The 71,751-nt window shown below is 46.3% G+C and overlaps 3 protein-coding genes and 2 long non-coding RNA genes across 5 annotated transcripts in view; 3 read left to right on the top strand and 2 right to left on the bottom strand.

The window, feature by feature from the left end:
* Positions 1–11,794: 11,794 nt before the first annotated feature.
* On the bottom strand, positions 11,795–39,162 carry LOC135809795 (uncharacterized). The gene is made up of 11 exons (XM_065323221.1): positions 38,988–39,162; positions 38,094–38,869; positions 37,575–37,685; positions 36,621–36,651; positions 36,159–36,248; positions 17,495–17,505; positions 15,880–15,962; positions 15,525–15,555; positions 14,657–14,765; positions 13,847–14,287; positions 11,795–12,628 (listed from the first exon to the last, which is right to left on the bottom strand). The coding sequence occupies exons 2-11, from the start codon at positions 38,154–38,156 to the stop codon at positions 12,423–12,425; spliced, it is 1,176 nt and encodes a 391-aa protein (XP_065179293.1). The 5' UTR covers positions 38,157–38,869; positions 38,988–39,162; the 3' UTR covers positions 11,795–12,422.
* Positions 39,163–45,563: 6,401 nt separating this feature from the next.
* LOC135809792 (ankyrin repeat domain-containing protein 50-like) lies at positions 45,564–48,074 on the bottom strand. Its single transcript, XM_065323219.1, has one exon. The coding sequence runs from the start codon at positions 47,745–47,747 to the stop codon at positions 46,083–46,085; it is 1,665 nt and encodes a 554-aa protein (XP_065179291.1). The 5' UTR covers positions 47,748–48,074; the 3' UTR covers positions 45,564–46,082.
* Positions 48,075–48,284: 210 nt separating this feature from the next.
* LOC135809793 (2-keto-3-deoxy-L-rhamnonate aldolase-like) lies at positions 48,285–52,169 on the top strand. The gene is made up of 4 exons (XM_065323220.1): positions 48,285–48,539; positions 49,763–50,013; positions 50,725–51,106; positions 51,414–52,169. Exons 1-4 carry the CDS (start codon positions 48,497–48,499, stop codon positions 51,626–51,628), a joined length of 891 nt encoding a protein of 296 aa, XP_065179292.1. The 5' UTR covers positions 48,285–48,496; the 3' UTR covers positions 51,629–52,169.
* Positions 52,170–53,276: 1,107 nt separating this feature from the next.
* Positions 53,277–62,814, top strand: LOC135809790 (uncharacterized). The gene is made up of 4 exons (XR_010552240.1): positions 53,277–53,791; positions 56,040–56,163; positions 61,027–61,216; positions 62,333–62,814. It is a non-coding gene; the product is annotated as an uncharacterized LOC135809790 (long non-coding RNA).
* A 4,148-nt stretch (positions 62,815–66,962) lies between these two features.
* Positions 66,963–71,751, top strand: part of LOC135809791 (uncharacterized) — a 10,274-nt gene continuing 5,485 nt past the window's right edge. Inside the window, exons 1-3 of the long non-coding RNA XR_010552241.1 lie at positions 66,963–67,188; positions 70,598–70,727; positions 71,676–71,751. The exon at positions 71,676–71,751 is cut by the window's right edge and continues 114 nt beyond it. This is a non-coding gene — a long non-coding RNA (uncharacterized LOC135809791). The remainder of the gene's footprint in view (positions 67,189–70,597; positions 70,728–71,675) is intronic.

Below are 71,751 nucleotides of genomic sequence, written 5' to 3'. Positions count from 1 at the left end.
GGCCATGAGCAATGGTGAAGCTTGCTATTGCAGTCTCAGCATGTGCTAGTATTATGCTGACTACTGCACTATGTTACTCTCTTACACTACTACATGTACATGTATGTAAACGTGCGTGCATCCGCCCACGGCCACGTATGCATTCGTTTCGTATAATTTTTTGTTATCCCTCTTGACTTTACGTATAAATGGGTGGATGTTTGCATGGCTGTTGGAGTTGCGTGTGTATTGTGTCTCTACTCTTTTCTTGGTGTTTTCTTGGCGTTGTATAAGTTTGTGTGTGTGTGTGTGTGTGTGTGTGTGTGTGTGTGCGCCCGCACAATAATTTGAAAAAAATAATTAATCCTTGGCTCTCCATTATTATCTTTCGATTCTTGGTTTTTTTCTAGGTATTTTCTTGGCGTTGTGTGGGTGTGTGCATGTGTGTGCGAGCACAATAATTTGGCAACACCACATGATTGAGATAATAATTATTGTAATTTGCAGCGTCTGCGAAGAGACCACTTGATTTGAGGATTGTGTTTGTAGGGTTTTTCATGTAATGAAGTGGCTGCAGTGGCGCCTCAATACTTATTTTTTATCTTGAGAAGTGAATGATGTAAAGGATTAAAGGGAGAGGCCGTTTTCTGGTTAATATTCACTGCTTACAGCAGATCCTATGTCTAATTTCGAACTCTGGATAGAGGATGCCTAATTGGCTGGACTTTATACAGGAAGTGTTGTCCACATAAAGACTCTTTATAGTTGATTTCAAAGTTTGGACTCCGTACAGTTGATTTTGGACCAATGGACACTATATAGGGGTGAAGCCAATTGGCTGGACTCTATACAGGGAGTGATGTTCATCTAAACTTTGAGCTCACAGTTGATTCCAAGTTTGGACTCTGTACAGTGGATTTTGGACCAATGGACTCTATATAGGGGTTGGACATCATATAGGGGCTGGACGCTCTACTGAGTCCAACATATTCATTCATGAATTATAGCATTATGCTTCTTGTCCGAGTGCTGCTGCTGCTGCGCTCCATCTCTTTCTCTGTCTTGCCACTTCTTGTTTCCTGCATTAGTAGGCGCGACTATTACTGCTGCTGCTGTTGCTGCTGCTGCTGTTGCTGCTGCTGCTGTTGGCGCTGCTGCTGCTGCTGCCGTTGCTGTACGTAGAGTTGTATCACGTGTTGCTGCTCCAGCTGGTGCTGTTGCTGTACATGCAATGGTATCAGCTGTTGTTGTTCTTGTTGCTGCTGCTGCTGCTCTTGTTCAGGTGGTTGCCCCTTCTCTTTCAAGGTTCTACCGAGATAACACTGGGCACACAATGTTTGTTCGTCTTCGTCCATTGATTGGCACATGTGGTGGTATGGTCGTGCACATTCACGACATGTCCTGAGAAGGGGAGGTGGGCCGCCTTTGCAGGCAATACACACATTTGTTTGGGCTGGCGCTCCTGCCGCAAGTGATGGTTGCTGCTGCTGCTGCAGCAGTGGCATTTCAATAGCCTCCTGTTGTTGTGGTGGTTGTGTTTGTTGTTGTGGTTGTGGTGGTTGTGTTTGTTGTGGTTGTGGTGTTTGTTGTTGTGGTTGTGTTTGTTGTGGTTGTTGTGTTTGTTGTTGTTGTGGCGGTGGTGGTTGTTGTTGTTGTGGCGGTGGTGGTTGTTGGTGTTGCAGCTGCTGCACTGGTGCCGTGCCAGTGACTGTTGCTGCTGTCGGTTGCTGAAGTGAACCACTCCTTGCAGAACAGGCAGCTGGTGTTGGTGGCTGTGTTGTCGTGGGTGGTGGTTGTGGTGATGTGTGGATGTGGAGTGCAGGAAGGAAGTCGTGTAGTGGGTGGCTATTGTACAGGTGTTGGACGCCAGATGGTGCGATCACCAACACCAGTACTTTGGCCTGGGTGGCTGTCGACAGCTCCAGCCTCCATTGCCTAGAGGCACACCAGAGAACATTTTTTGTACTTTCAATGGTGTATCGACTTTTGTGAATGAAATTAAGTTATCCTTTGTTTGGGGGGAGTTGTTCTTTTCGAAGTGAACTGCAGTACATGTACTTCATTACATAAAATACATGTTCTCCACTTTACGTGGTATGCCAGTGTTCAAAAATCAGCTTATAGCTAAATGTATATACGGTAAGGACAGTGACTCTTCGAAGCTTTCTTAGTACTCTTGCTAGTGAGCGTCGCAGGGAAAATTCCAAGGCAACTGTCAATACGCAAAGATGCGACTGTCAAACGTTTCTAAACCATAAGAGCTAAATATTTTTTAATGAGAGCAAACCTTCTTCATTAGCCCGTTTTTCCTTTTGCTTAGGCAACTCCACCGTCTTGCTCCGTCCGCTATATCCTGTCACTTGGCGCCTACGATGGCCACTCTCGGCTGGTCTGGTGTCCATATCTTCGTCTTGCAATTCTAGTGACCAGACTTGCTCGACTCAGTATCAAAATTGATCATGGAGGAAGCACCACGTGCGGTCTGGAAAGTGGAAACCACATTTTGAAAAATCGAGATCGATGGTCCAAATGCAGCCGAAATGTGTACAAAACGCTTCAACCACGCGTACAAACAAGGCTCTTCCATGGTAACAACAATCGGACGTCACCTGTCCTAACTAGGCGATCTCTCGGACTGTTTATTGGCCGATTAAAATACAAACAAGCCCACGCAATCGCCAAACCTGTACCTAAATTGGACGTAACTTTAGTTTGCATTGGACAAATTCCACGATCTTGGGCATCCTGGAAAGGCCTTGGCGAGAGGAGCGCAATGAGCGTACACTCGACTCCACGGGATGCACTGGCCCAGCGCTGCAAGCCAGGGAAGGCCCACCAGCGCTGGGCCCGCGCTCGAGATCTATCTCTAGCCACCATTTCACTCCTGTTGCTTGTATCAAACTCAAAATTTTTCCTGAGACTCCCGGGAACCTGCTTTTGAAGTAAGTTGAATCGGTGTAGTCTTGTCAACAGGTGACGTAAGCAGGGAAAATCCCGGCCGTTGACCCACGCATCGCGCTCTGAGCGCAAATTTCCCGGGACCAACATTACGAGTGCTATAACTCAAGAACCGCTCTTTGTATCGCTTTGAAAATTGTTTGAGGCGACAGCTGAGAGTTTTCTCTTCGACCTACATATTTCTATCTCTACGAAAGACCGAGATTTGACCAAGTTACGATAATTTCAAAATGCCTACCCCATCGAGCATCGGTGTTCGATCAATGTATGGGCCAGCCAATAAAGGGATAATATCTTTATTAGGATGACCCAGAGGCTTGTCGCCTATCAAGGGGTTCACCGCTTTGAAGGATGTACATGTACATGTATGAGCTAAAGTGAAAGTAGTGAAAAGTTGTGCAGCGTGAATGCAGATGTGTAGCATTTTATTGTTATGGAGTGCCTTGTTTATCTCTCAGTACCTCCAGGGTACCCTGTAAGAAGGCCTTAGGCCTGTGGGGATTGCCCTATCGAAAATTTGACAATTTGATAATAATAACCTCCAACCATAGCCTTGCCCCTTTTATCCTCAGGATCAGTGTAGTTGTTGGAACGAGGTGTCGGACTCAACAATGTACAGTATTTGTTTACATTTTAATACATGTTTATTGTTCCTCCTTTGCTGTGTTGTTTTAGAAAATCGTGGACTAACAGTTTGAAGTCATTGAACTACTTCCAAAAGTTGTATCGACATCAACAGGATTACGATTTCAGTGCAATATGATGCCGGATGACCTTATCACGATAGCCCATGGTTATAAACAATTATAAACACAGAATCAACAAAAACATCTGCGATACGCACCTGGCTACATTTCTCAAGTAAATCTGATCGAGGGTGGGGAAATCTGAAATATCTGAAAGGGCAAGGCAAGACAATTTTATGACAGTCATGAAATTCTGCAACAGCAACATGCACAGAATGACCTGCGTATAAAAAAGTATCACCACCACTAACCACATGTTTCCCCCGCAGAAGAACATGCATTATGCTAGTGCCATTTTCTGCAAAAAAGTATCACCACCACTAACCACATGTTTCCCCCGCAGAAGAACATGCATTATGCTAGTGCCATTTTCTGCAAGAAAAGGCTTGCACATCAATGCGTATAATACGGTATTGATATTTACCGGTACATGTATATTTTATATTTATTACAACATCTCAAGACTCGGTGGAAACACCGGCCAATGTTAAGAGAGTGGGTGATTGCTAACCACGGCGATAAATAAAAGTAAGGGGAGGGAAAAGAAAGAGTAGCAAAATGAACAGCAACAACAACTCCGTAAAGAAAGATATGATGTGAAGGCCAACATTTACATAAGGGCATTCCATTGATTGGTGACAGAAAAAAACAAAAGAAATTATAGCAATAAAAACTGCTTTATGGCAGTTTTCTAAAAAAGGTTATTGTGTTCTAGTCCTGGGTCTGGCCTAGGCTATAGAAAAATTTATAAAATTGCTTCCAAACTGCCTTGGACCCCGTCTAAAAAGTAAGAAATTAACGAAATGTGATTGCCGAAAATTAAAATTTCACACAAAACCTCACAATAATCACACACAGGATGAAAAGTTAGAAGACCTTTTCTCCTCGTGATCCTCTTTCCCATGCATGCATGTTGGTGCAGTACAAGTACAAGTACAGTGTTAGGTAGGCCTTGACGGATTATGCTAGCATAATTTTTCGCATAATTCCTACCAAAATCGAATAATCGCATAATTCGAGGCAAATTGCATACGAATCGAATAAAATTGTAATAATCCGCCTGTTCGCATCAAATTCCATGCAGTTGTACATGTTCTACAAGTACGAGTACAAGTAGATGCACTAGGAAGTTGTAGGTTTACGACTCCCTTGATAACATGTCCAGTCCACTACAATCAGTGATGGTCGTAGCTAGGTCGGACGGTGCGTTGACCCCGTTGAACTTTTGCTACTACAGTACAACGCCCTCTACAAAAAAATTCCCCTGTTATTTTGCACAGAACCATTATGCATTAGCAGCATATGTGAGCATAATGCGGCATAATATGATAACTTTTAGCATAAAAATAGCATAATTCTGCAATTTTTTCAGCAATGCGAAAAGCATAATTTCACGAAAATATTAGCATAATCCGTCAAGGCCTAGTGTTAGGGCATGTTCGATTGTACGAATCCATCAGCCCGGACCCGGATTCGCCAAATTTGTGCATGTTCGATTGTACGAATCCGGATCCCGAGAGCACGGATTCGGATCCAGTCAACCCACCTCCCAGAGACGGATTCGACGGATTCATTTCGATAGTACGACTCGTCTCTACTCAAAACTCGCAATATGCGTACACTAGGTCAAGAGTTTACCACAACGCGTACAGATACTACGGGATGAGCTGTAGCAACGCGGTTGCTAAGGCCTTGAAACGGATTATCGGTTGTGCACATTCGATTGTATCCGTCCGATCGAAGTGAGGCCTTGGCGGATAATGCTCGAAAAGGTGGCAGATTCTGCTTTTTTTGCACCGAAATTGGCAGAACCATACAAACCTTATGGCGGGCAATTCCTCGAATTCTGCTCCATTTCTTTATCCACATACCAAACATGCATGAAACTTACCAGAAAAAGTACCCAATTCTGCCAATTTTTCTGCCGGCATTATCCGCCAAGGCCTAATCGGGATCCAGTTTCTACAATCGAATGCAGCCTTAGACTAAACAAGTGTTGAAAGCAGTATTTGATTGTCAAGTATTGTGATTATTGTGAGGTTTTGTGTGAAATTTTAATTTTCGGCAATCACATTTCGTTAATTTCTTACTTTTTAGACGGGGTCCAAGGCAGTTTGGAAGCAATTTTAAAAATTTTCTATAGCCTAGGCCAGACCCAGGACTACAACACAATAACCTTTTTTAGAAAACTGCCATAAAGCAGTTTTTATTGCTATAATTATAAGTATTGTAGATCACTGGGACAGCGCCACTTTGTTAGCCGATGTTAGTCCTGAAGAAATATTGACTTCATTGCCCTAAAGGTGAGAACAAATTCGGACCATTTGTGAAGGAAAGTCTGACCACAATTGTTCTCGAAAGGACGAAGACGACGATTTCTCGCTATGTACGGATTTCCCTCGCGCTATGTACGGACTTGTCCCACACAGAGCAAGTCGTAATATTTTGAATCGTTGAGTCGATCACGGTTGTGCACAAGTGATCCGTGTGTCGCCTCCCATACGACTGGTACAGTCGTCGCCAAAAAAATCCGGCCAATGCCAAGTATACGCGTACATAGGTATGGTAGGTAGATCTACGCGGTACTTCATCGCGGGTTCATGCACTGGAGTGGCACATGCACTATTACACTCTAGTCTATCTATTCTAGGCCATTGCACTGCCACTGGACTGCACTGAACAGTCTGCGCCGCACTTTAGCTCTGCCTGCTGCAGTCGGGTTGAGCACTGCGCTGAGCCTGAGTCTGACTCTGAGTAAGTGTAGAAGGCGACGGTTTCAAATAGGACATACCGGTAGGTTGCAAACCGGAACGGACTCAATATTCACTTTCTCTCTTGGTATTTTGATTAGAAAACATATGTCACCATGGTCACAGTGAGACTACGATGTGTTATAACTATACTCCGAGCCAAAATTTCATGGCTCTGCGATGACCAGAAGCGCCACACCAAGCAGGTGAGTTTTTGACGTGTTGCTTCGCGCTGCGACTTGAGTTTTACGACTTTCGAAAAATCAACTTCTTGTCGCAGGTAAACAGCGGCTCGCCTCTCGCCAATAAAGCACCGCATGCCAATCAAAACTAATGGAGAGGCACACACAAGGCTTATTGTTACTCTGTACTGGCCGTCGTGGAGCGATAGCATTTACCCAATTTCAGACTAATAGAGTGAATTTGACGTGCACACTAAAACCTTTCCGATTTGGTGCCACCTCTGATTTGAAGCGAAAAATTGGGCAACTTGGAGGCAATGGGTCAACACAAAGGAGTGGATCAGTTCGATTGACTCTGGCCTCAGAGCAAACTTCAACATGCCAGTTTCCTTCCACAAACATATTTCGAGTGAACAATCAACGCTGATGATAGGTTTGCATGGTTTGGGCATACAAATTTGGCTGACCTGTCAAGCCGTTGTCGCCTCTACATGGTGTATGCGAGCCTGTCAGCATGTGAACAGTAAAGTAACTGCAGTCTGCAGACCCGGTCTGCCAGTAGAACTACCACTACCACTATGAAGACTTTAAAGGGGAAGTTAAAGGGGAAGTATACCCTAAAATCAAATTTTCACCAGTTGTAGTCTTTGGGGTGCTGAGTCGAATGGTCTTGGTCCGAGGAAGCTGAGACGCTCCCTTCCTACTTGAATCCCAATCGAACTCGCGCACTTCCACCGAAACTGGGTGACTGCGCCCTACTAGATGGGGATTTGTATGCAAAATGTCACTAAAAGCGCCATTTCGTTCTTATAAAAGCACGGATGACCGCGATTGGCCCATATGTTGTAGTCTTTTGGACGCTGAGTCGACTGGTTTTGGTCCGAAAAGGCTGCGATGCAGCGTTCCGCCTTTATTCCCAATCGAACATGGTTGAACAAGCGGTCACGTGCTCCTGCGTACACCAGTCAGCTGGTCACCGTGCCTGCAGGGTACAACTTACTAGCCTGTTTGACCTTTTTTGGGTGCAGTCCTGTCACTCGAGTTGAACTCGAGTTGAACCTTGGTGTGAAAGTTGTCGCCTGCTGGCGCGGTGACCAGGTGATTTGGGCACCCAGGAGCACGTGACCGCTTGTTCAACCATGTTCGATTGGGAATAAAGGAGGAACGCTGCATCGCAGCCTTTTCGGACCAAAACCAGTCGACTCAGCGTCCAAAAGACTACAACATATGGGCCAATCGCGGTCATCCGTGCTTTTATAAGAACGAAATGGCGCTTTTAGTGACATTTTGCATACAAATCCCCATCTCGTAGGGCGCAGTCACCCAGTTTCGGTGGAAGTGCACGAGTTCGATTGGGATTCAAGTAGGAAGGGAGCGTCGCAGCTTCCTCGGACCAAGACCATTCGACTCAGCACCCCGAAGACTACAGCTGGTGAAAATTTGATTTTAGGGTATACTTCCCCTTTAAGGCAAAAATTAAAATTTCACCAGTTGTAGTCTTCGGGGTGCTGAGTCGAATGGTCTTGGTCCGAGGAAGCTGAGACGCTCCCTTCCTACTTGAATCCCAATCGAACTCGCGCACTTCCACCGAATCTGGGTGACTGCGCCCTACTAGATGGGGATTTGTATGCAAAATGTCACTAAAAGCGCCATTTCGTTCTTAGAAAAGCACGGATGACCGCGATTGGCCCATACATGTATGTTGTAGTCTTTTGGACGCTGAGTCGACTGGTTTTGGTCCGAAAAGGCTGCGATGTAGCGTTCCACCTTTATTCCCAATCGAACATGGTTGAAGAAGCGGTCACGTGCTCCTGCGTACACCAGTCACCTGGTCACCGTGCCTGCAGGGTACAACTTACTAGCCTGTTTGACCTTTTTTGGATGCAGTCCTGTCACTCGAGTTGAACCTTGGTGTGAAATGTGTCGCCTGCTGGCGTGGTGACCAGGTGATTTGGGCACCCAGGAGCACGTGACCGCTTGTTCAACCATGTTCGATTGGGAATAAAGGAGGAACGCTGCATCGCAGCCTTTTCGGACCAAAACCAGTCGACTCAGCGTCCAAAAGACTACAACATATGCGCCAATCGCGGTCATCCGTGCTTTTATAAGAACGAAATGGCGCTTTTAGCGACATTTTGCATACAAATCCCCATCTAGTAGGGCGCAGTCACCCAGTTTCGGTGGAAGTGCGCGAGTTCGATTGGGATTCAAGTAGGAAGGGAGCGTCTCAGCTTCCTCGGACCAAGACCATTCGACTCAGCACCCCGAAGACTACAACTGGTGAAATTTTAATTTTTGCCTTAACTTCCCCTTTTTAAAAGTATGATACAGTGCATGCGGCCCAGTACAGCTACCGGTAGCTAACATCGCATTTGGCCGGATTTTTTTGGCGACGACTGTAGATCTACTCCCTGCCCGCATGCCCCTGCATGCCTGCTTCAAGTGGTTGTACTGTCGCGGACATGGAAATCCAGTCGATTGACCGGGGCCGGCGCCCTCAGCGCGTACAGAACGTAAATCGTTGCATCCATGCAGGCATGTTGACCCTGGCCTATGCGTCTGCGACCAGCAGCTAGCAGCGCATACATGTACATGCTACGGCTGCATGGTCAGCGCCCTGTGGCCGCTAGACGTGCGACCGGATTTCCATGTCCACGACAGTAGGACTAGAAAAAAAGTAATATTAGTTTCAGGAAAAATGGAGAAAAAAAAAGAAGAAAAAAGGACTACTCGTAGCTACGCAGGGCGCGCGTGCAGGACTAACTGACTGTACTACTACTACTACTTAGTCTTTGAGTTTGAGCAGCAGCACGGACTATACTACTACTAGTACTACTAGTCGGTTGTATTTTTTTCATTTGTCGAGCCTACAAAAAATGTACAAGCTGGCAAAGCAAGGATTTATTCTAACATTAAAAATTCCATTTTTACATAATAATAATAAAAAAATAAACTGTGCTGCGCTGACGAGTCCACAAAGGACGAAACAGTTCTGTCCGCAGATTGAGTAATAATAATAATGACATAAGTAGACTAGACTCTACATGTACATGCATTTTCACCTTTGAGATTCCCATGACCATGGCATGATGACACTTGACAGGCTACAACTTAGTACAAGTCATGTCTTATCTCGCCTTTGGAAAATCAATAAAATGAAAATGAAATGAAATTCTCATTATCATGAGCATGAGCTGGTTTCCTTCGGAAAAGGCATACAAGTAGTGTACGCAGAGTCTGTTCAGTGATGTGTGAGTAACAGTCAACGAAAACTCTGCATTCCCAAACCTACGCGGAGTGAACAAAATAATTATGCTGATGGTACATTTACAAGAAGCGGATTAGTGAAGAAACTGCTGAGCACAGCGCTAGCCCTATCAATATCGCACATCATGTCCGTAACCGTGGCCTTGGCTCCTGACAATGAAAAGCAGTTCGAATCTATCTGGAGGGCAGCGTTCGCTACAGCTGACCCAACGGAGTACATGGCGCTAAATTCCACAGGATATCGACCCGTTTGTCCAGAACTGCCCAGCTACTGTAATACAATATTGGACTGCGGTGCCCTGTTTGGCAACACTTCACTGGCGTGCATGTACGGATGGGATTTCAACCGATCGTGTGAGTTTTGGAAAGCTGGCGTGGCACTGAGCGAGAAAGACAGGCAGCACACACTGCTCAACAGGCGACTGAAAATGATTGGACTCGACGTCATGCCGCTGGCGCTTGACTATGCCAAGAAAATGAACATCCTGGACGAAACCATCGTGCAGGACTTCAGAGAGCGGATGCTGGATGAGACGCGAGCAGCGTTGCAAGAGTCAGACGTGTGGATCATCCAGCAGTGCATGCATTACATGCCCAAGGATACACTGAGTTGCTGGATGACTGTTTTCTTACAGGATCGCACTCGGCCGAAATGTTTCATGTACGACGCTCTCCCAGATTACGACACGCGGAACATGAAGCCGGACGCACTGCTGGAGGGTGTCACCGGCTACACACACACTGAAACGTCGCATATATATCGCCAGTGGGCGCCTGACGAGAAAGCTGTTCACACGGGAGACGGTGGAGAGGGAAAAGACGATGACATGTACCTTAGTTATTATGTAGTGAATTTTCAACCATTGGATTCACCCGCCTAATCAACCAGGGTGAGCGGGCCGGAAGCCTGGTAACAGCCTTATACAGCGTATGCCCGATTTATCCTAGCCCCGGTATTGATTTCTCCTCTATCGATCACAGTGCTTTCAATATTCACGCAATGGTTGGAAAATTGGTATTAGCTGCAGGCTGGGGACATTTGCCGTAACAAGTTGTCCTTTCACAAGAATTCTGATGCCATATACCTGGCCCATTGTTTGGCTTTTGCTCGCTTCCGCACTCCGCTGTGATCTCCTTTCAGCCAAGCATAGCACCGGCTTTGGTACCTGTTATCCTGTTGTAGTGTGCCCAATTTTCATATTCGGAAGCTGGTGTACCTTTGAAGCAAACACTGCAACAGTAGATAACTAGGTTGATACTTCAAAATTTCCCGAGTTCCCTCGGCAGACGAGTAATGTAATTTATTATCCCGAAGCTTTCTTTTCTCTTTTTAGTGCTTTCTACTTCGAAGTATTTCTAAAACTTCTGCCAATCCCCCCCAGAACCCACGACCCACAATTCATTGTCGATATGGCTTTACTTCTGGGCATCATCGTGCATTCAGAGCATCCTGAGGATAAGAGGACAGAAGTCCCGTTGTTCTGTACATGCCTATATGGAGTAAGTTCTGTAAGGATTGTTAGAATATACTGCGGGGTTGTATGCATGCAATGGACGTACTGCCTCCCTCTGCGTATCTCCATGATTGTGCATAAAATCTTCACCTCTTTTTGGATATTCGCCCATATATTATGGTCATCATCATGGGGAGAAAAACAACAGTTTATGACATATAAACTTTGATCCTAGAGGGTGGTGGCGTTCCCACGACGGATGCGGAAAACTGGGCTTCCAGCCGAGTCTCACGTGAACCGTGATTTTTTACAATATCCATTTTTTTGCGGTTACGTCATCAATTGAGATGCTTTGGTAAAGCACCACGGCACAGCAATGCACTAGATGAGGCAAAAATGCCAACTCGTGCCGTATCCTGTGTGCCCATAAGCGAATCCGCTACTTCACCACCATGACATCGTTTCCATAAACTCAGAGAGAGGCTTTATCTTCTCACAAATAAGTATACAGATTTTAAAGAAAAAGTAATAATTATGAATATGAAAGCGCCAAGTTGAGTTGCAAAGAAACATGTCAAAAAATAATCTCAGGAAAAGCGGAAAAAACATTTTTGTGGAAGTTCTTGTAAAGCATAGAGATTATCCCTTGATATAACCAATTTACAATCACTTCACAAAATACATTATACTTTAGTACCGGTACTGTACATGAGTATGGCCTATGCACACTATAGACCAAGACATTGTTACACTTGGTGGGCAAGACTGAGTTGCAGCACTTGTCACTCAGACCGACAAAAGTTGATTTTCACCATAGCTAGGAGTATACGCGGTCAGGAAAATGATTGTCACTCAGGATAAGGCCTGGCCCCGCGCACTCAGTAGAGACAGTACCTCACATGCCAGCCCGCACACACTCCGGGCCTCATGCACCATAGGCATAGCCCCCATGCTCCTGCGTTACTCATCAGTGCCACATTGTAATGTTGCGGGGTTTTACTCCAGAGTACCTCCTACACTGCGGTGCACACAGCCTAGACCGTCACATTGTGCAGAGCCTCAGGAAAATCAACCCCCGCCAAACATTCACCACGCGGCCATGATTACCTTCGTCCGAATGTGTTCATAGTGGTCGCCGAGGTTCAAGAGAAGATTCTCCGTAGCTCTGCATGACGCGGTCTGTGCCCAGTGACACCATAGGATGCTAACCAACACCGCCACCATGCTGCTGATAAGGAAGAACACAAGCAAGGTGCACGCTGATACAGCATGTGCCGAGTCCTCAGCTACTTCTGCACATTGGAGCAAACAAAACCAAAAGAAGCGGTATAATTATGGTTGTGCCTGGACACATTGCTAAGGCTCGCACTGAATCCCCCCCCCCCCCCCCACACACACACACCTGGTCCTGGTCCTGGTATACACTGCCATGTAGGTCACGTGTTTCTCGTTGAGCGAGACGGAGACGAGAGGAGACATGAGCGTTGGTGACGGGATAAGTCGTTTCGCCTTTTGAAACGCCTCTGGCAATTCTGACATTGCAATTGGAACTTGTCCCTTTCATCAGCAGTTGGGCGCCTGGTGGATCGGTTGCAGTTGTGGATAGCAAAGCCCCGGATCGACTTACAGCAGCGTTCACAAATGGGACAGTGAGCGGTACAGCACGGTTTTCGAATACATAGGCGTACAGGTGAAGAGCTTGTGGCATTGGCAACATTCGGGGCAGAATTGGACTGGACACAGCGATGGACTGCAATGCCACCCGCACTCCGAAACCATCGGTGACACTGGGAGCACTGGCGGCTGTTGGCTTGCTGCTGGACTGGTTTACGCCGTTCCATGATGCACTTGTGGCGGGCGATATCTTGCTGCCGAGCAAATGCACGCCGGCACACCTCGCAGACTATCTCCCGAGCCGGTTTCTGAGCTGGTTGTATTGCTCGATAAGCTTGCCGCCACTCAGATCGTTCCTGCGCTGTGTCAAACCATGACTCGTCGGCACATACACACACACATGACTGATATTGTTCCATCTAAGCTCCACATTGGGTATAGAGGGAGTGCAATTCTGACACAGAAAATACAGTACAGTCAGACCTCGCATAATCGTACACATCCGTTTTCACGAAAAATATCCAGATAGGCAAGGGAACCGGATAATTGGACACGCATACCGTATGTATACATGGCATATGCTGTAAATCGGTAACCAACGATTTTCTTCCGGATGGCGAGGGATCCGGATTAACGAGGACCGGATAAGCGAGGTCTGACTGTACCACTAGAACTTGATAGCGTACAAGCAGCTCTTGTCCTTCCAATGACAGGAAATGGGTGCTGTGCCAGGGCCATCATGTACTACAAGACGTACTACTTCTTCAGTTCATGGAGAATGCATGCTTTTAGATTTTATGGAGTTCAGTGGAAACCAAAAACATACTAGTAACTGTACTCCATCACCACACACCCGTACATCTAGATGAATAGAAACAGCTGAAGACGTTCCTTACCGTAACTACTCTGCACATCAGCTCCTGTTCTCTGCTCTTCGGCCACATGCCTGCGCCGTCGACCATCAGAAGTCGTGAGTATCTTGTAGCCACTGGAACCTCGACCATGGTCTGACTCCCCTGATGGTGAATGGCGTCGGACCGAGGTCTCATCAGTGTCACTACTCTCAACAGGTGTCTGTTCAGCATAGCCAGCATTCAAGCGTGACTCAGTCCCGTCTATAGCCGTTCGTGCTCTGCCGCCGGCACGTAGACGAATGGCCTGCACTCGGTCTGGCGTGGACGCTGAGCAGCTTGGGATTTCTGCTCCAGCTGGTAGATTGCCATCACCAGAACTTGTTGTTTCATGATGACACTTGCTGGGCTGGTCTCCAGATGACCCGCCTGCTGCCATTGTGGACAACGGTGATTCTTCAGCTGGCTCTACAGTCAATAGAGCATCTGCATGAGCGGCCAGACACACAGAGTTCAAAAACAATCGCCGGCTAACTTACTGATACGCATAAACGCCAAGTACTAGATGATCACCTAACACCTATACCTCGTGTTGTTCAGTACTTGATAAGCAGTGCCACTTGAATGTGCACGGTAACACAGCTACTACTATTACTACTACTACCACGGGGTATCACACCTCCCTTTGCATGACCAAAGAGCCATCCATCATGCACTATGTACAGTTCACATCTGGCGGTCAATGCCAACCTACGGGCTTTACTGCAAGCCGTCATGAATCAGTGAATGCTCCACACCTATACATACTTCACAACTGATGATCAATGACAACCTACCGGGTCGCCCACAACGTACCAGCATATTGCTTTCGGCCCACTTCCGCATAAATGCCAGCAAACATATCCAAAGACTGGACAGTTTTCGGGTGATCTTCCCCAAAGACTTTCTGCCTGAGCTGGGAAGCCTGCAGGACAAACAAAACACACAGCCGTTACAAAACTCTGTTTGCCTTTTGTTTCTATTCTGAACTAGGCACCTGTCCTAGGAGTACAGTGAGTGTGATACAGTACCAGAAACAGCTAGAAACAGAAAGAAAGCCTTCAAACATGGCAGCCATCGCCCATCAAATGTATACTTCTTTGGCGGTTAGTTATGCGAACGTGGACGGAGTTTAGGTCATCAGTATCTGGAATTTTTACAAATTTACCTTGCAATTACGCATTTAGTTTTGGGGATGGGCTGGTTTTTCTGCAGTTGAATTCCACGTCGACAATTTTAGCCAGGGTCAAATTTTGGTGAAGATACCAAAAGGAATGTGTTCAGGAAACTATCCCATCCAATTGGGAAGGGAATTACAAGTATAGGTTAAACATGACCAGGGCCGTAGTATCGGGATTTCAGGTGATCCGGTTTAATGGACATTTGACCTGAAATGAACAATATTGGCGAAAAACAAGTTGTGCACAAATTTGCATGGTCAACTTTTTTGGAATAAGGCCCGGCCATCCGGGCCAGACTGGGTGTTACGGACCTGGTGGGCACTGTCTTTTCCTGCCTGGAGACTCTTGGCTATCAAAGTGTACTGGCTACCAAAGTGTCTCAGAATCGGAGTACATTGTAGTTGAGGCAACAGCTTGTACCGGTATCTGCCCTACCAAACAGTTTATACAGTAGTCACCATGGTGACCCCGACTGGGACAATGCACTCGGAGTGCTGACTCACCTTTCCACAATAATCCAGTGCTAGCTTTGGCCTGCATAGAGCAACACAGATCACATAGCACCAGGGCGGGGGGGGGGGGGGGGTCGGGGTAAATTATACAATGCACTTATTAATGTTTAGAATGAGGTGAAGTTTGAGTCAGAACAACGACGAGAGAACACCAGTCATAGAACAATCGATACCAATTTAGATAGGAATAGACCCATGTGGAACGGACAACGGCGGCAGCAGCAGCAGCAATAGCAACAACAAACAGCACCATATCCAGACACACTCCCTGCCAGACAGAGAAAGATAGGGTGCGAGTCCGAAACAATGACGCATGCAACGCTTGTAGCGGCTTGTGCTACGCTACCTTTTATCACTTAGGCAGAGCTTGGAGAGACGTTCAAACTCATCTGCTCTTCGGGCCAGTACTTCGTCCGTGGACAATTCTTCCTGGAGATTGAAAAGGAGGTGAAACGCGTCATAGTCAGAGAAAAGCGAACCCGCAAACTAACAGTCAGACGAATTCTTTGAAGTTTAAAACATACCAGGGAAGCGCCATCCGAAAGATAATGCTGTTATCAGTGTAGTGTGTGGGACAATGATTATGCCTCCAGCAACTCAATCTGTATACACAACTGTTTCATCCTTTATGGACTCGTCAACGCTGCCGAATCTAAATACTTCTGGCTTATCAGGGGCGTAGGAGGGGTTTTGGAAGTGGTACGACCGAAGGTCGGTGCGGCGGAAGGCCGTGTTGGAGGGGGGTCCGGGGGACGTCCCCCGGGAAAATTTTGTAAAAAGGACACAAAATCCTGCGTTCTGGGAGTTACTTCTGGCGAGGGAGTAGTAAAATACACTACTCCCTGCTTCTGGCACACTTCTGGCGCAGAGTGCAGTCGAGTCGAGTACAGTACTCAGTACGACTGCAGATGCATAACAGATCTACGAGTACGAGTCTAGAAAAAAGGTCAAAGTCTGATGCGTATGCATCGATGGATCCTGATTTTTTTTATTACGGTTTTGCACGTTCCGGACGGACCACACTTTTCGAAAAGTGGTACGGCCATGGTCGTACCAGTCGTAGCGGGTGCTACGCCCCTGCTTATTATGAAAGCAAATCAATGGAGATGCACTGGCCAAGCACCCTGGACTCTGAGTTCTTAAAGCTATTATTCATTTTCTGCTGCACCCGGTTATTTCTTTTATTAGTATTATTATTTTCTTTGCCTTCGCTTTCTTGTTATTGGGCAACTTACTTGCCCGTTAGAATCTGCGAAGTAAAATAAACAACAACAACAACAACTCTCCTGTCCGGCAGGCTAGAGTGGACATGAAACAACCAATGAGGGCACTTGTGCCGTGCTCTTCCCACAACTCACTCAACCTCTCCAATGGGAAACAAGAACTCCGTAATAGAAAGTTCACAGGACTATTTATAGCAACATGACCAGTTACACGAACCTCGGTCAACATGACCAGGCATTGAGGCAAGCTCAGCTATGTGCAGTAAGCGGGCACGCAGAAGTTGAAAAATGTGGTTCCCAACCTCGTATTCCTCGCACATGTATCAGCTAAAGTTGAATAGATTCAGGCATGATAATATACTGCAGTTGTGAATGTCAATTTGATCCAATCACCACCAGTGCCTGTGGCCTCATATCTAAATCCAGGCCATGACACTAGTGGAGGTCTGTTAATTCACAGCTCGCATACTGATGAAAAACAACGAGTGAAACATTTCAATCTCCCTGGCTGTTTTTCTTCTTCTTTTGTTACTCCACTGGTTGTGCCAAAGAGTGCTTTTCTTTTTTCACTTTGTTTTATTTCGCATATCCAAATGGGAATTTCTTCCCTCTAGGTCTGCTGTTGTAGGTACGCCCATCAACACAGCTGACCAGAGCATACATACAATGTCATGTAACCAGTGCATGTATCCAATAGCACATAACCACCGCCAAACAAACTGCATACAATACACATACCTTGCCATCCCCTGTTGGATAGATCAGCGACAAGCGGCAAGGAAGTACATGCAGGAGAGAAAACACAAATCATCAACCACGCACCAATGATAACATGAATGAAATGCGTGCAATGGGTGGTAAACTAAAACCTTTGTTGCACAAACACCTAAAAAAATTAAAGATGACCAAGTTCCACATACATCAATTATTGTTAAAAATGGAAATTATTACCCCACGCCAAGTTCTGATTTCCCAAACAACAGATATCAGTGGATAAACCCAGAAAAGGGCATCACAAGTGAGAACCGCTTCCAAAGAAATCCTGTGACTAAAATGAAAAGGTATAATAGTATGAAAATCTAGGGCAAAAAAGGATTTCGACATTGTGTAAACCCCATCAGCATCAACAGTTTTCAACAAAATGGGACTATCTTAGTGCCAATACCAGTCTTGCGTATTTGAAAGTCTTTCTAGGATTTCAGCGTCACTGAGATTGCCGAGCGAACCATTATCACAATCTACATGTACATGTAGAGTCATGCTAGATGAAATCCAAACCAAGGGGCATATTTGGTGCCCAAGACTGGCACGACCCTTGCTTTTTGTATTTGCAATAAACCCTGTATGTTGCATTTTGCATGGTAAGACAATTTTGGACAATGGAAAAATGGGTCATGGGGTACCTTTTTCCCATGCCCGCCCCCTACTATATTGACCTGGCCAGAACCCTGTATTTTTATTATTTTACTTGATGTGCAGGTAGTGGTGCCAATGCTACAGATCATAGATCATACACATGCAGAAGTACACTGAGGTGATGGGAATTGATTCTTGGCGCGATCTTTTGCACTTTGGGCTGGATTCCACCTGCTACCTCTCTAGCATGGAAAGCGCAGCAACAGCAGCAGGTGTACAACTATTGCAGTGCGAAGTCGTAGCTGCACCAGCAACACGTTGAGGCGATCGGTGGTGTTCTTTTTTTCCACTTTTCACGACATGCGCGTGACCATCGCTCAACTTGTTAGAGCAAATTCCACCGTGTGCCTCTTAGCAATTGCAAGCGTACGTCGTTACAACAAGTGAGAAAGTGACCATCCATCGATAGAGCCTACGACATTCACATAAGCAGCACTGTGCAGTGGTGCAGTAGGAGTAGAAACAGGATTGCCACTTATCCATGTTAAGTATATTGTGGCTACCAATGGAGCTGGCAACACTTCCGCGAAGATGGCAATGTTTCACCTGCATGTGCGCATGTGTGTAGTGCTTTTTCGTGCCTCCATGAAAGTGCGCGCCAGTTTCACACGTACACCTGAATTAGCAGGCACATTGTCTTCTTGCGTAGTCATGAATCTATGGAGACAGGCTGGTGTATTTTTGAGTGATAATTTTTCACTAAAAAATGAACGGGTGCATATTCGACACTGGGGCCCGCATTGGCGGTTTTTGAGCAAAATGGTGACTTTGGCAGGCTGGTGTTGAATCCAACACCTCTTTGAACATACCCTTAGGGATTGCAGAGTTTAAAAGCATCTAGAGCTGCTGATCACAACCATTCATGTGTCCAGGGACAATACCATCATCTCTATTTTATCCGCGGAGTCAATACCGCTGGCAACGGCTGTCACAAGATTTCCGCTCCGCCAGTCACCATGAAAAAACTCGGCATCAAGCGTCAACGGCCGCATGATGATGACCGCCAGCAGAAATCAGTACGGATGTCAGATCTAACTGCCCTTGCTGAGAAAGAGGATGAGCAGAAAGCACCTGAACAACTTAAAAGTGATGATCATCGCAACTCAACCAGTGAAACGGAGGATCAACAACAGGGATCATCATTGATGTTGAATTCTCTAGCGTTCCCTGACCAGAAAGAAGATGAGCAGAAAGCACCTGAACAGCCTAAAAGTGATGACCACCGCAGTTCAGCCAGTGAGAATGAGGATCAACAACACAGATCGGCATTTCTAGCTGTCCCTGATCAGGATGAGGATGGCGCATTCAAGTCCCCTCATCCACAAGACAAATTCACCCAGTCAGAACTGGGTGAAAGTACCAGTTCTTCCAGTAGCCTTGGCCTGACAGCAGACGGCCAGGAAACAGCTGAGGAAACCGTGCCAGATCCAGCAAATGATGATCTAGCATGGAACGTGAATCCACTTTATCAACCCAGAGTCCTGGACGGAACACACAAGTCGGAACCTGGTGAAAGTACAAATCCTGCCAGTTCCTCGGCACAAGGCGGTACCAGTTCTTCCAGTAGCCTTGGCCTGACAGGAGACGACCAGGAAACAGCTGAGGAAACCGTGCCTGATCCAGCAAATGATGATCTAGCATAGATCATGAATTCAGTTTATCAACCCAGATTGCCAGACGAACACACCAGTCGGAACCCGGAGAAAGTACAAATCCTTCCAGTTTCCTGGGCACAAGGCGGCACACAGGAGAGCCAGCAAAGGTCAAATGCAGATGATCAGCCTTACTCTGATTCTGAATTACCTCACAATGATTTTGTCGACTCTCGCACTGGAATCGCAATGGAATTGCGAGAGAATGATATTGGGTAAAATAGCACTTTAGACACACCAGAGACCCACCATGTAATCATAAGTTTCCTGTCTGCTCACATGCATCGCATCTTCTATTCGTATAACATTGACCTTGAAATCGCTGTCTAGTCTTAAAATATTATGTCCTTGCACTCAATCAGGCTTGACCTCTTCTGCAAAGTCGAAACAGATGTTTAACCCTATCGACTAACTTTCAATCGCATTCATTTCACTAACTACTTTCCAAAGTCTTGTTTCTTATTGATGCATCGTCTTGTTTTGTTATGGTTATTGTAGCAGAATGCCATGGCTTCTACTAAAGCTGTGCTATCCATGTCAATTGGATGCCTTCCACTCGCCGCATATCCGATAATTATATCACATTCATTTATATAATTAGCGGCTGCTAAATTTCGCCTCATTACTGCACTGGACTGTCTTGAAAGACACCAGAGTGCTATCAATGAAATCATCAGAAACTGCAGATTGCCTTAGTGTTCATGGAAGCTTGGTGACCTGTACTCCCTACGTCCCCGATTCCCCTACAACCTGTACCCGATTCCCCTACAAAGATGTTCCCCTTGTCGCAGTCAAGACGGTGGCGCATAGGCTCTAATAGACCGATCCCCTTATTATACTGGGTTCGAGCACGGGGGCAACCTCACTCGCGATCGAGCTAGTTTTTGAACGTGACAGCATCTTTGACAGTGTGTTTCAGGTTTGTTTTGGAATGTCTTCTGCTTAGTTCAAGTAGTATCAAAAAGTATTCTTTCTAGACCAAAGAGTGGTATATTTGATAACATTTAATAACGATAGAAATATTTACGATACTTCTCCATAAAATGTCTAAATATTATCAAATATACCACTCTTTGGTCTAAATGTTATCAAATATACCACTCTTTGGTCTTGGAGAAGTATCGTAAAAATTTCTATCGTTATTAAATGTTATCAAATATACCACTCTTTGGTCTAGAAAGAATACTTTTTGATATTACAATGAGAGTGAATAATCAACGGCTTGTCCACCAACTCTTTAGTTCAAGTAGTTTGCGATGGCTTCGAGCGGTGCTAAACCTCCTGCTGGTAGGAGCAGAGTCTCCGAGAGTGACATGGACTTTTCTTTTTTTTAAATGTTTATTTGAATTCGGATAGCTCAACAGTACAGAAGTACAACTACAAAGAGTACCGAATAGAAGGCCCCGAGAACGGGAAACCAAAAAAACAAAAACAGCAACATCAAGTAGTTACTGATTATGCACATTGCTTGAAAGCAAATCACAACAATGATTAAGAGTTAAGCTGTCTTTTGTGTGATGCCGCTGCAGGATTTTTTCAAGGCGCGGGAGGGAACGATCTCGGGCCACAAACAGGAGTTACTCCAGAGGTGAGTTTTTGTTGTTGTTGAAATATTCGAATCGCGAATCGTGTTGTGAGATTTATTTTGTGCCTAGGCTACAGCAGACCATAGTATTGCTTTCTCCTTGCGATCGGTGCTGAAGATAATAGTAACCTTTTTCTGGTCTGTCTTTTCCTCTCCAGAGCCATCTTCTATGAAGGCAACCGTGGTGCTGCCAAGTCACCAAGTCACGATCAGCAGCCCTGAAGTGGGAAAATCGATTTTCCAACGATCTGGTTGGACATCAGCCACTAAAGTACTTCTGATTTGCCTGTAGTGACAACAGCAGCCATCCTTGGACACCTTGCAAAGACAGGAAAAGCCACTGGTGGAAGCGACTGCTATGAGGTGACGATAGCAGTGCAGTGGTGATCGCTGTTTTGTCAAGTCGAAAGGCTAGCCAACCCAGAGGAAGCATAAAAAACCGATGAGCAGTGCGTGGCATTTGTTGAGCGTGAAGAGCTAGAGGAGGACAGTGCAAACACATGGACGGAGTGGATGGTGTTTGAAGAACAGTGTGCTGTGTGCCGGCTGGTGGTGATGGTGGTCTTTGTCAGCATGTATTCGTGCTGCTTCTTGTGCTGGAACACTTCTCGCCCAGGAAGGCAGATTGCGTGCTGCCTGGCCCTCAGTTGGCAATGGGGCATTTGTTCCAGGAACATTACCCCAGAGCCAAAGATGAGTCGTACCTTTGAAAAGTCGAAGCTTGCTGTTAATCGCAAGCGTAGCGCAGTGGATTGCTCCCTGTTCGAAGCACGAGGGCCAAAGCTTGCCGCTGTCTGCAGCAAAGTGTGTGTGCTGTTCTTTCGAACCTATGAATATACCCCCCCCCCCTGCATGTTCAGAGTGAACTATTTTCTAGTATATTTAACATCCTCAACCCGCCACCACCATGCGCTCTTGACCGAACTAATGCACGAAGCATAAACACACCAGCACAGCAAGGACACTTCCGTTGACAGATATTGTTTACGCCTCTAGACCGCTGTTTCTTTTCTTCGAGCTCATCGTTAGAGGAGGATAGCAGCAGGATACTAATGATGATATAATATAAGATGATAGACGGTTTATGGTCCGATATTGATGATTGAAGATCTAAGAAAGCAATGACAGTGATTGCGAAATGGATAATTTTATCGTGATTATATGCCAGTCTGGTAATGCATTGTACTAGTGGACAGTATTGAAATCATCACTGCATTCGATGCAAATATTGGTATACCTTTGGTTTCAGTATTGGAAAAAAAGAGTAAGAGAACCTGGTTGATTTGGTTGCATCTGCGACTGGCTACCGTGTGTTGTGATCAGCAATGTTACCATGGGAGAAAATAAGAGCGCAAGGATCTGTTGGGTCTTGTTGTGCCGGTGCGAGAACCCTAAGTGCATGGCAAAATAGAACTGTTTCATCCACAATGCAGAATGTCTTGCGGTACATGGCATTGATGACTGAACATCTCGCCAGCTCGCCCAAATGGGGATCGTGCCCAAACGGAGGAACAAGACATCTTTCCAGCTCAGCTAGCTACAATAGTATATACCGTGAAACGGATGATTAACTTGTGCCACGCATGACAGCTTCTGTTCCATTTGGCCCAGGCTTAGACACATCAATGCCAATAGCAGCTGATCCTCCATTACATGCTCATTGGCGATTTACGGCCACCTCCAACTGTATCCGCCGTCCCTCAGCTTCCGTCTTCGCAGATCTGGCTCGGCGCAGTACATTTTCTCGGCTAGGCTCAAAGAAGTCCCACAGAGCGGTCCAAACACTTGAAGGTAAACCAGTCAGAAACTGGAGCGGCTCAGAGTCTTTCTTTATGTTATTGTACGTAAGCTGTTTTTCGGCTTTCTTCACCCCATCGTCCAACTGCTCCACGAGACTCTGTACACGAGCTCTACTTGCTGCCAACTCCTGATGCAGATGCTGCACTTCCATTACAGAACCAAACTGCACTAAGCCAGGTTCCTTTCCAACTCAAAATGCTGTTGCCTCTCAGCAAAATACTGGTTTGCGAGCATGGGGAGCTCGTGATGCAGACGCTGCACTTCCATGACCGAACTGCACTAGGCTCAGCAAATACTGTTTTGCGAGCATGGGAGCAGAGCTTCCAGACTCCACTCTCTTGCGAAAAGCAAACCTGGCACCGTAGGACAGCTGTTTGGTTTCCTGGACTCATCCTGCCCTTGTAGAGCTGGGCAAAACGATTTCGACTTCGGGATCGAAATGATCGCTGCAACTCAAATATTCAGAGTGACCCTAAAACTACGTCCTTCCTCAGGGGGAATAGCCTGGATCCGCTTGCTCCAGGCCGCTGTGGCTCCAAACGAGGAAAGGAGTGAAATGACTTGTTTGCTTCGTCCTCCTGTTCTGACAGTGAGGAGCGCAGCAATGATCCTGAGGGCATCCTGAAGTCGTAAAAAGGAAGATCTAAACAAAAACAAAACAGCTCAAATCAAAAGTCCTTGTGGCATTTTTTGTAAACAGGCTTACACTGCTGCTCCTGCGTACACCAGTCAGCTGGTCACCGTGCCTGCAGGGTACAACTTACTAGCCTGTTTGACCTTTTTTGGGTGCAGTCCTGTCACTCGAGTTGAACCTTGGTGTGAAAGTATTAGTTGTCGCCTGCTGGCGCGGTGACCAGGTGATTTGGGCACCCAGGAGCACGTGACCGCTTGTTCAACCATGTTCGATTGAGAATAAAGGAGGAACGCTGCATCGCAGCCTTTTCGGACCAAAACCAGTCGACTCAGCGTCCAAAAGACTACAACATATGGGCCAATCGCGGTCATCCGTGCTTTTATAAGAACGAAATGGCGCTTTTAGTGACATTTTGCATACAAATCCCCATCTACTAGGGCGCAGTCACCCAGTTTCGGTGGAAGTGCGCGAGTTCGATTGGGATTCAAGTAGGAAGGGAGCGTCGCAGCTTCCTCGGACCAAGACGATTCGACTCAGCACCCAGAAGACTACAACTGGTGAAAATTTGATTTAGGGTATACTTCCCCTTTAAGTGAAATGAATACGGATTGTTATGTACATGTATAACAATATGTGTGCATTCGTGTCACAAACATCGCGATCAAAGTATGTTTGTGTCCAAAATGTTTGTTTGCCTCGATCATCAGTGGAATACCGTGACTGAGACTTTGGTGGCAATGTTTTTGATATGAGTGTGCACTTTTCGATAGTTATTATTCATCGCTATACTCACTCATGATGTTGATGGACATGAGAATAATATAGCCAGAAATCATGGCTATATCGCAAATATTATCACAACGCCGCCTACGGATTAGTCTTTACTTAACGATCTATTTTTTGAATTACCACTATCAATCTTAACGAACACCATCAGGTGTGTGGACAAAGTCAGTTTTCCAAGTTATAAACTTTTAAAATAACCATTTTACGGTGTACAGCCTGCATTCAAGCTCAGAGTAATGGCCATTGTGTATTCAATTGAACCTTGGAACAATGGCATCTGCACACTCACCGTGGCAACGGATTCAAACTTCACAAGAAAAAGTCTTTAAGCTACTTTGTGAGACTCGAACCCTGGAAATTAATTTAATTGTAACGTAACAATTTTGTTGATCATTGGAAAAATTGATTATCGCCAAGTTACCATAATAATTATTATATTTCGTACCAAGCTAGACCCTATTTTTGTGTTTTAACTTCAGACCGCTATAATGAAACCAATAGTTACCTCATCATCGATTAGAGAGTGAAACTCTGTGTTGAAAAAAATTTCTTCTCCTCCGTCTTGAAAATAAAACAACACATCCGTGTACCAAAACAACCAGAGAATAGAGATACAGGACAAAAGAGAAAAATGAATTATGTCAGTATTGCGAAGGGTGGGGGCTCAAGAGTTCATCAAGAGTTCATCACATTTGAACAAATGGATCTGGTGTATATCTCGGGCAAAGAAGAAAGTATAGATTGCATGCATCAACGTCAGGTCACACATCCAGGGACGTTGATACTTCTAAAAGGAACGTTTTAACTCCCTTCTCTGCAAAAATCCTGAGCTTCGTGTAAAGAAGAATAATGTGTTGTATTTACAGTACAGGTATTATGTGCCTCACCGCATCGAGGTGTTAGCAATGTTAAATTGTGTGTTCGCAACACTGTTGTCATTTTTTCTTGCACAGTTCACACCACAGCAGCGCAGTGAAGTGGTGTAGTAGAAGTAAAAACAGGATTGTGACCTTATCTGTTAAAATTATATTGTGGCTACCAATGCAGCTGGTAACACTTTAGCAAAGATGGCAATGTTTCACCTGCATGTGCGTTTGTGTGTGGTGCTTTTTGTTGCCGCCATGAAAGTGCGTGCCAGTTTTACATGTAGACCTCAGTCAGCTGGCACATGGTCTCCCTGTAGAGTGATGGATCTGTAGACAGGCAAGTCTCTTTTTGACTGACAATTTGTCACTCAAACAAAAAGTGGATGTGGATTGGACACTGGGACAGTAGTGGCGGTGTTCAGTAAAGTGATGACTTTGGCAAGCTGGCGTTGAATCCAACACCTCTTTGAACATGACCGCTAGGGGTGGCAGAGTTTAAAAGCGTCTAGATCTCCTGATGACTACCATTCACTCGTCCAAGGACAACATCATCATCCCTATTTTATCCCCCGAGTCAATACCGCTGCGAACGATTGGCACAAGATTTCCGCTCAATCAGTAACCATGGGCAACGGCTCGTTGAGTAAACTATTCGGCATCAAGAGTCGACAGCCTGACGATGGTGCCAGTGATAGTGAGAGCGATGGCCGCCAGCAGAAACAAGTACGGATGTCTGATCCTCTAACTGCCCCTGCTCAGAAAGCGGATGAGCAGAGAGTACCTCGGCAGAAAGTACCTGAACGGCCTAAAGGTGATGACCGTTGCAGTTCAACCAGTGAGACCAAGAATCCACAACAGGGATCATCATGGGTGTCGAATTCTCTACCTGTCCATGATGAGCAGAAAATAGCTGGACGGCGTAAGAGTGATGAGAGTCGTTGTTCAACCAGTGTAGCCCGTTTCCATAGAGTATTGGAAACCCCAGCCGACAAGGATGAGGATGACGTATTCAAGTCTCCTAGTCCACAAGAAAAACTCACCCGGTCAGATCTGGGTGAAAGTACCAATTTTCCCAGTAGCCTTGGCCTGACACCAGATGATCGGAAAACAGCTGTGCCTGATCCAGCAAATTATTGTCCAGCATGCAGATTGAAGGCACAACGCATGCCGGAAAACCAGCAACAGTCAGATGAAGCTGATCATCCCGGTCCCAGTACGCGCTAGGAGCAAAGTACAAGACTTGAGGACGCAAGATCAATCCAGCGGGAGTGCATTACACGCTTCTGCAGACGCCCATCATCAACCCAGCGGGAGTGCATTACCCGCTTCTGCAGACACCACCCAGCTTGGTAATCAACGACAGGGACTGCAGTCTGCTGCTCATCAGCCGAAGCAACTTCAGTGTTCGGAGGCAGTGATAATTCCTCACGCGCAACAACAGCCGAGGTCAAGCACAGGGCGCAGTGTTCTTTCTGCAGACGTTGACCCTTCGCCACGGGAAGAGCTCCTAGAGCAGCCCAGGCCGTCACCTATGAAATGGATAGAATGCGCCAACCCAATGAACTATTGGCCCCCTTCCAGAGCAAGAAAACCCAACAGCGTTCAGGACTCTGACTCTGACCCCAAATCTGACTCTGACCCCGAATCTGACTCAGACTTACCTCCCTCTGATTTCGCCGACTCCACAGTGTTTGGCGAAATGGAATTTTGAGAAATTGATGACGGGTAAAAGAGGCCTTAAGCCAGCAGAAACCATTCATTATTTGTTCCGTTGTCTGCTCCCATGCACCACATCTTCTATTCATAGAACATTGAGCTTGAAACCACTGTCTAGTCTTAAATTATTATGTCCTTGCAGTCAATCAGGCTTGACCTCATTTCCAAAGTCGAAACAGATGTTAGCCCTATCGACCAATTTTCACTCGATTTTTAACAAACTACTTTCCAAAGTCTTGTTTCTTATTGAGGCATCGTCTTGTTATATATGGTTTTTGCAGCAGAATGCAATGGCTTCTTTTAAAGCTGATCTATCCACATCAAGTGGATGCCTTCCACTGGCCGCTTATCCGATTTATCATAATATAATTAGCAGCAGCTAAATTTAGCCTCATTACTGCACTGGATTCACTTATGCACTGCTGCCTTTCAAGACACAGTGTGCCAATAATGGCATAGTGAAAAGGGAAACTGGAGATAAAATTAGTGTTCAAGGAAATTTGGTGGCCTGCACTCACAACTTCCCCAATTACCAGACAAGGTCGCAATCTGCACCAGTGGCAGAAGTTGCAGGAGAATGCACGCTCCCAAAGTGATACACAACTTTGCGACGCTGCTGCAGTGCAACCACAGGCTTTTGAAAAAATAAAAATGCATAGGGCAGCGTGCCCTTCAAGTGAAATGATTACAGATTCTTTCACGTACATGTATATATTTCAATAGCGATGAATTGTTTTTAAAAAGAATATGTCCAATCATATCACAAACATTGCAATCAAAGTAGTTTTGAGTCCAGAAAGTTTTCTTGTCACAACTACTTCGATTGCAATGTTTGTGATCAGTGCGCACTGAATATTGTCCATTGCTATATTCATAAGGTTGAGGGAGGTGAAAACGAAAAAAAAGCCTGAAGAAAAGATTGACCCCCACCACCAAGACTATATAACTAGGGATCCTCGCTTTTGGCCAGCATGCAAGCAGCGACTTAATCAACATTTTTTCCAGACGTCATAGCCATATTAGGATTATTATCACAACACCACCTATGGATTTGTCTTTACTTTAACGATCTATTTCTCAATTACGACTATAAATTTTAACAAACACCGTCAAGTGTGTAGACAAAAGTCAGTTTTCCAATTTGTATTACCCAAATAATCCTTTTACGGTGCCCAGACTCCACTGAAGCTCAGAATAGCCATTTTGCATTCAATTGAGCATCGGAACACTGGCAACTGCACACTCACAGTGTTAACTGATTCAAACTGCGCAATAAATAGTGTTTCCACTTTCCTTTTCAGAATCGAACCCTGGAAATCAATATGATGGCAGACGACACAACGCTCCTACGGGCATCTCCTAACATTACTGGCCTGATGAGTAACCTAGCTAACGGGATTCAAAGAGTAATTTCCTGGGTGTCGTCTTGGCGGTTATCGCCCAATCTGTCTAAAACTAAAATCATGCTCTTTCCTTCTCAGCCCGATGTTCCGCCCCTCCTCCACCCCACTTTCCCCCAGCCTATAGACATAGTCTCCAGCCATAAGCATCTTGGCATTTTCATTTTCTCTAATCTTTCATGGGAACCCCACATCGATTACATAATAAAACGATCAAGTTCATCTTAAGAAATCCTCTCTTCTCACTGTTACCATCTCCGAATCTCTTGTAAACTCCTCTTTTACTCAGCTTACCTACGCCCCATTTTTGATTATGCAGATACTGCTTGGGCTGGAATTTCCACAACCCGTGCTGCCAAGCTCGAAATTCACGACAAAATAGTTCTCAAAATCCTCCTCCGAAAACCCCGCATGCTCCCATCTTCCTCCCTTTATGCCCTTGCTGACACTACCCCTTTGTCTAAGAGACGTAATTCACATCTTGTCACCCTTATCCATTCTCTCAAACTCAATCTGTGTCCACCTCACCTCCACTGTTTCAACTGGTTCTCTTCCCGTGGCACGAGAAGCTCCCTTTCCCTTCCGAAACCTAAGTCCTCCTTTCTACTTCACTCTCCCTTTTTCACTGCGTACTCTGCGTGGCTGGCACTTCCCCAAAAAGCTAAGGACCTTTCTTCCCTCCGCCTTTTTAAGAGCCTTGTCGCGCCTTGATTTTGATTTTGTGTTTCTCATTTTGTTGCAATCACTGCTTATCCATGCCGGTTCCTTTTTCTTCTCCTCCCCTTCTCCCTTCCTTGCCGTGGTTGGCTAGCACCCTCTCTCTCTGCATTGGCCGGTGTTCTCACTGTGCTATGAGATGCTGTAATATATAAATAAATATAATAAATAAATAAATGATTATACCTGTAGTAGCGTAACGATTAGTTGATAATTGAAATAGAAGCGATTGATCACCATGTTATCATAATTATAATGTTCCAACACAAGAAGCACAGAAGCCGTGTAGTTGTGACTAGGCCTTTCATTGCTTTTCAAGTCGAATACAGTGGTGATTAAAGCGGCAGCAAGGAAGTCCTTATAACCGGCACTTTGGCGGTCAGAGCATTGACAACATTAGCACCAAAGAAAGCGCTAGTGGCGCCAACTACATAGTGCCACCGCCTAGTCTGCGCTTCGTGTGTTGGTTTGCCTCCCCCCCCCCCTCCCCCCCCCCCCCCCAACCAAGAATTTAGTCGATTATATGTTCATAAGCATGATTATAATAATCAGTGTCAAGACAGACACTTACTATTTACGTTTTTTGTCCAGACCCCTATAATGAAATCAACAGTTACCTCATCATCGATTAGAGCGTGAATCTCTGTGTCGATGCAATTTTTCCTCTCCTCCTTCTTGAAAATATAATCAGACACGCGTGGAACGAAACAAAACAAGAAAACATATACAGAACAGAAAACAGAAGAAAAAAATGACACCTAAGTATTGGTCAAGGGTGGGGGTTCAAAAATTCATCACATTTGAACAAACGAATCTGGTGTATATCTCGGCAAAAGAAGAAAGTAAAGATTTCTTGGATCCGCGTCAGGTCATACATCCAGTCAACTTGATACTTCTCATAAGGAACGTTTTAGTTCTCTTCTCTGCAAGAACCAAGAGCTTCTTGTGAACAAAAGTAATGTGTTGTCTGTACAGTACAGGTGTTTGGTGCATCACCGCATCGAGGTGTTAACAACGTTGCATTATCTGTTCGGAACTTTGCTGCCGTTTTTCCTTAAGAGTTAACGCCACTGTGAACTTGATAAAATTCAAACTTGTGATAAGTGCCCAAACCTCATGACAGGTCTACTTAGCCTTCCTTACCTAACTTGAAGAGGGGTGTTTTCATTGCCTTTCCTTACCTAACTTGATGAGGGGTGAATATCTCAAAACACTGTGTTTTGAGCAGGCAGTGGTGCTTTCTGGCCAGCTTGCCGAGTAGAAGGTTCAATGGTTTTCTCGTGTGCTCTGGATAGCAGTGGTGATTCAATTAAGTGTCAAGTTCAGTCATCAGGAAAACTATGTTTTTAACCCAAGTGTATACCCACTTCCTAATGCAAAGTAGACAAATCCATGTCCAAGCCCATCATGGGCACCACGCCAATCATACAACAGATGCCTAAAGAGATGAATCCTACAGAACAGCTTCACTCCATTTTCCATTCCGGCCCCATGACTTATCATGACTTCATTGTTAGAGCCTGCGTGATGATCAGCCAGTCCCACATAGCCTACACAGTACACCACACATGTGAACATTGACACTGAGCAGGGAAACCCCTTACACATACCTACAGTATTATCCCTGTTATGAGTTTTTTTTTTTAGTTTTTTTATCACATTGCACATACCTACGGAAGAGGGGGAGTCGCACTAGATTTTAAGTGGCACCCCCATTCTCATGTTTGAGCCATATCGTTTCACTAAATTCACATAAGCAGGACTTCAAACTTGACTTTGTAAGTGGCATGCCCTGCCTTGCACTTGATGTTTAGTACAAAAGGCGTGACTCGTATTCAGGGAAGCACAGTACATATAACATCTAGCACGCTTGATTCGCACGCTTTATTCGCACATCACTGTCAATGAAGTAAGCGTGTGGCAGATGTGCAAAAGCTCACACTTAATTGTATGGTGTCATGGGTTCAGTAGCAGCGACAACACGCAGAGAATGTGAAAAAATGACTCTAACTAAGCACAACCACGGCACTGCACAAGAGTGTCGAAGAGTCGCACCATAACAGTACGATACTAGAATCACTGACATGGTTGTTTTCGTGAGAACAAGCAGGCGCGATATGCTGGGCTTTGAGGTTCTGCTGCGTAATTGAGTGGTGCTGTTGGTTGTGGTGTTCAATATCTCACCAATTCCATTGACAAAAGATACTTATAAAGCATATCCATGCTCCACAGCACCATTAGTAGTGTAGTGAGGCCCCGAGGAGCGACAACCTCTATCAGAGGAGCAGTATCACAAGCCAGCTTCAAGATCTGCGCTCCTCAGAAGCCATGGGGAACCAGCTAACAGCATGCGCACGTGACCAGGATGATTTGCCCCAGCCACAGGCTCGACAGCATCTGCTGTACCCAAGAACGAGATCGATTAGCACCCAAACGGAATCAGCACCAGGAATTCAAGCTCAAGAATCCCCGGCACAGGAGCTACCTAGAGAAGCCGGCCGGCACCCTGATACTGTTGGTCCAAGCGCTAGTGCTAGAGCTCGCCCGAATGCTCCAACCAACGATGAAGACACTGCACAAGAGATTGGTTACGCTGGTGCTGCAGTAGCGGACAAGTCGCGAGGTGCCTTCAAGCCAGGTGATTCACAGAAGCTGTCATATCTCTACCCACCGTCAGAAGACCAAATATATTCGCTTACATCACCAGCAAGAAGGCTACTAAACGTTCCCAGCAAACCTATCCCTCTTGCTGAGCGCGCGCCCGGCACCAGAGGACAGAACAGGGCATTAGATCAGTGGGATGGTATCGAACTCCAAACTCTCGCAGCACCAAGGCCAGTACCACCGAGACTTGACAACGAGGCCAACGTGCTGGAATGGATTCCCTCTCTACCTTCACCTGATTCTCGAACGCAAAGTCCAAGATTGCACGTTGAAAGGGGTTTCTTGTCGCCAGCTAAGGACAAACACAGCCAAAAGGCCGCTGCAAGATCTACACAGGGTAAGGAATGGCCAACTCCTGAAGAACAACATCATCGCACAGAATCGTTGGGCAAGTCCAAACTACAACCACCCCTGAAAACACCTGCTGAAATGCTGAAACCAGCCCGACGTTCCTCAAAGCTAGCCGAGACTTCTGAACCACAATCGGAGCCGACAGAGCCTGCTGAAATCCCCGAAGCTGAGGGAGCATGTGCTAAACAAAGAGAGAGTTCAGAGCCTACTGCAATACCAAGAGCTGAGGCAGCACGTGCCGAAGCAGCAGATAAGCCGCATCAATGGAAATCGTCATTGACTCGTCAGCTAGACGAGAACTACCATATGAAGCCGTGGGCTGGTGGTGCTGGGGATAAACAACCAGAGTCTGGGCACGCGTCCCCACAGTATCCACAGGGTCCTCTGAAAAAGGCGCCAGCCATGGAGGCAATTCTGAAGGAATACCATCCGAGGACGCCTCCGTTGATACAGAAAATGTGGATAGACATGGCACGACCAGCCGACTACAAAACGCCTGCGGCCTCACCCTCGCCGAGAGCCAAGGCCTCCATAGGCGCCGCGCTAAATCTAGTGCCAGACCCAGAAAAAGGAGAAGGAGAGTGCGATTCTTGCGACTTTGAGATGTCGTTGTGAGCAGCAGTTGTAGCACGCGTGCGCTCCTGACTGGTAACCACGGTAACCGGCGTGGTAACCAGGGTAACCGGCCTACTACGACTAATTCTGTGATTGTCTCCTTCCACTGCGATCGACCAGAGTGTCATATCCACTCAGCGGGGTCATCATCTCGCGTCAAAGTACATGTAGGATTTTTAACTTCTACAACACCGTCATCGATTTCGACAGTCTAGCAACAATGCTTTAGAACTATAATCTACGGGCGTCTGTGCATTAGGCCGAGTCAAACTGGCCAGGAAGAACAGTCACGTACCCAACTATCGATATCACGTCCATTCAGAACCGTGTCTCATTACTTGGTGCCAGATGTCTTGTTTAAACAGTGTTGGATTCCTCATCATCATTTGTCCATGGAAAGGCCAAAGGCGAATGCGTTTGTAGTCCATGTTACATGAACACAATGAGCCTTTCTCCGGCTACTATAATCTTGTATCAGTGCAAAAGCTCTGTTAACTGAATTTTGTCTCTAGCTTTCCATGTGATTTCCGTTCACCTTTAATTATGATTCTTTGTTCCATTTGTTGGCATAGCAAGTGAACTTGCTCAAGAAAGAATACTCTTTGGTTTTGACAGTGAAATTCAGAATGTGTTATACTGCCCGGGTGCGCTTGTGTTTCAAAGTGTGGGACATATTTTTTGGGACATCGCCCAGCTGCTTGTATGATGTGCAAGGAGATGCCTTTCTAATGAGGCCCTCGAATCTAACCTTGGAGGAAACGATGCATGCCACTTCCTTTGTGTGTGTGTGCAGCTGGAGAAATGAAGTACTGTAAAACTGGAAAATTTCGGTGGAGATCTAATTTCGTAAACTTGGGCACAGATAATTCATACCTTGAATAAACGCGACCTAAAATTCAACCATGCCGTGACATACAGTAAGTGCGTTCGATAATGCCTGCGAATCGATTCATGAATCAATTCATGAATCGCCCCTGGCTATTCACATCGCCGCATGTGAATAGGGTGAATGGATTCCGAATCGATTCCAGGGCTCATGACATGAAATTGAATGACGAGAATCCATTCATGAATCTATTAAAATGCTTTTAAAAAATCGAACGCACTCACTCAGTGTGCAAAGTGCATTTTGGGATCGGAAAAACTGGTTTACCGAAATTTTCGCGCTGCCGAACCGTTGATTTTGGGAAATCCAGATAATATTACTCCGCCAAAAATAAGAGCATGGCTCATGACAAGCAAGGTCCCTGGTTCGAGTCCTGGTTTGTTCGGCATTTTTTCTCTTTTCAGGCAGTTAGTTCACTTTGCCGATTGATCCTTTGAATATATTTATTTACACTCGGACGTCTCTTATCCGGGCACCTTGGGACCGGGCACTGCCCGTATCTCAGATTTGCCCGTATCTCAGGATAACTCATCTAACACGTACCATAGTTTTTGATGAAATTTATTTGGCACGTATTGCACATGCTCAGGATAAAAATAAACCATCGATGAAAATGTGTGGATTACACAAGTTGGCAGTGACAAATATGCAATTGTGCATACGAAAATAGGTTCAAAATCCTCAAATTCGAAGCATTTTGCCATAGGAACTCAAGCTGAAGGTGCCCGGTAGAGAGACGTGCCCGTATCTGAGGCGTCCGGATAAGAGACGTTTGAGTGTACTTATTTATTCTACATTCCATAACATGTACTTCCTCCGCGTCATTAAAATTGTCGCTTCCCAGAGCGATTTTTCGAATTTATTTAGTCCACTCGAGGGGCAACGAAATCAGCTAGAAATAGAGGCAGAGCATTGTCGACGGACCAAGCTTTAGTTTGTGGCCTCCCGCTTCGCTGCACTTGCAGCTAAGGTCGACGTCTTCATCAGAGTTTGAGGCAGACCCTTCAGCACTCAACACTACGATAAAGAAGACGCGCGTTCAAATTCAGGTCAAGAAAACTTCGTTTTCTAGCGATCCATGCCTCCAGGTGGCAGGGGATGAAGGTAAGCTAGCATTTTTCAAGTACACTGTAACGACTGTCCAGCAGGGTAGGGTAAGCAGTTCTGCACCTTCTTTCCTTGGCAAGCGCTTCGCTGATTTTGTCGGTGTTTTCAGACCTGCTACCTTCGCAGCAACATGCGCCACAAGTAGCGCATTTTAGGAATTTGAGACACCTTTGTTCTTGCCATCGTCAACTTCAGCATTTCATATTCAGGAGAGATACCAGGATTCTTATACCCGGGCTTGCAGTCTTCATAAATGCCCACTCGAACGATGTGGGACGGCACGAACTCCAGAAAACGAAATGCGCTCTGGGGCGGAAAAGTGCGGAGCGCGATGAATTTGCTTGGTGCGGAAGAGAGCTCCGACAAAGTCCGAGACCACCACGGCTTCAGTAACAAGTAGACATTGCGCAGGAAGGGTCGCACCAGTGTTCGAACACAGAAAACAGCGGTTCCGACTGTCTGACGAAGACGAGCCAAGTCACAAATATTGCGATGTGCGAAGCGACAATTTTAATGAAGCGGAGGAAGTAGTTGCCAATCAAAGGGAGGGGTGAAATCCAACCACGGCTTAAAACATGGATAAAATCAGGAGAGGGAAGATTCTCACCAATGAACCTGAGTTTGTTGTTATTGGAGGGTTGCCATTTTCCTTGTCTTCAATCCGATGAAAGAGGGCATTGTTCATATGCGAATGACATGTTAGTGCAAACTCGAGAACGAAGCAGTGAATCCAATTCACCATGAACATCCGATGGATGATCAGCTACTTGGCATTGATACCTCTAGTGCCTAAAGGATCTAGAAAATAGAGCACTTAGTTGTCAGAGAAGCGTTACTCCATCATACAGGCAACGAGTGCGTTGACTCGTATTGTTTTCTTCGTATAAAAAAGTTCAAAAAAACAACAATCAGCTAGCATACGTTTATGCCCATCGTGCATGTTCTGGGAATAACATACGCTCGAGTCTGACGAATCGTCAGGCGCGTAGCTCGTGCATAGTCAGCGTAGTCTGGTCATCACACCAGAAAGAAGCCGTCGTAGGTACTACACGGTCAAAGTCGGCAACCCGGCAACTATGAATGTGAGGTTGCCGGTGGTACATGGTCACCACACCACGCACATGCTCTGGTACATGGTCAGCACACCACAGATATTCAAGCTATGCCCTCTGAATTGCGACACACATGCGCAGAACATCATGCTTACCTGTTGTGTTCTGCACGGGCGCTATCGTGCCCAGCAGGGCTGTTTCGTAGTACAGCTTCTCTGTCTCCGCAAACTTCAGGGCCTTGTCATCTGCAGGCAAGAGAGCAATCCACATTGTTTTAGACCCACAGGTTGAGCAAGCAGCCCACTAGAACTAGGAAGAGAATTTGTTCAGCCTCCTCACTTTACTTGTGCCCTTAATCTCAAACTCTTAGGTCTATGCTACTAGTAGTACAGCAGCCAGTTTTGGTTCCAGTAATCCAAAGGAGTAGGTCAAAAGAGACCGGCAAACAAACCAATTTTGGGCAGAATTTTGACTGCCTCCTCTTAACAATAAATTCCATAATGATCTTCATAAGGTCGAGGGATTGAAAAGGGAAACATTAATCGATCATGAATGGATATCACCGGTAACCACCTCTACATCATCAATGCTCTTCAAGTGAACCTAAACATACTTACACTCCTCAGCCAGAAAGTAAATGTTCGAAATCTAACCAGCACATCGTGAAGGAGAGGAAGTAGAAACAGAAGAAAATGAGGAGATGCACCATGTCTTATAGACTAATTCACAACAACCCACGTATTACCTACAGTCCAATATGTCCAGCTACAGATGTCGTTGGAAACTCTTAACAACTACATGTACATCACTGTGGAGCTTCGCCAAAGGGTATAACGTCACATAATGGCATGGTACATCTGCCGGGGACCACGGTTCAGCAGCCTCTGTTGCATCTACACACTTGCTGGCCTCAGTCACGGGATCAAGTGATCAATGGCGAGCGCCTGCAGCACCTAGCTCCGTGAGGCGCTAGCAAATCGATGATGCCTGATCATGTGCTCCTGAGTAAGCAACATTCCCTGCTTGACTTGAGATAGTGCACACTTCACCTCATCAAACATGCTGATGCATACAGTCAACTTCGCTTATAACGACACTCGGCGGGGAATCAGAAAAGTGTCCTTATTCGCGAAGTGTCGTTATACCCGAAGTCCCATTGTATGTATTACAGTTGGATGGGACTTTGCTCTGGGCATGGACATTCTGTCGTTATTCGCGAATTGTCGTTATATCCGCAGTCGTTATTAGCGAAGTTGACTGTACTTGCCAACCTTTGCAAGGGACCTGAAATCGGGGCAATGACAGGCTCACTACAAAAAAGTATCCTTTCTAGACCAAGAGTGGTGTATATTATGATTAATAAAGATAGAAATATTTACGATATTTTTCCAGCAGTTACTACAGTCCTAGGTATGACAATGTGTACAAATGTAGCGGTGAGGCATGCGATTAATGCACGTTTGGGTGCCTAATACCACCCTCGACATCGGGACGGTCCCAGCCAAATCTGGTTGATTGGCAGGTATGAGTAATGTCGTGCAAGGCATGCTGCTCTCCATGACTATGCTTACCCGGTGCAAACACTCCGGGATTTCTTGGAATGACACGGACGTGTTGTTCTCGGACATCTTATCAACAGCAGTCATGTAGCACTCCAGTGCCATGTCCAGTTGTTCACATTGCTGTATGAGTTACACACACACACACACACACACACACACACACGAGCAAATCATATAAACGACTGGTGTAAATAGATTCGAACTTCTACCGCACACAGCCGCACCAAGTCCTTGGAAAGAGCTGCGGGTGCAAGTAGATCTCTACAAGAGGTGGAGTGCGTGCTTCTAATGAATGATATGCCAACTATTGAATAGTATGCCAGACTATTAAATAGAAGCACGCGCACGCACACACACACACACACACACACACACACACACACACACACACACACATACACACACACATACACACACACATACACACACGCAAGAGAACAAACGTGTGTGCTCGCATGCGCTCACGCAGGTGCACACAGCAGAGCAGCACACGGTCAAACACAACTAAAAAAAAGTTGCTTTACTCACCTCGAGCCTGCCATAATTTGCAGACGAAGAATGATCCATGAAACCAGCACAATCCAAGTCCATTGGTCACACGGGCCAACAAACGTTATGAACAGAGCAACATGCACAGGAAGCAAAACAATGAACACAAGATCACAGGGAGGAGGGTTAGCACAAATTCCTCTTACCAATCAACTTCAATGATGGATTTGCGGCAAGGTCGTGCCGTCACTCTTACAAACAAATATGTCTGTATGGAAGGTTTCCCAGCCCCACATACTGAACTCGACCGGATTCAAGTTTTTAAACAAACATCGCTGTCATGGCAACCACAGCCGTCACCTGCTCTCTGACGAGGCCATTCCTTGGCTCCCGAAACCCACAGGAAAAATTTAACACTTGCATGTTTGAAGATATTGTGTGCTTGGGTTTGGGTCGACGACCTCAGAGGGGTGTGAAACATTCGCCCCTGGCCTGAACAACTGTGTAAAGTATTGCTAAGAGCTGCAGCTTCATACAGACCCCGTGACCTAGTGTAGAATTCAGAACTCACTCTTTGCCTTTCTTGTATAATCTCATAAATGCATCTACGTCATTTTCACTGAGCTCAAGCTCATCGTCCACGGAGGACATCACGCCTCCATCACCATCTCCCGCGGGACTCTCGTCGACGGGCTGCGAACCTTCGTCACTCTCGGAAATCGCCCGATTGCTAGCGCTCGCTGGACTTTCTGCATGAGCTGGTCTCTGCTGGCTTGTCTCTGCGTCGCTGGGCGAAGTGTCCTCCTTTGCCATCTCTGCAGAGCGGGGTTGAGCTTGTTGGTTTGCATCCATGATCATCAAAACGAAATTGTATAGGGAGGAATACTAGTAATAGAAATCAATCTATGAATTGAATTCTCTCATGTAACTTACTTTAGTTCCAGTGGACATAGCCACGTTCGATCTACCAGCTACTGATTCTCAAAGCGGCAACCCAGCATTATATACCACGTTGTTTCTTCGCCTGTCGAGTAGAATCTCATCTACTCGATCGAAGTCTACCTCAACGCAGCTAAAACACAAATGGATGAATGATCGCTCAGATTTTTGGTTTTATTCCTTGGCTTGCGTGGTTCACCCGTAGGGCCGTAGCGTAAGCCTGCTCTCTAGTCTACATAATCATTGCAGCTCTGTGCTCGGCTTGATAGTGATACGTGACAAGTCGTTGTGGCAGCTACAGTAGCTAGTTTAGTGGCTGTCACGTAAAAATGGTCCTTCATCAAGTACGACTCTACGAGTACAGTCAGTACACACACGTAACAGTCATGATGTACAACAATGATTGTGCTTTGCACCTGTGCTGTAGAGTGTAGTCTACACTACTGTCACTAGTACACTAGTCTAGAGTATCAACACTAGCACTGGTAAACCAGCATTCAACCTATTAGTATTACTAGAGTAGAGCCTAGATCTACTACTAAAGACAGTAAAGTACTACTACTAGTAGACCCAGGTGCTCGAAGTCCGTACATGGTATATTAAGTTCGTACGGCCATAATTTCATGTTCTGTTATTGTATTCGACTCAAATATTTCATGGAGGGGACAGTGTGGTATGTTCTCCTCGTGTACCAATTTTCAGGGATCTACGATAAGCAGAAGTCCCATACCACGGGATCGGGCCCGGGAGTGGGTTTTCGAGTGTCCATACGAATACAAATTGGGTTACATTTCATGCAAAAATCAACTTTGCCAAGACCGATTTCGAACGGACACAGCGTCAAACAGACCTTCACTCAATCATCAAGAGCCAGCTTAGAGCTGACAATGGCCAGAGGAGAAGAATTTACAGAGAACCAACAATCCTTGCAGAAAGGTTGACACTCCTGGCATCTCCACCACTGTTTTCCCGCGGTTTTCACAGCGCAGCTGCTTCTTCTCTGAGCCGACTAAAAACAGCTTGCATTGCGGCAACAAATTACGCTTTTGCAAGAAATACTGGTGGAGGCACATGCCAAACATATCCCTTCGGTGCTTTCGTCGTAACCGAGGGATTGCAAGTTAGCAATTAGCAGAAATATGTGTGTATTTCGAGTCACCTCTGATCAGTACGGACTTAGAGTACCCTCTGCGACACCAAAATTTGATATGAAAAATGAGCGAACTCCCGAGAAACAGATCGGATCGAAAGATGGCCTGGTTCAATCGAGCCTGGCCTGAGAACAAACTTGGACAAGATACCTTCCATCCACGAGCAGGATTCTGGCAAGTGATCATTGCTAGTGTGAGTTTCAGCTCTCTCTCTCTCTCTCTCTCTCTCTCTCTCTCTCTCTCTCTCTCTCTCTCTCTCTCTCTCTCTCTCTCTCTCTCTCTCTCTCTCTCTCTCTCTCTCTCTCTCTCTCTCTCTCTCTCTCTCTCTCTCGCCCTCCCTCCCCACCCACTCTTGGTGCGTCTAGGTGGCTATGAAGTCGAGACCCTAGGTCGGCGGAGCTCCCTAAACCCCACCACCACTGCCACGATTCAGGTTGTGCGTGCTTCCCCTAGCTGCATCTCATGTTTGGCATTAAGTGGTCTTTGTAAAAAAAAAAAAAAAAAAAAAAAAAAAGCTCGGCAAACACACATTGTAAAAGACTAAGTGTACGGACTTCGAGCACCTGGGTCTACTACTAGTACTAGTCTTACTACAGACTGCAGTACTGCTCAATGAAATCCAGTCGAGTGACTCAAGTACGCGCCGCGCCGGGCGTTGCGCAGCCCTAGACCTGCGAACACTGGTCTGCGAAAATCGTGCAAGGCGCAAACTTGAGTGACGCGACTGGATTTCATTGAGCAGCACTGTTGTACTGTATACAGAGTCACCATGGTCACGTCAGTGCAGCCTCCGCATTGGGATTGTTTGCGGTGAGTAGATATATCGGTACTCGTAGTGTACTAGTTTGTGACTACTACTACCATGACTACTACTAGTACATTGTAGTTACAATGTCATCATGTGGTCATGTAGTTTGACAGCATGAAGCAAGAGCTAGGACTTAGGTGGAGGACACTGAGTCTGTGTTCGGAAACAGTGAACCATCCACGGTCAGGGCTCACCACGACCATTACAAAGCATCAATAACGGTCATTTGGATTTGACCAATCAGCGCACGGCAAACCGGGCTGTTTCTTGCAATTGTGGGGTGTTTTCTGAGTGGAGCTTGGCTGTATTCGGTGGATTCGTGTTCAGAAGGTGTGTCTTTGGAGGGTTACCGTCTCGAATTTTTCGATTTGGCCTTCGTTTGGCTGAGATCGGATGGTGAAATCACTCAAACGCGAAGGCGTGCGAACAAGTGAATGAAGAGAAAATTAAAAATCGGGGACGGTAAACAGATAGAGAATTCCAAGACCTTGAAAATGAGCTATCGATGGTGAGAATCGGCCAAGGAGAACCGCTGTTCTACCTTTTTGAAGACATCAAGGTCAGCCGTGCGTCGCCGCGCGCACCAAAAAAAACTGGCAGCCGTGCGCATATCTGCAAGTGCAACAAGAAAGGACGGAGGAGACAGCAACAGCAAGCGTTCCAAGTGAAGAGTTTTACCTTCGTGTTGACTCAAGCTAAGGACTCATGCCAGTCAGGGATCATACCAGTCACCTCTCATCATGGTCATGACTAAGGGATTCATTTGTGGCCAGGAAACTCCCCACTCGCAGCGTGAAAGCTGCGAGGCCAAACAGAAAAGAGCTGAATTCTACTGACAACATCGGTTAGCTAGGCGCGGCAAATTCTTGTAGATGCCAGGACTCAAGTTCACCAGTACCTCACGGACATATCTTGGTCGACACCCATCAGCGGATTGAGAAAAATGACCAAGATGGCTTGGAGAAAGGACGTCTTCTCCGCGTGTCTTTCCCGACATCAAACAACAATATTCGCTTCGGCACTGGCCCTTCGCTGTACAGAGTAGACCACGGAGTCGTAAAATACCGGTATTTTACGACTAGACTGTACATCGCTAGCGCTGTACATCGATGAGCATGAACTCGGGTGCGTAGCCCCTATGACTGCACAAACTCTGGCCTTGGCGGCATCGCCATGTTTTCAAAATGGTGGTCGACGCTTTTTGAATTAATATTTTCTGTTTGTATGGTCGTGGTGAGCCCTGACGGTTGGCAGAGCCCCGGTTCGTTGGGAACATCTGAACCATAATGGGTGTTGAACCCGGTTCTGACCCTCATTATGCTAACAATTCAGGTTTTTAAAAGTAGCTACAAGACTATCAAGACTAAGACATCCAGGACATCCAGGACATCCAGGAGCGATCAAAAAATACACGACTGACGTGAGGAGAAGTCTAAAAACTCCCCTAGCATAATGAGGGTCAGAACCGGGTTCAACACCCATTTTTTTATATATTTTTTTTTACTAAAAAACACAGCCCTACTAATAATCAGGGGAAGAGGACAACTGAAATGACACTGGACAACAAGACAAAGGGGAGTAGGGGCGATGTGCCGATGTGGTTGGCGAGGCTCATCCGACCGGAGGTCTCGGAATCATAGCCTACGACCAGGCATCGTTAGGAATGCAGCTAGGGAGGGAGGGAGATCAAGTGAGAAAGAGAGAGAGAGAGAGAGAGAGAGAGAGAGAGAGAGAGAGAGAGAGAGAGAGAGAGAGAGAGAGAGAGAGAGAGAGAGAGAGAGAGAGAGAGAGAGAGAGAGAGAGAGAGAGAGAGAGAAAGAGAGAGAGGGAGAGAGAGAGAGAAATAAATAAATAAAATAAAACAAGAAAGAGATGAGAAGAGAAATAAAACAAGAAAGAGATGAGAAGAGAAATAAAATAAAACCAGAAAGAGATGAGAAGAGAAATAAATATAAAACAAGAAAGAGATGATGGACGAGGGTAGTTGCTCATTGACGGGTGGCATAGCCTCACAGGGAGTCCTTAGCCCAGAGCCAATTCTTTTGACGCAAGTGGCGATGGACCTTCGTCTTGAAGGATTGGAGAGACTTCAACTGGGGCATCGGATCCGGAAACATGTCTTGCGGAAGCCTGTTCCATTCATCCACTACACCATATGGGAACGAACGCTGGAGAAAGTTGGGGGCCGTAGGGAGGAGCACTGCTTGTAGCTGATGCTGGTGGCGGACACGGAGCTGCGACCTTGTCCGTGGGACGAGGCTAGCTTCCTGGCGAGGCGGCACGAGCGCAGAGAGATCTGGATGGTCTTGAAGGCACATTAGCGTGTACATGTACGTGAGAGCGTACACTTGGCGGCGGGCAGCTAGGCTCTGCAGCAAGGCCATAATTATGGTTCAGATGTTCCCAACGGACCGGGGCTCTGCCAACCGTGGATGGTTGTAGTAAGGTCACTGTTTCCGAACATAGTGTCCTCCACCTTGTTTCATGCTGTCAAACTAACAACATGTGTGAACTATAACAAGGTTTATCTAATAGTAATACTAGTATTGAACTACAGTCTGTCCACAAAACGAATGCAGTTTGACTTTTTCATATATTTCACAAGTGGGAAATGTGAACCACACAGCCAAAATTGAGGTGGATGCACAATAGAGTGCTCTTCGTTAAAAACAAGTATCAAAAAAGATGACTTGGCCCAGTGCAAACAAAGACTAAGTGAATGACTTTCTGTTCTCATGAGATACACTGAATTCTTTTTGTGGACAGACTGTGGTATTGGGTTATATAATAGTGACTACTAGTATCCTGTTGCAGACCATAGCGTTTGCATAGCGCGTCTCTGAAATCCGACTTCTTCAGCACGGTGCGGTTTTTCCAGGACGGCTGGGCTGTTAGTTGACCACATTGACACGCCCTTCTCGTCTCCTCCTGCGAACAGCTGCCGCTGGACCGGTGAAAGCTCCGCGGCAAGCTCTGTCTGCTGCTCGGCACCCACCGATTTTTGTCCTGGCGCTTTTGTCGGGCGATGCCTTGTGCCTCGCCAACGGCTTCTAGAACAGGATTGGCCATGCCCTCCACCATACTCAAGACGCTTTGCGAGTTCTGGTCCGGACTGATGGCTGGTGCGTCTCGGACGCTCTCGTTACGGTGGGCGTCGATCAAGTTCACTATTGGGGCCCTGATAGCAAGTGCAGGCTGTCCAACCGTCCAGACCTCGTCTGGACAGTCCAGATTTGAGAGAAATTGTCCTGTGTCCTGCCGAGGTCCTCATCCGGACGCTTTTTGTCCAGACTTCATGAAAAATCGACACATTTGTCCCACTTTCCACGTCTTGACTCCGACAACGGATTACGATTGATCACACGGAAAGGATGGATGATGTGTACGTGTGCGCTCATCGGACACCGAGCTCGCGAGCTCATGTTCATGCGGCTTGTCACCCAGTTGGACCCGAAAGCACATTTTGTTGGCTGCCGTGGCAGCTTTATGCCCACCTGTATCACGTCGGGTGCATCATTTTTCAGTTCAGATCTTTTCAGTATTTTAAACTATTATAGTACCAGGTAAGTAAAGAAATTTTAGACCGGCTATACTATAGAGGGTCTGAAGATTTGGGGCGGCCAGGGGGGGGGGGGGGGGGGGGTTGGACAGTCTGCAAGTGATGCCTGATGCTCTGCCTCTGCAGTCTTTGCTACCACACTCCATAGGGATTGCCAAGCCCCTGAATCGGGTCGGGAGGGACAGAAGCTGTCTCTGCGAGCTGTCAGCTGCCATTCCCGGGCCCAGAAGGGCAGTGAGCTGTCAGCTGCCATTCCCGGGCCCAGAAGCTGCCATTCCCGGGCCCAGAAGCTGCCATTCCCGGGCCCAGAACATTCCCGGGCCCAGAAGGGCAGGAAGAAAACTGATACCACTGTACTGCTAATACTACTATTCGCCAAAAAGCTACATTGGCCGGATTTTGTGTACGTGTCGTTGGTACTTCAGTAGTTAAATAACTGAACCGCCATGCTTTTGAGTTTTGTGTTCAATTGTACAGTAAGTTACACTTGAGGGTGTTCTAATTAATAATTATTGCCGAATTTGGTTTTGCCTTTTCACTTTGGTTCTTGTCTTTATGGTTTCATGCTATTGCCAGTATTGGCTTTGTGAATGAACCAGGCCACTAGTAGATCCACTCCGCGGACATGTACCAGTGAGTTCAAGGATTCCTTTTAGAGAAAACCTGTGCTTGTCTGTTCACAAAACGGTTTCGTAAGACTAGGAGCCAGTTTTAAAACCATGGGAGGAAGGCAGTTGGCAGAGAGTTTCTATGAGTGCTGACTAGTGGGGATCTAGAAAAATAATTATTTTACTGCAACGTATGCCCTGCTGGCACGAAAGCATCTACTTAACTAGGAACATGATAATAAATATTATTATCTGCCGCGCAATAACTGGTACCGGTACGGTCTTGAACGAGGCAAATTTTTAAAATTGTTCAGAACCAAGAAAGGTATCGAGATGGGCATTGTGAACATGTGCAACCACTTTTTTCTATTCGACCTGCATCACAGCTGCATGCACAGAAGGAGCTACTGGCAAACGTTCTGGTGCTACTACTTCAGACCGGTGTTACACGTTACAGAAGTGCTGTCAGATACGGATCATAGCATAGGGAGAGGGTGGGTGATCCATGAAATGTACAACAAGGTCTTCGAACTAATCTAAGCACTAGGCCAGGGAATGCAGGGGCGCAATATTGCTCAGTCGAGGCATTACATCACTTTTGAAAAAAATTTAAACTTTTCAAGATAGAATGTTCAGGTCTGCGATAGAAAAGAGGTCTTTGTGGATACAATCAGTGCTTGTCAGTGAGTACCAAAATGAAGAATGGGGAAATGTCGCAACTTATATACTGCACATAATGTTATCCTGGCTTCTCTCATAAACCGGCATGATACTCTGAATATGATGGGCATCTCTATAGGATAATATTGTCAAATACTTTGAAGTACAAACTCAGATGTCCCATTGTGCTGCACTTCAAGTTGAATCGTGTAAAAGTGGGTGCAACATCACTGAGACGAAAAATTCACTGTCATCATCTCAGTCATAACGTTACCATGCTGTTACTTCGAAGGGCATAAGCGTTTAGTCCAGTGATTCCATATGTCTGTTCTCCCAGAGCTGAGAGAGAACGGATTTTCCCTGCAACGCATAAGGAAACAGGAGCATCTCACGCATGAACACCGGTACCGGGAGAAGCTCGACTGCTTTCTGCAGGTGAATGAAGGAGTTGCCGTGGGCCTTGTGCGCAATCAAGTGCTCCCACACCGCAGCGCTGCAGGCGTGCTGAAGCGACGGGCAGCACGCGGTGTTACGCAGCGTTTGAAATGGATCCGCCCGTCCCGGCTCGGTCCACACGCGCGACAGCTCGTCGTAGTCGGCACCCGCCCGCAGGCAGAGACGCACGGACGTTGCGAAGTCCTCGGGCAGCTCGTCCTCCGCCGCCGGTGCCTGTCTCTGCATGGCTGGGATCGTCGGCTTGTGTACCGTACCGGTGGCAGTGACGCAGTAGCGATCCATGTCAGGATCGGCGCCGGCGCGCAGCAATTCAAACACCACCGCTGAGCCGCTCTGGCACATTGCGATGGACAGCGGATGAGATAGGAGCTCCACTCCGCCAAACTCCGAGTTGGGTTGGCAACCGGCTTCCAGAAGCATTCGAATGCACGTGACGTTGCCTTTCTGGCACGCCACGACAAGAGGCGAGTCTGCATTGATTCCGTCCTTTTTTAGATTTACTCCGCAGGCAAGGAGATAGCGGCATAGATCAATATCTTCTCTCTCCACGGCCATGGTAACGTGAGAGCACTCCACGCTCACTCCCATTACGACCAGCTTGCGCATCAGCGTAAAGTTGTTGAGGCGGACAGCGAGTGTGAACGCATGCGTCAGGAAACTGGAAACGGGAGCGCTCTCCTCGCTGAACCAGCTTACGACATGCTCGTGCTGGCATGCCACGGCCAATTCCAATGGCGAGAAGGAGCCGACGATGGCGTGCCTGAATGCTTCCACTTTAAACTGGAGAAGACAGGACAGGAGCTCCGTGTTTCCCTGCAGTATGGCACTATGTAAGACCGTGTGTCCCTCGATGTCCACTTTCTGCATGTCGGCCGACTGTTCCAGCAACGTGTTGACCATGGTCAGCATGCCGCGACGGCACGCCAGCATTAGCGGCGTCCATCGGAACACGTCCTGCGCGTCCACCTCGCAGCCACCCTCGATCAGCATCTGCACTGCGAGCGTATTGTCACGCAGCACCGCGATGTGCAGTGCAGTCTGACCGAACGCGTTGCGTGCGTCCACGTCGTCGCCGCGGTCCAGGCAGTGGCGTATCTGCGGCACCTTGCTGCCGTGGCATGCACGCATCAGGTTACTCCAGTGTATCTGCTCCCTGTTGTATGGGCCTGCGTCCAGATCGCCTGCACCGACTGTCCTGTACGCCTCAAGCATTCCCTGATTCGCGTACATGTTGGCCAAAATGAATGGTGTAATTCCGTAGAAATCCACCACATCGACGGGACAGCCGGCTTCCAGCAAGATCTCGCAGCACTGTCGCGACCTTTTCCCACAGAATACCACGAAGTGCAGTGCAGTCCTGCCCGTCTTGAAGTCGACCAGGCCACGCACGGAGTGGTCGCTGCGTAGCGAGCGTATCACCTCAATGTCGCCGCTGATGCACGCTCTCAGGAGACGACCGGGTATGCTTTCTTCCGTGCCACGATCCACGCTCTGAAAGACGGAGAAAGCCATTCTCCAGCTCTTATCTACATGCCAGATACAGGTCGCTTGAAATACATCGAACAGTCAGTGAATACTTCAACGCCTAGCTACTCGAATTATGAGCTTTTTCTAGAACGAGAAGATGGCTTTTGCCTTCTGGTGGGCGTTGGATGGATTTGCTGCGCCAGGAGGTTTTCAGGAGCATCCATCGAGCGCTCAGCTGTGGAGTTCCGGACACAAGCAAGCTCGTGAACGCATCTGGACAACGGAACTCCAAAGAAAACAGTTTTGGTTCTGCAACAGAAGTCACGGTGATGATCCTGGCACGTGTGATATCTAATAATATCTATGCATTCGAAGCTTCGGCAATCTGAATCATGAATGCTTGTTTTGCGGTCCCCAGGTAATTGTTGTGCGCAATCATGTAGATCTAAATGTTTGATTGTAGATCTACTCTCGTCTCGGAACATGTCTTGATTTTTCAGTGAAAATTCGATGTGGCCTTGGCTTGGGGCCATGGTGCCGCCGATTTTACGTTTTGGCTTGTCATCATGGTCAATGCAGAGTAAAATAATTGATGCAGGTAGTTGTAAAGCGTATAGTATACGCTTCAACATCTTTTCATTCATTTCCTTAGATGGGGATTTGTTGTTGCACTGCTGCCGGACTTGTTGCGGGTTGCATGCTCCGCTAGTAATCTTTGCACCCGTCACGGAGCGGTACGTCCGTGTCTGTAGTTACGAGTGAGAAGTCCGATTGGGCGGCAACTGCAAGCGAACATGTGTGACTTGAGAAAGAAGAGCAACGAGAGGCCTGTGATAGGTAAGAATAGATGTGAACATAAACTGCAGTTGAGAAGAGCAGGCAGGCAATGCTATCAAAAATTCAAAATGCACTGAATTCTGCAGTACTGGCCCGTGAAATTCGGCCTCATGATTAATGGTACTTTTGAAATTGCTATTAGAGCTGCTTTCAAGGGTATACTTATAGGTGCATGGACCGTCAGACTGTAGTGCCCAGAGGTCAGCAAAAATTGATATTTGTTACGATTCGTCATCACATTGAACTTCTAACAGGAATGTTGATTGTACTGTCGTGGACATGGAAATCCGGTCGAATGACCGGGGCCGGCGCCCTCAGTGCGTACAGAACGTTGCGTGCACAGTGCACGTGTTGATCGTTTGCGCACTCACGTCTGCATGGCCAACGCCCTGGGGTCGCTTGACCTCCGACTGGAGTTCCATGTCCACGACAGTACTTCAGCCATGTTGCCAGGTTCATTAGACACCCTTAGCAAACAACGGTAACGCTATTTTTTACGGTACTCGTACCTTGATCTCCCAAATAGCGTTGAAGCTGCAGCGTATAAACGTTATGGGGGCTGATTTATCGTTGTGACCAACGGTACGTGTTTTAGCCAAATATTGCATAGTCCGTACGCATTTCACCTTGTATCTCGTATATGGTGACAAAAATGGTTGTACCGCGCGAAATCAAAGCTATTCTCGTGGCAACAGCGTACTAAAAATAGCGTGCATCTTGCTAAAGGTCGAACCCAAATCACGGTATTTTCCCCGTTACGATAATACCGTTACAACATAACGTTTTTTGCTAAGGGTGTCTATTATCAACGATGCGATACACTCAGTGACAAGCAAGACAGCTAGCTACCTATTCACAACCTACACCATACACTTGCTGGAGTAATTGTACTCTGTAGATGTACTGGCACCTTGCTGTGCTTGATAACTTAGTTAGTTCGAGGTACTTTACCAACCAGCCTCAGCTACTGACTATTGGGAAATCAAAGCCAATAAATACACCAAACACTAAGCCATGAAAGTTGTATCGTAGCGACACACTAGCTTATGGAGTCGAGACTAGTCCAACTTCCAAACGCTTTGGCAAGAGGGCCACCTTCAGACGAGTTGTAAGCACGTGCACACACACACATGCACACACACACACACACACACACACACGCACACACTGAAGTGCCGATTGCACTAACTCGTGTGCTGCATTTTTATTCTAACACGTCACAGGTACATGCTGCTTGTCCACAAGCCCGGAATTCTTTGCCGCAACAAAGTCAGCAGGACTTGACTTTGTGTTCATCGACACAGAGCACGTAGCACTGCCAAGGGACAAGCTGTCATGGATGTGCCGTGCCTATGCTGCTGCCGAGATCGCGCCCATCGTACGTGTCCCAGAGCCCGAGCCGTTCCGCGTGTGCGAGTACATCGACGGTGGGGCACTCGGCATTGTGGCACCGTACGTGGAGAGCGTTGAACAAGTAAGTGAGTGCCTAACATGCGGTGATGACCGGTGTGCCTGCTGCAAACAAGTGGTGTTTGGCCCCGGTAGAAAGCTACTCATACCAGTAGTCAGAGCTCACTCACACAATACACAGGCAGTGTTTTACTCTTTTTAAATGTCATACTACTGAGCGTTGGCTATGGACGTTGGGAAGAGTCCAGTCTAGGTCAATACTCAAACGCACTTGTTGTTATGTAGAAACATGGTGACCGCAGTGGTGCATGCCAAGTGGCAGTGTATTTTAGATATAATCAATACTACAGGCTGCCAGGCCAAGATGCGCTGTCTTGCCGTGGCGATGTACATGGTGTTTTCCCTAATTGGTGGTATGTCTTGAGCAGTGTTTCTCGATGATCTTGAGAATGCTCAATGTTGCAAACGCAGGAACCACTGGCAGGATTCAAACCCAGCATTCATATCGATCCAGGATAGTGCCCTGCCACCTATGAGACTCGTCTGCTACTAGAGATAACACATCCGTGGAGACAGCTGCGGGATAGGCTGTCATGAAAAGCCCAGGGAAGTTTTACTGATGGTTCAGATTGCAGTCGATCAATCTTAGCCACGTCAAAAGATTTGGTGCATGGTAAAAGTGTGTCCATTATGATCTCATCCTTGCTATCTACTACAGGTTTGGTACATGGATTTAGAAACTGTTTTGACTTGACTGTATTCTGCCTGTACACAGGTCCTCTCACTGGTTGGCGCTGTGAAACTACGTCCGCTGAAAGGAGACCTGTTGGCCCGTTGTCTGCATGTCCTGAGCGGACCACGCGCCAAGACCGGAGTTGTGAATGACCCTGCCTCATTGTACAGCCTGCTGGAAGGGGAGCTGGGAAGTGATCGGTGCAGCTACCTGCAGAAGAAAAATGCAAGCCTTCAGCTCTTCATCAACATTGAGTCCACGCCGGCCCTGCACAACCTGGAACATCTTCTCAGTGTGCCTGGCCTCGACGGGGTCTTCATCGGTCCAGCCGACCTCAGCGTATCCTTGGGGGTACCCAGGCAGTGGCACGATCAAGGATTTCATGATGTGGTCTCATTGATCATCAAGGAAACACGCGGAAGAGGTGAGCAACCAAGAATAAAGCTAGACATTATGATCATTTGCAAGTGTCCTGTTTCGGATGATGCGGGGCTGTTATGTATGAAGCATCACGTTGTATGACCTAACAGATGAGGATAGGCATGTTGTGTTACAGTACAGTGCATGTCAGGATTATAGCTGTGTTGATGGGTTACCGGTATATGCATAATACGATACTACTATAATTATGATACCAGCTATATTTAGGCGTCCAGTACATGATGTGTTTGATAGCTGTATTCATGGGGCAGTGCATGATATGTTATGTTTGCTTGCGATTGTTACTTCAGGGCTATCCGTTGGATGTCACTATTCGTTTGAGCGAGCCGTTGAATACCAGAAGAAGTGGGTACAGGAAGGAGCGAATCTCATCATACATGCCAGTGACGTGAGTCTTTACACACGCGCACTCACCGACGATGTTAGGCAGCTGAGCGAGGCCCTCTCCGCGCCCGATGGAAAGCGAACTGCCGACGGAAGGAATGACGCCGATGTGGATGTATAGTACATTTTATGTGTCCCTCGCCCACCATCACATAGCGTTGATACTGTGCTGGTTTTGAGAGGTTCTGCTTTTGCAGCTGCCTGATAAAATGTAATTCAATTTGAACTAGATTTTTGAACTTGAAATTACGCATCCACATACTGCAACTGCTGTCTTACCGCATGAGAGTTAACTATTGCTACGTGCCACATTTGCTTTCATTCATTCTACCTAGTATATGCCACAAAGCTGAGCAGTCCTGTCATGCCAGGCAAGTCAACGATTATGATGTCTGCATGCACAGTGGCAGGTGCACTGCATGCAGGCACATGCACTACTTTGTACTGCTACATTGTACTGTGCACTCAGGCCTCTTGGACGGGCAAAATAAATCCAATGTGCCAGCATGGATGTTGCTGCCACCCGTACTGGCCCAAGAAGTTTTTTTTTATCCCCCCACCCCTTCTACACACAAGTTGAAGACATAAAAACATGTATGAAGTCTTCTGATGACTAGTAGTGCTAGGATCATGCCTTTCCAATACATTAGTTGGTACTTGAAGTATGTGCAGCCTTACTAGCAAGACCCAGTGTCTGCTCCAGCGCCGGGTGAGCCGGGTAATCCACCCGGTTGGGCGGCGCTTGGACCCGGTTGAAAATATAGTACCGGGTCACCTGTGACCCGGTTGGTACTTTACACTTTCGAACTTTGAAAGGACTAACTACATGGCTTGTATGTGTCAGATACTTCTTCTTCTTTCGTAATTTTCTAATTCCTGTCCTCTCTTTTCTAAATGCGGCTTATCCATTCGCCTTTAGATCATTGGGCGTGCATGTGTATCGGGCTCCCACCCGGTTGAAATGGTTGCGCCAGGTACACGTGCGGCTGTCCTACAATCCTGGAGCAGACACTGAGACCCCTTCTTCACAGTTCCTCACGGTTACATGATTCCGACCACGTCAGGGCTTCCAGACCACTAAGTCCTGAACACCATCACGTGCATTCTTCTTGGGAAATGGGGACGATCATCTAGACTGGGTGGCCACCTGTCAATACCTGCTGCTGGTCAATGGGAATTTCTTCGTGCTCTCCTTCTGCATATATTTACAGATCCTGTAGCAACATCTGTTTATACCATCACTGACACTGTCACTGATCTGTACATGTAATGGTATTGGACCAGCACTGGGTCCAGCAGCCCTGGGTCAAAGGGTGGTTCAGTTCGTCATGTTGAATGAGCACGATTTGCCAGGCAGTGGTGAGGGCAGCATCATATCAACAGAATGATAGTGACAGCGCGCGCTATGTTGTTCTGGTACATGGCACTGGTAGTCACGAGACTGGGTCACGGGTTAGCCTGGCACATGAAAGACCTAAAAATGCATTCTAGAATATGCATGAATAGTAGTGAACACAAGCGTTTGCTTCATACATAAGTGTACTTTGCACTCGGAATCAGTTGTACTTGTAGTGCACGCACCACGGCACTGGTAGATACATGGTAGATCTACCTACGGTCTACCGAAGAAACGAGACTTTGTCGGAGGGTTCTCGTGAGCTCATCAACGTCAACCTCTAGCTCTGGCTGCCGCTGAATTACGATTGCATGTACGTGTATGAGCGACAAACGACATGCTACAATTAGCGGGGCTAAGGCACCGAACGAAACATTCCACCAGCAGCTCCAACAAGTTACAACACCCCGATTACCTGCGAGACTCGTGCCGTGGGCCGACGACGCGCAATTGTTTTCTTTCAGCAGCGCAGGAAACATCCCCTGGCCTCCGGTGAAGAGTCCTGACTCATTCATTGTCGTTTTCAAAGACTATAATTATACCGGTAACACTGTCACATAAGTTACTTTCTCGCTGATACCTGCCGCTGCTGTTGAAATTTGCCTTGATTGGCAATTTGCTTTCCGGGTCAGGATATCTTCCTGAGTGAGTCGTGCAGTGAGACTCCCATTCCGAATATCGCCAGACCAGGTCAGAACCCATACTTACTGAGTGTGTGTAGAGCCAGTTGTTGAAGTGTGGAGGCCTCGATCGGGAGTTCCCCATACATGCGAGAGAAGTGATTTTAGAATCTATCTGCCGAGGAGAGCGAGCGGATTACAATGATACGTGCAAATCGAGCTGCAGTGTTGCTCATTGCTGCTGCGTGCGCCAGTAGTATCGTTAGCGGTGAGTGCACTGTTTGGAATTCCTTTGCAGTGATGTCTGATGGTCTAAGTCAAGTACATCTACATGTTTGTATGTCTTCAGCTTGTGTGTGAAAGGGGTGGGGAACAGGGGATCAAAAAACTACTTTGGCCAGTGTGTGTGGCAGCAACATCCCTGCCAGCCTAGCCTAGACTTGCTGACACAAGTACCAAAACAGTACTTGCGAGTAGTAATGTTATCAATCAGTGAACTATCTCAGAAGTAGATGGATGCATGACAGCTTCCTTTCACCTCTCTATCAATAATATCAAGAGTAGATAAACACGAGTGTGCAACTCGAGATGGTGTGGCCCACGGCGGAACTTTTTGTTGACGTCATCTTTTCTGGAAATCAGGAGTCAAACCGTACGAAGCACGCGCTGTGAGTCACTTGGGAAGTTTTGCCTCGTGCACTTGGTCGGGTTTACATTACATGGTGGGTGCCCCGCACGTGCTCTCACACTGCTCTGCGGCAAAATGCGTGTGCTCTGTGCAACACACATCATGTTTTCTGAAAAAGGTGACGTCAACAAAAAAACTCCGCCATGGGCCAGGGTATCTGCAGATTGTGCAGAAGAGATGCGAAGTTGCGCCCTCTTGTTAGTCTACTCTTGATAATATCATTGTATTCATATCTTGCTGAATAACCAGGACTGTGCAAGTTCAAATGCTACTCTGATATTTTATGAGGGGTTGAGGGAGGAAGGCTATGGAGGTGTCACTGAGTGCGAACCAAGAGTGAGGTTGTCCGTTTTAACAAAATGCACTGTCAGCACATCCAATGATCTCAGCGTTTGTGGCACTGCCGTAAACGGAGAATTGTTCAAATGGTGTCACTCTCATCGCTCGTAATGTACCAGGGTCAGACCCGGAATCAGGGACCCCCCCCCCGTCGGCCCTTCAGGCTAATGTCACTTTCTTTCCAATTTGCATTTACAGTGGAACTTCTGCAGTCCGTACCCTTTCAAGACGTACCCTTGCTAAGTATGGACATTGTCCAGGGCTAGGGTGTGTGGCTCCATATTGAAGTATGTTTGGATAAGAACGTTATTATCAATGAGTACCTGGGATGCCAAGTACACTTTCTTGTCCCCCATGAAGGTGCACCTCTCTTATCAGAGTTCCAATGTATTGAATCTAACGAATGAATGCCATGAATTCACAGGGTAATTTAGCTGGCTGCAGGCCATCAACGGCCGTTTTGTTGTGAAATTTCCCCCCGCTCCTCGCCACACAACCACTCTCTGACTCATTCAAGCGGGCAAGAGGACGACACAGTTACTTGAACAATACCTCTTGGAGTAAATAACTAACTGGTGGGCGAGAGAACGGGGGAGAAAAGACAAAGAAATAATAAACATGACGACCACGGTACAATACAGTGAAAGCAGAGTCGGACGTTGAAGGGAGCAATGAGTCGGAGAGCGACGATTGTAGTGATCGTGAGAGTACCGGTGAGAATGTTAGTGTTGTGCGTAGGTTTCGTGGTAGCAAGTCTTCAGTGTACAATCATCTGTTGGCTAGTCCTGATTGTTGCAAATAATAAACAACCAACAGTTATAAACAGAGAAAAGGGCGAACACATCGAAACGACCAATCAGGGACTAATACGTACAGAACACATGACCAAGACCAAGACAACCAGACCACGGACGAATCACATATGACTCTCATTCCCAGACCAAACTAGCACTGTGCATGTACAGCATTCACTTGACAGTCACTCTCACACAGACGGAAGCACATCCTCACACTCTGACAACGCGTACTCTTGCATGCACCACATACCATAAACGTCACACATCACCCCATACTCGCGCGTACACTTAGACCATACTATGACATCAGACACTGGACTCCACAAGACAAGAACCAAATACAACGACATGCGTAAATCATGGTCGTAATACAAATTCGCAACAGTTTGATGTAGGGCACAAGACAAGGATGCCATTTGTCGGATTTCATTGGTCAGTACTGCAGTTTTTGTGGCTGCAAGGACGTGTGTTTTCCCGTTTAATGGCTACATCATGACCGAGTTGGTCAGCTTTGCACGGTCTCTGGCTCAAATCCTGAGTCCCGAGGATTTCACTCCTGAGGATTTCTCTTCAGACATTTCTCGCTGCATTTCCCCGGCACTATATCAAACATATATAGATAAAAACAAACTTGACCCCATGCACTTGACCAAGTGCTCTTTACTTTGGTTTGGTGTCAATGTGTGCTGCAGTATCCGCTAGTATACCATGTGGCCAATACGCGAAGATATGTCCACCGAAAGGCTTTCCGGATGAGACTGATTGCTGCTATCGCAACGGCTATTGGCAGTGCTGTGATCCTCGATTCCCGGCCTGGTAGGTCACAGTCTTGCAAAAGCTCAGTTTGTCATCATGCGTACCTAACAAAAGGCACCTTAGAGCTGTGACCGAGAGAGAGAGAGAGAGAGAGAGAGAGAGAGAGAGAGAGAGAGAGAGAGAGAGAGAGAGAGAGAGAGAGAGAGAGAGAGACAGAGAGAGAGCGTTTGCCACAAGGGAAACAGAGTCCACAGAACACTGAGCACAAGAACAATATGCCCCCCCCCCCCCCTCACCCCGTCCTCTTGACCAAGACTTAGACCATTCAAGTTTCATTTGATACTAATATGGAGCTAAAGGGTAAAGAACCAATGAAACTAAAGTGAAATAATAGAAAGTTATTAGAAACCTTTCTAGAAACCTTTCTATTAGTATTACTTACTTCATTAACAAAAACTTCGTGATGGATTTTGATGGATATGAAAATGCTTAGAACAGGCCAAGAACAGTTTGTATCGACTGTATATCACTGGATGGAGGTAGTTCAACCTATGTACAGCGTCTTTACCAGAGAAACTGAAGCCGGAATGAGCAGAGAGTTCACTTTGCGTCGCTTTTGCTAGACTCATTTTTTGACCCTGCGCCGCTGTCGTCATCTGCTGCAATCGAGTCGTCATCTCTCTCGAGTCGTTTTTCAGCTCTTTCAGCCTTGCCTCGCCTTCCTGGATTACACTCTGTTGAACTTTGGTGATACCGCCGTCATCCAAGTTGGGTTTCAAGCTGCGTCACCCGCCCCCCCCCCCCCCCCCCCCCGGCCATGGTGGTGATTACTTGTTTCCACCAGGGAGTTGTAAAAAAATATTTTATGACTCCCTGGCTTCATCTCCACTCTCCAGAACTCCGCGATACGAGGAGTAAAGGCACAGCCAAACTGATTCCATTTTCTCTCTTGCCAGCACTGAACGGCGGTGGCTAGCAAGTCCCGTCGACTTTCCTTAGCCATGAAACTCACGTCAGACTGCAGATTTCTAAAGAATGCATGGTCATCAGCATTCGAATCTGGGCTTTGCGCAGCGGAACAAGAACTTGAATTCAGAATCATTTCATTGCGCCGTGCAATCAGAGCGGCTGCTTGTTCACTTGGTCATTGTGTGGGCTCGCTGCTCCGTTCCATCGCTCTCTATTGCTCTAATACTCAGTGCTAGAGAAGCCAAGCAGCGCATTATGTCCTCGGAGAAGTGGTATTTCAGTTTCGCTCGCCATGGATGTCATCACCTATGTTGCCACAGTGCAACCATTGATTCCGCTTCGTTTGTTGCGAAATGTCGCTTGCCTTGCATCGTATGTCTTTCATGCCATGCCGGGGAAGGCCGAGAAAGTGAACGCGACTCATTTCACGGCAGTTTTTGCGTTAACCAGTCCCTCCAAAATCCGTCACGAAGATTTTTTTTAATGGAGGAAGTAACTTTCATATTATAAATTTCATGGTCCGTAGAGTTTGGGGCGCTGAGTCGAATGGTCTTTGTCCGAGGAGGCTGTGGTCCATGGTTCGTCAGATATACCCAATCGAACGTGTGTGAATGTGAGAGCGCAGTCACCCAGATCCAGGTGATGACGTCACAGGATGCAGCCAGGTAGCCACACCATCTAGTTGTGTACAAATGGCCATTATTCGGAACGCGTTCGATTGAGGAACCATTTGTCGCAGCTCCTTCGGACCAAGACCATTCCACTCAATGTTACAAACACTACGTACCCTGTGATTTTCAGCTCATCAAGTCTTGAGGTTATTTCGTCTTTTACCCGTTTCCGAGTTGGACTGTTTATGTCTGCTGGCCTCCGCGTGCATGCTCGCTGTAGTCAACAAACTCATCACACATGGAACAGGACTACTCCCGCACTGCCGTGCTACGTAACCGTTAGTCGTGCGGTAGATCTACAAGACACGAGTCAAGGGACTAGTCAAGACATGGACTTGTCATGCACTACACTCCTATCAGTCATATCTACAGTCATGTAGTCAAGGAACGTGCACTTCTCTGAGCCGGTGGTTGTGCTTTGAGATTGAAATAAGTTTAGTCTTCCGCATGGAATAGCGATGAAGTCCAGCCTCATTTATGCTACAATTATGAGTCGACAACCGCGACAAGTGATAAAACAGCGAACAGGTCCTGGACCTTTCAGATCCCGTAGTGTTGAGCCCTTAACCGAAGAGTCGTGCCCGTGGTTCAGAGGGCTGCACTGTTTGCCAATCGAGCAGCATCTGAAATATGCCAAGTTTGCACCAAAATAATCACTATGTGACAGGCCACTGGAGTCCAAGCAAGTCGGTAATGAACACTATTTAGTGCACTTGCATCACTCTTCTCCATTTTGCCGACTCTGCTCTTCAGAGATCGGATAATTATATCAGCCTCGTCTGCAATAGCTGCTGCTTCTTCATCAGTCGCAAAAGCAACAGCGCTCACTCTTGACCGGCCCGCACGGCCATTTCTTCAGCAGAATACCGGAGCTTTCAGCCCCAGACAGAAGTCATGAAGGTCAGCCATGGCTACATCCTCACTCTCACATATAATTACGTCTTCGAGGTTGCTTGTGCCACCTACTTTCGGTCGCCAAATCATTTGAAATAACATTGGTGCTATAGCTTTCACGCACTCCTTTTGACATTACTGCACGCTGTGGCATTGCAGAGGGTGTGTCGCAGCTGTATGGCGTCATAGCACAGCCCACCCCCCCCCCCCCCCACACACACACAACTCAGTGTTCAAACGGAAATATCTCAAGAACGCGTTGCCGGAGACACATGGGACCAACACCAGCTGACTCAACGCCCCAAACTCTACGGACTCTAAATTTTAATTTTTTCATCGGACTTCCCCTTTAAAAAGAATGGAAGTAAAAGGAATGTGACCGTAAAGTTTAAAAAGGAAAGGGACATATGGATACAAGTTAAGAGTAACTGTCCACCACTGTCACCAGATACAATAATTATACAGTCAGAAAGTGCCACAATTGGCCACAGAACTGACAGAGAACTGAGCCATTCGACGGCCTGGCACCTAGCTCCAACACATCCCTGAAGCGCTAACCAACAGTCTTCCAACTCGGAAGGTTCTCGGTAAAGGTAGACCAAAAAGGGGAAGGCAAGTGCAAAGAAAATTAGTATAAGCTTAAGTCCCCCGGGAACAAAGAACGTTGACTGTTACTGGACTATGACGAGACCAGTAAGATACTTGACAAAGCGGTTTAACTACACTTGATTCGAAGCAGTAAAGCAGCACTCCACCCCATTTGGGTGGCTCAGAAATATCAAAAATAGGCAAAGAAGGGGACGCTTTGTGAAAACAAATTGTACAAAACCGAACGCCAAACTCCTACAGTACTCCTCATGCATGACAATGTAATGGACTAGTTGACTACAAAACAAGTAGTTTCACACAACGTACCATATTTCCCCGAATATATGTCGCACCTTCTTTACACTAAAATTCAAGGGAAAAAGGGGGTGTGACTTACAATCGAGAATGGCTTACTGCTGAAGTGAATATATCAAAACAATATTGCTTAAATGGGGGTGCGACTTATAATCGAGTGCGAGTTATAATTGGAGAAATACGGTACGTTGTGCCATACGGTTCGTCACGGCTCATCAGGTGTGCAATTTGAAACTCGGATGTTGAGCCAAGAATACAGTACATGTAGTGGACAGTTACTCTCAACTTTTATCCATGTGTCAATTCCTTTTTACATTTACAGTACTCGTGTGATTAGTGCCCCTGGGGTACTTTCTTTTTTCAATGTCCATCACAGATGGGGTACTATTCAAGAGAGGGCATTATTCAAGAGAGGGCACTATTCAAGAGAGGGCATTATTCAAGAGAGGGCACTATTCAAGAGAGGGCATTATTCAAGAGAGGGCGCTATTCAAGAGAGGGCATTATTCAAGAGAGGGCATTAATCAAGAGAGGGCATTATTCAAGAGAGGGCACTATTCAAGAGAGGGCATTATTCAAGAGAGGGCATTATTCAAGAGAGGGCATTATTCAAGAGAGGGCACTATTCAAGAGAGGGCATTATTCAAGAGAGGGCATTATTCAAGAGAGGGCACTATTCAAGAGAGGGCATTATTCAAGAGAGGGCACTATTCAAGAGAGGGCACTATTTTTTCAATGCTGGTCCATTTACGCCATCCAGCATAAAAACAAAGAACGCAAAGAAATACAGAGCCTTTTAAAAGTTCCTGTAAACTACCACGACTCAACAGAAACGGCAACAAGAACTGCGATTTTGATCCTGGAATCACCAGTGCAATGACATGGACAAGTACATCAGCAAAAGAACACCTAACTTGCACATATACTTGGTTACAAGCCTGGGGAGGGGGGGGGGGGGGTGCTATTCAAGAGAGGGCTTTACTTTGTTCAATTGCTCATAGAGACTGGGGCACTATTCGAGATAGGGCACTATTCAAGAGAGGGCTCTAATCGTGCGAGTATGGTATTATTGGCTCAACATCCGAGTTTCAAACTGTAAAGGTTTAGAAACTTTTTTTAAACTGTCTCCGTTCCCGTGGAAACTCTTGAAAACTACTGCCACCAGGAAATTCATAGAGCATGATATGCATGTGAGATTTGGAGCCAAATGCAGTGGAACCAAAATACGTACTATTCAATGTCCCACAACTAAGTCACTTCAAGCACAATTGGGTTAGGATTCTTGTGAATGGCACCTATGTGCAGATCCTGCACTCTGTACGGGGATCTTCCGCCTAACAATGTTTTTACCATAGACTTTGATTTCACTTCGCCAAACGGAAATGGCATAACTACCGTCTCACTTTCCGGAGGACAAGTTCTAACGGAAAGATCAATACCATGTGCCCATGCACGTGCACCTGCGTACGTTTCCGTGTCCCTGCAGAAAAATTGCCCTCATCGCCAGCTCGGGCTTGCTTGGCATCATCGGCGCTGGTGGTGTCATACTGTGTTTCTGCTGCCCCTCTTGTCCGGTGTACAAGAGGAGAGAGAAGGGAAAGGCACTCCTCAGTGTGACGCCAACAAAGTCGTACCAATCTTTGCGCACTGCTACTACGTGAGCTTCTAGTGACACGGTACGTACATAGATGTCTGATGTGAAATTAGCCAAAGCAGATGCCGCAGTGTATGTAATAGAAATTGGATTATTACTGATTCGCAGCTGGCCATTTCCCAAAGATACTCACCACTAGTTTCACTAATATTCACTGCTTTTAGAAGTAGAGGAAACCCTTCTGCAGCTGTGCTTCTCTGACATGATAGCATCAGAGAGAGATAGAGAGTTTGAACTCAAGTACAAAACGGGGAATGGAAACGTATTTCTACAGGAACTCTATCATTCCTTGCTTTGAAGAGCTATGATTGTGCAAGGTGTGAGCATATTTTATAAAGAGTGAGTGCTTGCGACTCCATTTGCAGACATTCACTTGTTCTAATAACTACGGTTACACACATGATATTGAGAAAACACGAAAACCTGCTGGAATTTTTCTGCGGGCGATTGATAGTTCGTTAGCACAGTTGAATTTAGGTCTGTGAAAGTTACTAATTTACAAACCACTCAATCTGTGGACAGCATGCTGTTTCGTTCTTTGTGAACTCCTCAGCGCAGCACAGAGAAAATGAGGCCGAACCCGATAGCAATGAAAATAAAATTACAATTACAAACTATATGGGCTAAATAGCCAGGTGAAGTAGTGAAGGCCACAACCTGCAGCAACATGCACTTCCTGAAGACATTTGAGAGAGAAAATAGATTTAAAAAAGTTGCTTGTGTGAGTCAGGGGTGATTAGCCCATGGCGGATAATGACGGCAGAAAAACTGGCAGAATTTGGTACTTTTTCCGGTATGTTTCATGCATGTTTGGTATGTGGATAAAAAAATGGAGCAGAATTCAAGGAAGTGCCTGCCATAAGGTATGTATTATTCTGCCAATTTCAATGCTTTTCGAGCGGAATCTGCCTATTTTCGAGCAATATCCGTCAAGGGCTATGGGTGATCTGGGCCACAAGTATACCTGCGAAATAATCATAGCCGCAGTGGTAATATTTGACCATCGAGTCATCTCTGTAATACCTTTGACTACGTGAACGTGGTTAAAACACATTAAAGTAACAATGCGGCTGTATTACCAGTGCATTCAGCATATTATGCCACTGATCGTTTTCTACCTGTGCTCTATACACTGCAGTTCATCCTGAGTGGTTCGATATGCTCCCAGGACATGGACAACTGACTTGGTGTTGTCTTGAAGCGACACACTTCCGACTTGATGGCACTAGCCCGCAGGCTTGGATTTCTTGACTGACTTGACTAAAGAACAATGTTGAGACAAATATGACTTCCCAGTTTTCTCGCATGGCCCATTGGATTTTCGGGACTCATATAGAAGTAGTTTTATATACTGCCTCAATGCCTTGTATTTCTGTTCTGCATTGCTATACCATTAGCCGGGACTGTGCCATGGCAGCTACTGGAGCAAGATAATAAATTTTTATTAAAATTGACTTTCATGTGCCTCTGAGTCTGGCAAACTTTTCTAATTGTCCGCATACTCCAACGCAGCCACTTACTTACACATAATTATACATGTAGTCTTACTGGTGTATGTTCACAGAAGAGGCTAGAAGTACACTTTCCCAATGACTTTCAAACATGTTTTATGTGCCATCATGTTTCTTGCTGTGCAATAGACACCGGCGGGCGGCGGACTATGCCGGCATAATTATAGGGCTTGAAAGTGATGACGTCAAAACGGCCAGGGAGTAGTAAGTTGACACCAGATTTCTATTTTTGGATCCACTAAGGTGTGACTTTGCTATTGCCTAAGTATGTGGGTGCATAGCAACCCACTCATGTCGCATGCAGGTGTGACTTTTATTTCGCCAACCCCGCCCCTTAGTAGTCAAATCAGACAGTTTCACTGGCTACATCACCATGCTGGGGGTAAGACGGCTTGAAATGTGCTTAAATCCATGCAAAAACTGGATCCAAGTGGATCCAGTTTTTGAATTTTTGAAATTGTTGCTATGCTGTGACGTAGCACTTTCAAGCCCTATTGGCATAATTTGGTGGTTGAGAATTTGGAGCATAATTTGGTATCCTTTCGTAGGAAGGAGCATAACCACACAAGTGTACCACAGTTCTAGTATGTAGGCTACACAATTGTGTACAATGCACCTGATCAGTGCTGGTGGTCTGCATGGTAATGGGTTCGGAGGTCATGCAGATAGAGTTTTCAATGGAAAGCAGGGTAGAAATCATGGCAATACATTATTGTACGCTCAAACTCGTCTTCGGCAAAGTTCTTTCTCACGTTGCTACAGTACATGTAGCAGAAGATACAAGTGAATCAGCCTTTATTAGGTATCCTGGCCCTGGATTCCTGGGGCGGACGAGATAGTGGCGGGTAGTTCGCAAAACTCCACGTGCATGTACATTATGCATGTTACGAAGTCATGACCTCTGGATTTTAGCAGCCATGACTGTGCACTGCATGCAAGCTATGGATAGTACTCTAATAATTTTTAAAACCCTTGAAGAGGTATAGTTGATGTTCAGTCATGATGGAAGGAGAGGTGGAGCTACGGGAGAGATGAGCTCATTATTCGCGGGGTGAGGGTGACATCGGTTGGACGAGTATGGCGATCACGAAGACAGTTGAACATGATATTTTTCAAAGGTAACTCAAACTATTTATTTTGACAATGAAAACATCTTTTGAAAAGATGTCAACTAATGAATACTGAGAAGAAGTAATGTTTTCTCTTTTCCATGTTGATTTCTAGCATACATGTGGCACGGGTCATGTTCCTTGGTTCGGCTATGCTGATGATATTGGGCTTCATTTACCTTTTATTATTTAATTTTTTATCATTAATTTATTATTTAGTTTGTCTTGTTTGTTATGATTTCTTGGTTTTCCACCCGGTTTAGTTATAATTTAAATTATTATTTGGTGCAGCTTTAGCGCTATGTGGTTTATTATTTTCCTTTTTCTTAATTTCGTATTTAGCGCTTTTGGGCGTCATTATTTTCTTCTCATTATTTCGCACCAAGTTATTATTTGTGGTATCCTCTAGCTTTTGTTTGTTTGCAGTTGTTCTTGTGCAGCCCCCCCCCCCCCCACCCAAACACACATTTTTCGATGCCTAGTTGCAACGCTGACGCCGAGACCTCTGGTCGGTTGAGTTGCTCCCAGCACATCAGCACGTCGTCCCTACATCCCCTATGTTTTGTCCTTTTCCTCGTTTCCTTTTGTTCTCCACCTGTATTCCAGGAGGGCTGTGTCAATAGTAAAAAAAAAAAAAAAAAAAAAATACAGGGACACCTTGGTACAGTATGGGGATACTCATGTAACATTTTGTTGTACTTATGGCCACTTGCAAGCACGAAAACAGCACAATTTTCCGAACTTTGAGGCTCCATACGTACATAAGTACAACAAAGTGAATATGTATCCCGGCGGCCCCGTGTGCCAAAGGATTTGCGAGCATAATGCGAGAATCCATGAAAGCATGCATAATTCCATGATTTCGCGAGCATAATCCGCCGGAGCCTAAGTAGACTACCTGCTGCGCCTTGACTGGCAGAGAGCAACTGACGCTCTTTGATCTTTTTAGCGTCCCAAATTTGCTATGACCAACTCGTTCGCACAGCCTATCCAACATATCTTTATCCTTCTGCTGTGGATGTGTGGGCGCTAATAATGGGCGCAGCACTTCCGTATACATGTCTTGAAAAGGACAGAAAGCCAGCCATAGATCTTGATACTCATGTTATGAGTTGTTGAGCCGCGAGTAGTTCGGGTAGACGTACAGATGGGAAAGAGGGACTGCAAGCAAACAGCCGGTTTAATACAGTAACAGTGGAAAATGAATACAAGGAACAAAAATACTGATCGATATTGGAAAGAGGAAACATTGAGGTGGTGAAGAAGTGGCGTGATATTAGCTTGGGGTGGAGTGAGGCTAGCTTGTTTCTATTTTTAGCGGATATAAACGAAAGGCATACAGGGAGAGCATATTCTAGATCAGGCTGGATAACACCGACAACGAAAGTACGGCGGGCAAACAGGTTCATCTGGCGGAAAGATCGGCGCAGTACACCGATCTTCCGTGAGGCTTTCCGGACGACATTGTTTATGTGTTGGTCAAAGGACAGCTTATTGTCAACAATGACTCCTAGGCATCTGGTGCTTTCCACTTCCCCTAGCGTAACATTTGACAAGGTGATTTGCAGTTGGTATTGGTATTGGTATTGATTTATTTGAATTCGGTATCTCAACAGTACAATGTATAACTTGGGAAGATCCGAATGACATAGATACATAAAACATAAAAGTGGAGTAGGTGCTACAGCTGATCATTTTATCGCAGGTTGTGGGACTAAACTAATACCAGTATGCAAGTACACAAGAAATAAAAGCTGAACAAATACGACTGCATGACATTGGAGAAAAGCACCAATTAGAGCAAAACAAAGCGACACATCACTCATTGAAAACATTTTCAAAAAGGAGCTGTTTTAACCGGGTACATTGTGGCCCGTCATTAAGAAGGCAGGCAAGATGGGCGTTAAATGCAGAAGACGTATTGCAAGACTTCATTTCAAAGGGCAGAGCATTCCTAAGTAAAGCAATCCTACTAGACAATGAGCGATACCCGCATGCAGTCTTATATCGGCATAACGAAAGATTATTTGCAGAAGATCAAAGCCGCGAGTGGTGTAAGCAGGTGTACTGTGCCTACAAAATAGAGAATCTAAACTGGCAACCGGGTGAGCTACTTTACACTGAAAGATAAATTTAATGAACAACTGTAAGAAACGGTGGTCCAGAGGACATAGCTTAAGAGAGTGGTAAAGGGGGTCCACGTCAGCACAGTAATGTGCACCACAGGCAGCTCGGATCGCACGACGGTGAACAGCAAATAGGCGCTCACGGTCTTTTGCAGATAAGCAGGGTAAGAAAGATTGAAATGCAAATTCTAGATCAGATTGAATTACGCATAGCACATAAAGGCGACAAGCGCACGGGGACAGTTGACGAAAAGAACGCCGTAGAGCACCAAATTTGCGTGACACCTTGGCAACAAGCTTATCACAATGAGGTGTGAACGAGAGCTTGTTGTCAATTACAACCCCCAGACAGCGAGCACTGGACGCTTCTGTCAGTACTTTACCATCGATACAGATAGTGGGCGCGGGACAGACCGGCGAGCGCTTGGGAAGTTGGGAGCGATGAACATTACAATTGTTGCCTTTGTTGTTGTTGCTGACTCCCGGGTGGCACGTTTGGGATGGATTTGCATGACAACGGTTTTGTCGGTATTTATCTGCCGGGGAAGGTCCCTCAGGTAGACATTAAAAAGGGTAGGGCCTAAAATACTTCCCTGGGGAACTCCTCGAGACACTGCAAGACTTGAAGACTGGCTGGCTTGCGTGACGACACGCTGAGATCTCCCGGCGAGGCACGACGCAAACCAACGCAGGGCGCTTGCATGAACACGCCATGGAGCGCAACGAGTAATTGTTGATGCTGGACGCGATCAAACGCTCTCGTCTTGTGTTTCCCTCTCTCTTATGGCGGCTTGGAGCTGTAGCCAGGAGCACTTAAAGGCCATGTCAGATTTGTACTCTTGACCTTTTTGTTTTCTTTTGGCATCAAGTATCTCAAAACCGTGTATATATAGCTGGAGGTGTTTTGTGAACGTACGTGATCCCGCGTAGTGTTGTACCGCACCGTACTGCGTGGTACGATAATCTGGCACTAAAATTTCTCTATGATCCATTTCTGGACATCTTGTAATGTTCCTTTTGTAGTCTTCTTGTTCTGGTTTTCTTGCCGTTTCTTTTTCGTCTCTTTGCCTTCCATTGATCGATGTTTGTAGAAAATTTCCTAAACGATATCTCCTACCCTTTGAACCTTGTGTTGAAAAGCCTTGTTGGCCCCACCCATCTTGCCCGAATTCTCAAGCAGCCTCGCCATGGCTTCCGGATTTCTTCCAGTGTTGGCTGTCGTCGTACTTTCCCTTTGCACGTTCTCTGGTAAGTTCTGCATTTTAAAGGACTTGTTATCTTGCATCAGTGCTCTGCATGCAGGGGCGGCAGGAGGTATTGATTTTTATAAGCCCTATGCACGTTGCACGAAATCCCGTAGAATCCCGTAGAATCTTGTAGAATCCCATAGACTTGGTTGGGTGTTGAATGTGCAGGGCCGTGTTTAGTATACTGCTACTTCCAATGAGAAATGAGCCCTGAAGACATTTCATATGAAAACTTTTTCGGACAAAGATCTAGCCGCAGGACCGGTGGAAGCAGTTTTTGATTGGTCCGGCCATACCCTAGCCTTTTATACAGTTTGTGTATGATATGGAGGGTATACACATGACTTTCATACAGTTTGTGTATGATATGGAGGGTATACACATGACTTTCATACAGTTTGTGTATGATATGGAGGGTAGTCACATGACTTTCATACAGTTTGTGTATGATATGGAGGGTATACACATGACTTTCATACAGTTTGTGTATGATATGGAGGGTAGTCACATGACTTTCATACAGTTTGTGTATGATATGGAGGGGATACCTGGTATATGCATGACCTCCTCAGCAGCAAACACTTCGGTAGCCAAAAGGTTCGACCAGCCATGGCCTGACCAACCGGACCGGTTCCGCCGGGCCTGTCTAGGGCGTGTTCGATTGCTAGGATCGGGATCCCGATCCACCGGATCCACTGGACTCGCACCCTTTCGATTGGTCGAATTCGGATCCGGATCCTTCGGATTTGGACCCGGTCAACCCACCTCGGGGAGCAGGGTTGACCGGATTCAACGGATCCAAATGTGACCTTTGTGCGTATATGCTGTCCCTCCAGGAACTTGCGATTCCGCGGCCGCGTTGTTTTCCGCGATTTGAACAAAAGTCCGTGATATCCGCGATATTTGAAAAATCATCCGCGTTATTGTAGAAAACTGTCCTTGATACTTGAAAAGCACCGCGATATTTCGAAAAGCAACCGCGATATTCGGGTCTTTCTTCGAAGTTGTTTAGTTCTTCAAGCTCATCAGTAGTTTACTTGCGAGATCGACACCAGAATGGAGAAGTTTCTGGTCAAATCAGCGGCTGACAAGTCACAAAATAAGGCTCGCGTCGAGTGTTGTCCGAGGATGGAGGAAAGCTGTCTTGCAGTTGAACACAGTCAGCGCAGCACACGTACGTTCTGTTTTGTCATGCATGATTTATGCTGTACGACCCGTACATCGTACACCACTACAGTACAAGTACCAAAATCGGCCGCAATTTCCGCAATTTACCACAATAATCCCGCAATATTTGACAAAATCCGCAATATTGCCCGCAATTTGTGGCATTTTACCTCGCAACTTTTTCCGCGATATTTCCGAAATGTCTCCGCAAGTTTCTGGAGGGACAGGTATATGGCAGGTAAAATCACTTTTGTACACAGTGTGGTATGCACGCGTGGATCGAGATAAAGCTTGTTGACTTTTGTACGACGCACGCGTGATGAGTACGACTTTCACCCTTTTGGGTGACTTGTGAGCGCCATTTTATTACTCCGTCAACATGGCAACAGTCAAGGTCCAAAATAAAGTGTTCAGTTGACTCTAAAGGATCGGACGGATCTGAGATCTGGATCCCGATCCCGATCCTTACCAATCAAACATGCCCCTAGCTAGTCATTAGTTCTATCCAAAGTGATGAAGCTGGAAAAGGGATTTTTTGCCACTGATAATGAGGCTAAATTCATCAAATATGCATGTAAAGCACACAATCGCAAGTTCGTGTTCAGGACACGGTCGGTCTTTAACACATTGAGCCACTCTAACAGTCACATCAGCACTTTGCTCCATATCAGACAGACTCTCCTCCTTGCATTCTCTTATAATCCTGCTTCTATGATGTTTATGCATGGTGCACAGTGCAATAATGCGTACATTTGGATTGTACTGCATGTGGCACGGTGCAACGCGGTCGCGGGTGGGCGGTCGTCGGTCACGTTGAGCGAGTGGTCGCCTTATCCGAGCTGTTTTGAATGTGAATGCGTCCGTGAGAAGGAAAAGTGGTCGCCATGGTCGAGTGGTCACCATATCCGAGTGGTCACCATATCCGAGTGGTCACCATATCCGAGTGGTCGCCATTATAGGTTTTGCTGTATGTTTGGAATGAGTGTAAGTACAGTAAAAACCTGGTTTAAGCGGCCACCCCACGGTGCAAGCAAAAGGGGTCGTTAAAGCCAGGTGGTCTTTAGCACCAGGTCCCAGAGTGTCTGTGTAGAACTGTCGGTGCATGGAAAAACGGTCGTTAAGAGCAGGTGGTCGCTAAACCCAGAGGTCGCTTAGGCCCTCTGCAGACTACGTACATAGAACATCCAGTACAAAATCACATAAAACCTAAAAGGCAACATTTTTCCAAGCCCGCATTCAGACTACACATTTTACATGCAGTATACAGGCAACCTTTGACCCCACGCTATTCCGCAATGGACCTGGGATGTGTGAAAGCAGCCGGCAGTCGTACAAAGTTTGTACATTTGTACGATGGTTGGTGAAAGTACGATAAATGCAGGAAAGTTGCCTTGTACAAGGGTTCGCACCCTGCCTGAAAGGATTGGGCAGCTTTTTAGGCTTCCTGCCAGATTCTTGTTGTTGTCTTGTAAACTTCTATGTAAATGTGACTTATAGGCTGTTTTGTACCTAGTCTGAAGAAGGCCTCACACCAGATTTTACTGTACCTTGGATAATAAGTACCTTGGATAATAAGTACCTTGGATAATAAGTACCTCTGATACTAAGTACAGTAGAACTCTGATAAGATGTACCTCCATGATGGGCTGCAGGAAAGTGTACTTAATATCCAAGGTGCTTAATATCCAAATATGCTTCAATAATGCATATGGGTGGAGACACGTGTGGCCCGAACTAGGTCCAATGTCCGTATCCAACAAGTGTACGTATCAGGGTGCGTACTAGGCGATTTCCACTCTACACTTTCTTGCTCCCCACGAGGGTACGTCTCCCTTATCAGAGCTCCCCTGGCTGTAGTTTGCATCTAAGGAATGAATGTCCTGGGTAAAGCCGCCGGGCAATTTTTTGTACAGCTTCAGGCCACCGATGGCTGGTTGAAGTAGGGCGCACGACCATTGCGGGTGGGATTTCATTGGTCAGTACTGCAACTTCATGGTTGCAAAGGATGTGTGAGTGGTGCTGTGTGATGGCTGCATCATGACCCAGCTGGTCAGTATTGCAAAGTCTCTGGCTCTAATCCCGAGTCTGGATGATGGCACTCATCATGGAGAATGTCTCTTCATACTGATTTTCCGCTACACACACCCTACACTACATCAAGCATCTGTAGTCAAAAACAAACTTGACCCTGTGCACTTGACCAAGTGCTCTTTACTTTGGTTTGATGTCAATGTGTACTGCAGTTTCCGCTGGCATACCATGTGGCCCATACGGGAAGGTGTGTCCACAGAAAGGCTTTGAAGATGAGACTGCTTGCTGCGGCCCAGATCACTTCGGTTATTGGCGGTGCTGTGATCCTCGATTCTCTGCATGGTAGGTCAGACTCTTGCAAAAGCTCAGTTTGTCATCATGCATACCTAACAAAAGTTACCTTAGAGCTGTGACACAGAGAGAGAGAGAGAGAGGGAGAGAGAGAGAGAGAGAGAGAGAGAGAGAGAGAGAGAGTGAGAGAGAGAGAGAGAGTGAGTGAGAGATAGAGAGAGAGAGAGAGAGAGAGAGAGATAGAGAGAGATAGAGAGAGAGAGAGATAGAGAGAGAGAGAGAGAGAGAGAGAGAGAGAGAGAGAGAGAGATAGAGAGAGAGAGAGAGAGAGAGAGAGAGAGAGAGAGCGTGAGAGAGAGTGAGAGAGAGTGAGAGAGAGAGTGAGAGAGACAGACTGTGTCAGAGGGCAGTAGTCAAAAGAGCAACAAAGTCCCAAGCTGGCTTTTCCACACAACACTGACTCAGTGAGCACAAGAACAATGTGCATATCCCAGTTTGAACGCATACAAACGTGACCCTTATATAGCTAACAGTTTTTTGTTTATAATGAACCAAATCGTGTAGTAAGTAAGTAAATTATCGTGTCCGGTCCCGAAGGGAACTCACGACGGCCGCTAACACCCGACAAATCCTAGCGGCAGATGCAGCGCCTAACAGTGGGGGTGAGTAGATAAGTCTCACAACCACCATGACCACTGGCATAAGTGCCGAAAACGACCCCATTAGCTGCATCCATGTACCCCTTGTGCCTGGCCACAAGTTCCCAGTTGACTGTGGGTAGCAGCACGGCTGGAAAAACCGCTCCCAGGCAGTGTAGGGCCGCGTGTAAACCAAGTGCACTCATACTGTCGTGGGCCACTTGCCAGTCATGACTTGCTGCTTGTATAGTGTGAGTGCATTTCTGTTATAACAAACTTCAGCTATACACATACTAAATCTCCTGCACAATGGTCTTCATTATATCAGGAGTTGACTGTGGTTATGTTTCTGTCCGTGCAGGAAAATTGCCGTCATCGCCGTTTCTGGCTTGCTGGGCATCATCAGTGCTGCCAGTGTTGTACTGTGTCTCTGCTGT

Source organism: Sycon ciliatum, chromosome 2 (assembly GCF_964019385.1).
Source record: "Sycon ciliatum chromosome 2, ocSycCili1.1, whole genome shotgun sequence".
NCBI lineage: Eukaryota > Metazoa > Porifera > Calcarea > Leucosolenida > Sycettidae > Sycon > Sycon ciliatum.
This window is presented reverse-complemented; position numbering and strand designations above follow the sequence as displayed.

Bases quoted from the DNA above. Each gene is read 5' to 3' on its own strand.
- LOC135809795 (XM_065323221.1), bottom strand. From the start codon at position 38,156: ATGGACTTGGATTGTGCTGGTTTCATGGATCATTCTTCGTCTGCAAAT. The intron at 15,556-15,879 runs GTAGCGTAGCAC...TGCTCTATGCAG, and splicing joins CTCTGCCTAAGTGATAAAAG to GCCAAAGCTAGCACTGGATT. The intron at 14,288-14,656 runs GTACGTTGTGGG...CCGCTCATGCAG, and splicing joins GGGCCGAAAGCAATATGCTG to ATGCTCTATTGACTGTAGAG.
- LOC135809792 (XM_065323219.1), bottom strand. From the start codon at position 47,747: ATGGCTTTCTCCGTCTTTCAGAGCGTGGATCGTGGCACGGAAGAAAGC.
- LOC135809793 (XM_065323220.1), top strand. From the start codon at position 48,497: ATGTGTGACTTGAGAAAGAAGAGCAACGAGAGGCCTGTGATAG. The intron at 48,540-49,762 runs GTAAGAATAGAT...AACACGTCACAG, and splicing joins CAACGAGAGGCCTGTGATAG to GTACATGCTGCTTGTCCACA. The intron at 51,107-51,413 runs GTGAGCAACCAA...TTGTTACTTCAG, and splicing joins CAAGGAAACACGCGGAAGAG to GGCTATCCGTTGGATGTCAC.